At 39.0% G+C, this 56,059-nt stretch overlaps 1 protein-coding gene across 1 annotated transcript; it reads left to right on the top strand.

Moving 5' to 3' along the window:
* The first annotated feature begins 20,381 nt into the window (after positions 1–20,381).
* Positions 20,382–38,002, top strand: ADAMDEC1 (ADAM like decysin 1). Its single transcript, XM_058720288.1, has 14 exons — positions 20,382–20,521; positions 22,411–22,526; positions 23,977–24,053; positions 24,997–25,075; positions 26,786–26,862; positions 27,968–28,154; positions 28,376–28,438; positions 29,113–29,184; positions 29,483–29,652; positions 30,012–30,093; positions 30,811–30,941; positions 32,413–32,590; positions 35,937–36,022; positions 37,299–38,002. The coding sequence occupies exons 1-14, from the start codon at positions 20,473–20,475 to the stop codon at positions 37,303–37,305; spliced, it is 1,374 nt and encodes a 457-aa protein (XP_058576271.1). The 5' UTR covers positions 20,382–20,472; the 3' UTR covers positions 37,306–38,002.
* Positions 38,003–56,059: the final 18,057 nt, after the last annotated feature.

Raw genomic sequence — 56,059 nt, 5'->3', positions numbered from 1 at the left:
CAGTGGCTCAGGAGTACAGCTCTTCTGCCTCTGAAGTCTGAAAGAAGTTTTCATGACCAAATCTGGGAACGTCTCTTCCCTGGGCTCTCACACTGATGTAGGCCCTAGGTATTTCATATATACAGACTCCTGGCTCCCTGTCCCAAGCCCCCTTCTGTTCACACCCAGTAAGAAAGGTACCCCAGCAGGGAACAATGCATACACTCAAGTTAGGGCATGGCCCAACCCTTTTGTCAGTGACTTTTACCACTTGTCAAGGTAATGGAGTAATTATTTTTAGTTTTATTTATTATTTTTATTATTTATTTTTGAGAGAGAGAGAGAGAGTCGGGAAGAGGCACAGAGAGAGGGAGACACAGAATCCGAGCAGGGTCCAGGGTCTGAGCTGTCAGCGCAGAGCCCCATGTGGGGCTCGAACCCACGATCCATGAGATCATGACCTGAGGGGAAGTGTGACGCTTAACTGACTGAGCCACCCAGGCGCCCCGTGGAGTAATTATTTTTCACTGAGCTGCACACCATGAATTGAGAAACCCAGTAATAGTGCCTTCTCAAGCTATGATCTCATATCAACCTTGAGCAAATGAAATAGGCATTTTCATCTGTTTTAAGGTATTTAAGGGAATTTTTGTAAGTTTAATTTAAATAATTTCTATACCCCACGTGGGGCTCAAAAATCACAACCCTGAGATTAACGGTTGCATGCTCTTTCAAATGAGCCAGCCAGGCACCCCTAAAGGAATTTTTTTTTAATGTTTATTTCATTACTTTGAGAGGGAGAGATAGAGAGCAAGGTGGGGAGAGAGAGGGAGACAGAGAATCCTAAGCAGGCTCCACACGGTGAGTGCAGAGCCGGATGCCGGGCTCAAACTCACGAACCATGAGATTATGACCTTAGCCAAAATCAAGAGTCAGACGCTTAACCAGGCACCCCAGGAATCTTTTTCAGGTGTACATCATAACATATGTAAATTTTGCATGGAGGGAATTTAATACCTGAAAAAACAATGGCTTTTCTATCACTGCACAAACATTAGTTATAAATGTTTCTATCTCAATTAATTATGTGAGAGCCTTAATCTATTTTACTTTCTACAGAACCACTCCTAGGCTCATTGAATTGATCTTTTACGTTCACTAATATATACAGAGAGTATCACAGTATTTTCTCTCTTACCCCGTAATGATTGCATCTGTCATCAATTCTGGTTGGAGTCAAATAAATAACAACAAAGTTATATATAACATTTTTCATTTTTTAAAAATCAATAATGAGAGGGGTTTTCATGTATAATGATTTTTTATTGAATTACAATTGACACGAAATATTAGTTTCAGGTGTCCAACATAGTGATTCCAAATATTTATGCTTTATGATATGATCACCTTGATAGATCTAGTTACCATCTGTCACAATACGAAGTCATTATTACTGACGACATTCCCTATGCTGTCCATAAGTCCCTTGACTTATTTATTTTATAAGTAGGAGTATGTACCTCTTAATCCCCTTCACCTATTTCACCTGAACCCCAACTTACTCTCCCCTGTGGCAACTGCCCCTTTGTCCTCTGAATCTATGAGTCTATTTCTGTTTCCTTTTGTGCGTCCTTCTGCTGTGTTTTTTTAGATTCCACATGCAAGTGAAAGCATACAGTATTTGTCTTTGTCTGACTTATTTCACTTAGCATATACCCTTTAGGTCGTCCACGTTGTCTTTGTCTGACTTATTTCACTTAGCATATACCCTTTAGGTCGTCCACGTTGTCACAAATGGCACGTTTTCATTCTTTTTTTTTTTTAATGGCTGAGTAATATTTATATATGCCATATCTTCTTTATGGGTAGACATTTATGTTGCTTCCATATCTTGGCTATGGTAAAGAATGCTGTCAAGAACAGAGGGATATACATATCTTTTCAAATCAGCGTTTTCATTTTCGTCAGATAAAAAGCCCAAAGGGGAATGGCTGGATCATAGGGTAGTTCTGTTTTTAAGTTTTTGAGGAACCTTCCTCCTGGCCTCCACAGTGGCTGCACCAATTTACATTCCCACCCATAGTTTACTCTTCTCCACGTCCTCACAGACATTTGTTATTTCTTGTCTTTTGGATAATAGCCATTCTGACAATTGTGAGGTTTTATGTCATTGGCATGTTGATTTGCAGTTCCCTGAAGATTAGCGACATTGAGCATCTCTTCATGTGTCTGCTGGCCATGTGGATGTCTTCGCTGAATACATGTCTGTACATGTCTTCTGTCCATGTTTTAATGGGGCTGTTTGTTTTTTGTTGAATTGTATACATTCTTTACATATTTTGGATATTAACTCCCTTTCATTGTATTTTTGACAAATATCTTCTCCTATTCAGGAGGCTGCCTTTTCATTGTGTTGATGGTTTCCCTCACTGTGCAAAAGCTTTTTAGCTTAATATATTCCCATTGATTTATTTTTGCTACTCTTGGACTTTGCAAGGAGATAGATCCAAAAAAAATGTTAGAAGTTCAATGTCAAGGAGCTTACTGCCTACTTTTTTTTTTCCAGGACTTTGATGGTTTCACCTCTTACATTTAAATCTTTAATATATTTGAGTGTGCATGTTTGTGTATGTGTGTGTAAGCATATGTGTATACTGTAACAAAGTGGTCAAGTTTCATTTTTTTGCATGTACCTGTCCAGTTTTCTCAACACCGTGTAATAATGATTCTTGACCAAAAGTGAACAATGAAATCATCTATCTTACTTTAAAAAATACCCCTGGGTACTGCTGGTTAAAAATCAAAGGCTTAATGGGAATATTTCAGCCATTCTTTGCTACCTGTATCTTATTCCCATTGTTGATCTTTATTATTCAGGTAAGTTAATGCAGGAGTGGCAAAAGTAATTGGATTAAAAACACTTAAAAATATTTGTTTTCCAGTAATCTCGACTTCTTATCCAAAGCATTGTAATTAAATTCTAAACATAGGCTATTTCATTGGTGCTCTTGATAAAACCCCAGGGCTTTAATTGGAATAGAAGGAAAACAAGGTTAAGTATTAGAAACTAAAGCTACAGACCATATTGAAAAATAAGCTTGTAAATAATCAAGAATAAGCAACATTTAGACTTGAAGCTATCTTTTTCTCTCTTAGTGGTTGATAAGCAAACAAAAAAAATGTATAAGGATATCAAGCATACACAAGAATATGCATGCAATTGTAGGGGAGGCCAAAGCACTTCGGGGTAATCTGGTCGGCTGTAATGCACACTCATCATTCCCTTGTTCCTTTGTGGTTTGTGCCCATGTTCAAACAGAGGATACACAACTTTTTTAATAATTTAATATCTATAGCAGTTCTTGGTTCACAGGGAAACTGAGTGGAAGGTACAGAGATTTCCCATAGATTTCCTGCTCCTCACACATACGGTCTCCCCCCACCTCCATCGACATCCCCCTCCGGAGTGGTGCATCTGTAGAGCTGATGAACCTAACATTTTACATCATTATCACTCAAAGTCCATCGTTTGTCTTAGGGTTCAAACTTAGTATTGTACATTCTGTAGGTTGGACAAATGTATAATGGAATGTATCCACCAGTATAGTACCATACGGTGTATTTTCACTGCCCTGAAAATCCTCTTTGCGCCGTGGATTCAGTACCCTCCTCCCCAATCCTTGGCAATCACTGATCCTTTTACTGTGCCCAAAGTTTTTCCCTTTCCAGAATTCATATGGTTGGAATCTTATAGCATGTAACCTTTCTCATATAGGCTTTTTTCACCCAGGAATATGCATTCAAGTTTCTTCCACGTCTTTTCATACTTGATAGCTCTTTTTTAGCACTAAATAAATTTCCATTTTCTGGGTGTACCACAGTTTATTTATCCATCCACTCCCTAAAGCTTGCTTTGAATTTTAGTAATTATGAATAACACTGGTACAAACATCCACGTTCATGTTTTTGTGTCAACGTAAGGTTTCATTCCTTTGGGTAAATATTAAGGAATGTAGCTTGTGCTTCGTATGGCAAGAGTGTGTTATGTCAAACCTTCTTCCAAACTTTGCCATTTTGCCCTCCCACCGGCAATGAATGAGAGTTCCCGTAGTTTCCCATCCTTGCCAACATTTGGTATTGTCAGCGTTCTGGCTCTTCTAATAGGGGTGTAGTAGCAGTATCTCACTGTTTTAATTTGCAATTCTTAATGGTATTCTTGATTCTCTTAATTCTTAATGAGTACTTTTTATGTGCTTATTTGCCAGACACAGCCTTTTTTTTTTTTTTTTTTTTATTTTATTTTTTCAACGTTTTTTATTTATTTTTGCGACAGAGAGAGACAGAGTATGAATGGGGGAGGGGCAGAGAGAGAGGGAGACACAGAATCGGAAACAGGCTCCAGGCTCCGAGCCATCAGCCCAGAGCCCGACGCGGGGCTCGAACTCACGGACCGCGAGATCGTGACCTGGCTGAAGTCGGACGCTTAACCGACTGCGCCACCCAGGCGCCCCCAGACACAGCCTTTTGAACCCAGCCCAACCCCCTTTTATTTTGTTGCGACTGGAGATAATGCCACAAGAGAACTTACACTTGAATCCTTTCATCTCAAGTGGTGAATTTCCCACCTACTAACTCAAATGACCTCAGATAACCCCAGCAGCTTAGTGAAACAGTATCCCACAGCTGACAGCACGTGAGGGGTTTGGGTTTAGACTTCTGCCTTCCTCTTAAAGCACAAAATGGAGAAGCAAAGAGGAGGGAAGGAAGCTAGGCTGATACGAAGAGGCTTTATATTAAAAGGAGGTGTTGAAAGATCTGCTCAACGGAATGATCTAAGTAAATTTAATAAGGAAAGACTACCTGTATATCTTGTTTGCATAAAAACAACATCCAGCCACTTCAAGCCAACTCACTAATGTGACACAGCCGCCCTTTTTCGCAGAAAGAACTTTGGAGAACTGGCAGGATCCTCCGGAGAACGTGGGAGTGGGGGTGGGTTCGTTCCCACACTTCTGTGTGGGACTGTTGGCAGTTTGGAAGATAGTAGGCAGTTTGGTAAGGCTCTGAGAGGGTGAAAGTGGAGGAGAAAGCGTTATTTTACTTCTCCAGGTGCTTTCCAGCGTTGTCTTGAACCCACGGCGTTGTCTGTATCCTGCAGCAGGGTGGGGGGACTAGGCCTGGTGGCTCAGGAATAAAATCAGGGCAAGAGAGAAGCCCTGTGCCGTGGAAAGCCAGGGGAAATGAGACCAACCCCTGGCAGTGGCTGTCTCACCCCATCCCCTTGAAACCCACAAGGGAAGTGGCATCTAAGGAGTTTATCCTTCTCATGCAGCTTCTCTGGGGACAAAATGTGATGATCTGACCTGAGAGCTCTCTGTGGGTGAGTAATTGACTGGTTTTCTAGTACCTTAGGTTTCCCCGGAAACCCGGTAGAAGATTCATCAACTCCCCACCCCCTAACCTTTTCTAGCTGACAATATAGGCTGCCTTTCTCCACATGCATTGTTTATTAGAATCAGCAACGGTGTCATGTAAAAATGAAACCCCAAAATAGCACATTAGAGAATACAAACATTTCCAAACAAAGCCAATATATTGGATTACAGATTCCAACCTCAGCAGAAATGCTGGAAGACAGGAGCCAAACACCATACTATTAATAGGTATAAACATATTAATAGGTATAAGGGAAGACACTCCAAATATGAAACCAGAACTGGGAAACATTTAAAAAAAATATATTAGGTGTAAAAAATGTGAAAGTTCACATGCAGAATAAAATAGAACGAATAGAAAAATAAATTGGTAAATTGCAAAGATAAAATGTAGAAATTTTTCCAGAAAGTTTCTGAAAAGTCATAAAAAAGCTAGTATGGCTGTGTTAATATCAGAGAAAAGTAGATTTTTTTTTTACAAGAAATATAGTTGGCAATAAAGAGGGATTTTCATCACGAAGACATAATCATCTCAAATGTTGTGCACCTAGTAATAAAACTTAAAAATACATGAAACAAAGACTGATAAACATTAAAGGAGACATAGGTAAATCCACAGTCATTGATAGAATAACCAGGAAAAAATGTTAACAGTACAGTTACAGAAGATTTGAACAACACTATTGACGAGGCAGCTAGTCGGGCCTAATCAATAAAGAATACTACGTTCATGACCACAGAAAATATGTGGTCAATGTGTCTCATATATTTCAAGAGGTTGAAATATTACAAAGTATTGCCCAGCACACCATGGAAATATGTTAGAATTCCATTAAAATGTGATATCTTGGAAAGCTCCAAATATTTGGAAATTAAGTAGCACACCTCGAAATCTCGTGAATGAATAATAAAAACCCTGAAATTTGGGGATATTTTTAACTGAAAAACATAAATACATGATACAGAAATGTATTGGACAATGCTGGGGAATAGATGCTTATGCTTCCCAATGCTTATGTTAGAAGTTTGAAATCAATAATTTATCTGAATAATTAAAAATTAATGATTTAATTTTTACTGTTTATTTATTTTTGAGAGAGAGAGAGAGAGAGAGAGAGACAGAGCACTAGGGGGAGGGAGGGGCAGAGAGAGAGAGAGAGAGGGAGACACAGAATCCAAAGCAGGCTCCAGACTCTGAACTGTCAGCACAGAGCCCGACGTGGGGCTCGAACCCATGAACCGTGAGCTCGTGACCTGAGCCGAAGTCAGAGGCTTAACTGACTGAGCCACCCAGGTGTCCCAAAATTTAATGATTTAAATAAAAATTAAAGTAAACTAAATTTAAAGTTGTAAAAAATAAGGAAAAATGAAGTGACACACAGAAAACCAATCAAGGAATTAACAAAGCCATAATCTGTTTATTTGAAAAGAAAGACTAAATTGGTAAAAGTTTACCAAAACACGTCAAGTATAAAGAGCAAGTAGGAATTGCCAATATTAGGCATGAAGGAAATGACATCACAATTAGATCCTTTAGCTATTAAAAGGATACCAGTGAAGCGGCACGGGCACTTTATTGTCAAAAATTCAGCAGCTAAGATAAAAGAGAAAAAATCCAGGGGTGCCTGGGTGGCTCGGTCGGTTGGGCAACCGACTTCGGCTCAGGTCATGATCTCAACGTTCGTGAGTTCGAGCCCCGCGTTGGGCTCTGTGCTGACAGCTCAGAGCCTGGAGCCTGCTTCAGATTCTCTCTCTCTCTCTCTCTCTCTCTCTCTCTCTCTCCTCCTTCCCTGCTCACGCTCTGTGTCTCTCTGTCTCTCAATAATGAATAAACGTTAAGAAAAAAAAATTTTTTTAAAGAGAAAAAATCCTTTAAAAGCCATTGAATCAGGAAGGCGGAGTAGATGCACTTTTTCCTCATTTCCCTTATTAAATACAACTAAAAACCCTATATGGAGTATAGATAGTAAATATAATAAAGGTCTGAAAGGTGGAAAGGAAACCGAACTTCTAGGATCTCAGGATGCAAGAAAAGATATGGCAGTGGGTTCGCTGGGTTTTCTTTTACGCCCAGATTGGATCTAGAAGCCATTAACCTGAAAGTATCCATGGGCACAGAAAAGTCCCAACGAAAGTCTTTTTACTTTAGCCAAAGGACCAGGAACAACACCTGCGAGGCTGCCCTCCGAACACCATCCTGGGGAGCGGGGGAGGGGGGCGGCGGTGAGACAGGGCTTAGTGGAAGCCTGGGCCTTTCATTCTCACCGGACAGTAATAAGCATGATGGCCCCGCCTCTCCTTGGTCTCCGTGGGAATGAAGTAGAGAGCCTAGATTCTACTACGTGGCAATAAGGCGGTGGTCCCGCCCTACTCACCACAGGGGTGTTGTCAGAGGACTCCCAGTGGACAGTCAAGGATTTCAACACCTCCCAGGAGTAACAAGGCCGCCTTCCTGAATCAAGGTGTCCATGGAGGCCAGACAGAGGCCAGTAACAAGGTGATCCTACCCCTCCAGAGAGGGAAGTATCAGTGGAGACCTCGTGGAAGGCTAGAACCCCAATTCCTACCCAACAGTAATGAGAAACACGCCCACTCTTAGGTGTCGTGAAGACCAAGTAGAGAATATGGATTTCCGCCTGTACTAGGAGGTAATGAGGCAGTTTCCCCCTTCTCCTGTCAGGGTGGTGTGAGAACAAGCCAGTAAAACAGAAAGCCTAAGTACTATGGAGTTTCAAAACATAATATCCCCAAGGTGCAAGTTTAATAAGAAGCACCTAGATATCTCAAGCTGAATTAAGACAAAACAAAACAAAAAATCCCCCCCCCAAATAAAACCCACGTTATTTATGACAACATTGAGATGACAGAGATTATAGAATGATCTGATGAAGGTTTTAAAGTAGTCATTATAAAGATGCATAAAGAAGCAATTATTAACATGCTTGAAGCAAAAGAAAATAATAGAGATTCTTAGGATTAAAAGAACGTCCCCGCTGAGGTGCCTGGATGGCTCAGTCAGTTAAGTGTCTCTTGATTTGGGCTCAGGTTATGATCCCAGGGTTGTGGGATCAAGTCCCACATCCAGCTCTGTGCTGAGCATGGAGTGTGCTTAAGAGTCTCTGTCTCTCTCTCCCGCTCCCTCTGCCCCTCCCTGATTAGCACACGCTCTCCCTCCCTCTCTCTCTCCCTCTCTTTTATTTTTTAACATTTATTTATTTTTGAGAGACAAAAAGAGACAGAGCACGAGTAGGGGAAGGGCAGACAGAGAGCGACACACAGAATCCGAAGCAGGCTCCAGGCTCTGAGCCATCAGCACAGAGCTCGATGCGGGGCTTGAACCCATGAACTGTGAGATCCTGACTTGAGCCAAAGTTGGATGCTTAACTGACTCAGCCACCCAGGTTCTCCGCCTCTCTCTCTCTTTCTCAAGGGGAGGAAAAAAAGTCCCAGTAAAGAAATAAAAGACATAGAGAAGAATCAAATGGAAATTTTAGAACTGAAAAATATGGTCACCTAAATTAAACAAAAACCTCAAAAGATGAATTGAAGAGGAGAATGAAGAAAACAGAGGAAAGAGCCCATGTATTTGAAGATGGAACTATAAAAATTATTTGGACAAAATAATACTGAGAAAACAGACTAACAAACAGAACCTCAGACCCCTGTGAGGCTATAACAACAACAAAAAAATAACATCCATTCCATTTGAGTCCCAGAAAGTAAGGAGAGGGCAGCACTGAAAAAGTAATGAATAAAGAGGTAACTACTATCCAAAGCCAAACATATTTAAAAATACGTTTAATGCTGCTAGGACAACTGCATAAATACATGTAAAAACAAAGCAAGAAATATCGAGAAAAGTAACTACAGTAAATAAAACAGGGTACTTTACAATAATGCAAAACAACTAGCAATAAATCTGGAAGCTATGAAGAATGTTTACAAGAAAAAAACTATGTTTTTTTTAGATATAATAAAATCATTACTAAACAAATTAATAGATCGATCATGATCTTGGGTAGGAAAACAATATTTTAAATATACCACCTATCCAAAAATTGATCAGTAAAATTTCAATAAAATTCCCAGAATTTTTTTTTTAATTTCAAAATGATTTTAAAACGCGTGTGCAAAGGTGTGGCAGAGGAAACACGATGCATAACTTTTTACACTCTTGTCATCAAGAATCAGAGCCTGTTTCCCGTTCTCTTACACGGTGTTTTGGTGGCCCGGCCAATTGAGTGATGTTAAGCCATTTGTAGGCTTAGCCTTTAAGGGAACTCACAGCTTTTGGCTGGGTCCTCCTGAAGTTCTAAGCCACCATGACAGAAGTTTGTGTACTCTAAGTCTCCCATATACTCTGAAGAAGGCAAAACTAACCAGAGACAGACCGTAGTCACCTGATTACTTCTGGCCAGCCCCTAACCATTTGGATTAGTTCAGCAGAAACCCCAGAGATATGGCATGGAGGTAAATTGTACCCTATCTAAATTCCTGACCTACAGAGTAGTGGGAAATAATTAATAATAATAATAATAATAATAATAACAATAATAATAATAAATTCTTGTTTTAAACCATGAAGGCTTTAAGATAGTTGGTTATACAGCAATAGGTAAGAAGAACCATATGAAGATTCAGTAAGATTATTGAAAAAAGGAAAGGAAAGGAGTGATGAACACAGAATTCAAGACAACGCTTAAATTTATATCGGGCAGCAGGCAAATAGATGTGTCAACCTGATGGATGAGGTGAGAGGTACGTTATCGTCAAAGGTTGTAGATTTGGTTTTGGGTGGTGGTTTCTCAAGTACTGACACATTACTAAAAATGAATAACTGACAAACTAAATCTTAATCTTTATTTTAAGTGAGCTATGTGTAGACTGATAAGAATGTTATAAACCAAATGTTGCAATTAATCCAACTTTCATCCCATGATATCCAATAAAAAAAACCGATCAGTATCTATGACAATAGTATATTAGGTTGTATAAAATTTCAAGTCTCGAATGTTATTAGGTCCTAGTAGAATTTCGAGTCTTTTTTTTTTCTTACTCTTTTTGTCTTTTAGTACCTTTTTTCAGGGTCTTTTTATTAGTTAACAGTGCTTTCCCAAGGAAAATAAAATGCACACTTGACTTCCTTAGACTGAAATTGCAGAATGATTATAGGAATTTCAACAGATGGAGAATGTTGGCAGAATTTAATATAACTCTTTCTTGATATTAATATTTGTTTTATCAGACATGCTAATCTTAGGGATAGGTTAAATCATTATGTTCCTTCCAGGAATAAATCTGGATGAAGTATACACATTTGAAAAGATATAGTAATTTCCTTTAGTGAAAGCCTTTATACTAACAGCCTAAAGTGTGTAGAGGCCCATAGAAATGTTTTCTTTTTAAAGAATGAAGATTTCATAACAGCCTCTTTAAAATGCATTCTTTATTGCATAAATAAGCCTGTAGCAATAACAGTTTAAAAAAATTTTAATAAAGTACCCAATAAACCAACTGTTTTAAATTGTTGCTATCCTATTCAAGACAAATATATATACATAAATACAAATGTTAAAAATTTTATAGAGGTGATAGGCATATGAATATTGAGAAAAATACACAAAATTTCTAATGGTGCAGCTCAATGAATTTTTACAAGGCATATATCCCATGCAATAACACCTCCATTAAGAAATGTAACATTAGAGCTCCCTCGGTGGCATAGTCAGCTGAGCCTCTGACTCTTGATTTTGGCTCGGGTCGTGATCCCATTGTCTTGGGATCAAGCAGTGCATTGGGTTCTGCACTTAGTATGGAGCTTGCCTAGGATTCTCTCTCTCTGTCTCCCTCTGTCCCTCTCCCCCACTCATGTGCACTCTGTCTCTCTCTCTCTCTCTCTCTCTCTCTCTCTCTCTCTAAAAAGAAAACAGAAAAAAGAAATGTAACATTAACATTGCCCTGGAAGACTCAGTCATATATCTTTGCAGTCACTATAGATCTTCTTTCCCAAAGGAAACCATTATATGATATCTAAAAACTGATTTTTGCTAGGTTGGGAACGCATTACAGTAGAATCATAGAGCCTGGCTTTTTTTTCAAAACATGTATGTGATATTTACCCATGATTCTGCATGTGGCACTTGGTAGACTTTCATTGCTGTCTGGTATTTCACTGTGTGGATATATCAAACTGTACCTTTCCTTCTCGCAGGCGGTTAGTATCAATGTAGATCACTCTTAGTACAACCTGGGACTAAATTGACCAGAAGCTAGTTTTCAACCTCTGTAAAGACTGGAGTATTTTTTGTTTGCCTTTACTAACATGGTGAAGTCTTTCAGAGATCCCAACTAATCCTGGGAAGTTTAGTAGACTCCTCTCCTTGGGGGACACCTAATTCCAATTTTTGCTTTTTTTAGTACTTATAAGACCACTGAGAACTCTGCTCAGCTTCTTAATGTCTTAGCTGAAACCTATGAATTGCCAAGTGCCTGGCTATAAACAATATACTATAGTTTATATATATATAAACTATAAAATAGTATATATATTATATATATTGTATATGATCGTATATAATATATATTATATACGATTGTATGTACTATATATTATATACGATCATATATAATATATTTTATATACGATCATATATATAGTATATAGTATATCTATAAAATAGTTTATATATATAAATGTATATCATATATGATATATATACATATGATATATATGTACATATATGTATGCTATATGCATATATGATATATTATATATATCATATATACATATGTATATGATATATGTGCATATATATATATATATATATATATCACTTGTGGAGGACTGGTCTGATTCAAGTTCATCCACCAGAGCTGGAAGCATTCCTTCATTGATACCCACAATACCCCCTCTTCCCCAACTTTATATTCTCCCCTTTTGCGTTGTTCCACTTACTGTTCAGAGTAATTTTCTCCAAATTCTACTCTTCAATCTCACATCCCCCAAAACACTTGCACAAAACCTGGAGTATAAATAGTTCTACATACTTGTTGACTAAATGAGCAAACCCTACGGAACCCTCTCTCACTCCTTTTACTGAAATATCTAGAGATCTTTCTTCACTGCAAACTTACCCCTCATCTTCAATTCCTTTACCATCCATAATACCTGAAATCTCACTCTCCATGCAAAGACCCTGTTACCTTTCAGGGATATTTTTCTCATACTCTGCTTATTTCCCACATAAGCGGGAAAACTGCAAGTTCGCTACAGATGGTTTTAAAACGTGCTCTTTCACTTCTATTTCTCTTGAGTTTCACATTGCTCAGCTATATCACCTTCTGTTCTTCCTCATCTGTGGTACCTAACAACTTTTTATTTAACAAACACACATTAGAGCTCTGTGGCATATTTCTTCATCAAACCTACTTTCTTTTCCTCTGAGTCATATAGCTAGACTGTTGTCCCAGCCTCTCTAACTGCTCTGTGGGACCATGCATGCGACCGAGTCTGGCCAGTGGTGTTCCACGGATGTGATGTCATCATTTTCAGCTGAGCCTCGTAAATGCTCTATTCTTTCTCTTTCCCCATCTTCCAGCTGGGTATTTATTTCCATTGTAACATTGCAACTTACATGTGGAAAATGGCACCCCCTTCCCCCCATCATCTTGTGTCTCTGAATGACTGTGTGGAGCAGAGCCCCTTGCTGCTGGTTGGATTTTCAATAAACTATAATCTGTATAATCACTGGGATTTGAAATTTACGCGTCCCTACCCTTAGAATTACCTTTGGTTATGTACCATGCTACTTCTCCATATTGATAAATTCTGCTATAATTCTAGAACTTTTTAGGATTTTAAGACCAAAAAGCACACTAGCATTATAGTTCTTGGACCTTACTCTGGGAAAACGTTCACTCTAACAGTAACAAACTTTATTTCCATTTCTGAAAACTAGAGAACCTAAGACATTCTCTAATGTGAAGCTCCTATACATCTAATCCTTCCTGTGACTTGTAACCTTAGTTATTTTATCAATACTAACCAATCCTTTCACCTGTCCTTAGCTCTCCTTCCATTGTTCTCAGCAATTATTCTGAGTTCTCTCTTCTCATCTCAAAATTTTTACCCAGCCCACTAATTCCTACCCTCTCATATTTTCACAATAGGCTTCCTGAGGCATCGAAACCATCATAGATCTCTCCCACAATAAAATAAATATTTGAATGACTTTAGTTCTCATATCAAACCCTCTTCTACCTCCGTGACTTGGGAAATATATTGCAGACTCTGTAAATCATTTGAAGTAAGTCACGTAATCTCTTTGACTCGTCTGTAAAATGGGATCTGAAATCTTTGAACTGACCACTTAGATCTATTATGATGACCAAATAAGGTAATATGTATGAAAATCATGACTTTTTAAGGGATTATTGCAATTTTTATCCGTGATACTGTTCTATTTTCATTTCTAGTTAGACAGTGTTTAAACACGCACCTCCCATTATCAAATATGCTTTATTATGAAAAATTCCGGAATGTGAGTTGTAAGTTTTATGGGAACAAAATTCTCTGTGGTCAGGAAGTGGATCTGATTTCTTAGTTTTATCATGATAGAGTAAGTCCTATGTTTAGTCATTCCTTGGATATTGTACTCATAAGGGTACACATATATGTCATTCCTCATTGCCTCCAGATGCAGCAAATAAACAATCTCTTCACTGTTGTTTTCACAGTTTGAATTTATAGGGTGGTAGTTAACTGTCTAATAAACAACATTCGTATTCCAACCAGAAAGTTCAGTTTACAAACCTCTCTCATGATGTGTGTGTTCAATGAACATATTTGAACATCTATTATCATTGAGGAGATGCACTTCCAAAGGATATGTCTTTAGGAGATATAACTGTGGGAGATATAACTAAAATGAAACTCCCATCAACTGACCAGACTGGAGGAGGCCATCTATAAGATTCACACAGTTGCTTCGGCCACCCTTAGAACCCATTCCAGATTCCTCTAGCTCCCTCACTTGCTACACCCCATCAGTGAGCAAGTCTGACAATTTTATGAGCTAGATGTTTCTCAGATGTGTTCCTTTTTAAGGTCTTCATCATTTGTCTCCCCTTAACTTGACCCCACATGTATCACAAGTTTTATGTCATATGCCTATTATTTCTAATGTTATATCCAAGTCATGGAGAACATATTATAGTCTACAAATAAAATATGATTTTCTACATACCCATGGCTTTGCTCACATAATTTTTTCTCACCAGAATGTCTGTTCTTCTATTTGTTTTTCAGTTAATATTATTTGGTTCTTTCCACCCACCAAATGAAGTGCTTCTAAAATCTACCTGTACACAATGCACAAACCTCAATCATCATGTTTACCATCTGTATAAATTGTATCTGTTTTAAGTTTATCTTAATTAGTAGACTTGGTTGTGGGGATATCTCAATAGTAAAGACAGTATCAGGATCATCTTGGAATGCCCAGAAATGTAGTATTAACTTAGTATGAACTCAAACTTAACATGGTCTCAATAAATATTTAACTTATCTTGTAATACTTAATAAACAAAATAATCTCAATGAATAATTAATTAATAAAATAAATTCCACTTAATAAATTGAAAGTAGAATTTTCAACTCTAACAATAGTTGTCAAAAGATAATAAAACAGCTCCCAAATACTGAAAGACATTAATTGTCATTCTAAAACTGTATTCCAGCTAAACTATCATTAAAGAAGAGGATGAAATAAATGTCCTCTCAGCAAAAATTTAAAAGGAAACAATTAAAGTGTTTCTCTAAGAAAATTTTAATGCAGTGTTTATCAAAGAATACAACTGACCCAGAACAACACAGGTTTAAATTGCATGGGTCCAATCCAAATGCTTTGGGTTGCAGCAAAAGCAGTCCTGAGAGGAAAATACATTGCAATCCAGGCCTATCTCAAGAAACAAGAAAAATCCCAAATACAAAATCTAACAGCACACCTAAAGGAAACAGAAGCAGAACAGCAAAGACACCCCAAATCCAGCAGAAGAAGAGAAATAATAAAGATCAGAGCAGAAATAAACAATATAGAATCTAAAAAAACTGTAGAGCAGATCAACGAAACCAAGAGTTGGTTTTTTGAAAAAATAAACAAAATTGATAAACCTCTAGCCAGGCTTCTCAGAAAGAAAAGGGAGATGACCCAAATAGATAAAATCATGAATGAAAATGGAATTATTATAACCAATCCCTCAGAAATACAAGCAATTGTCAGGGAATACTATGAAAAATTATATGCCAACAAACTGGACAACCTGGAAGAAATGGACAAATTCCTAAACACCCACACACTTCCAAAACTCAAACAGGAAAGAATAGAAAGCTTGAACAGACCCATAACCAGAGAAGAAATTGAATCAGTTATCAAAAATCTCCCAACAAATAAGAGTCCAGGACCAGATGGCTTTCCAGGGGAATTCTACTAGACGTTTAAAGCAGAGATAATACCTATCCTTCTCAAGCTATTCCCAAAAATAGAAAGGAAAGGAAAACTTCCAGACTCATTCTATGAAGCCAGCATAACTTTGATCCCTAAACCAGACAGAGACCCAGTAAAAAAAGAGAACTACAGGCCAATATCCCTGACGAATATGGATGCAAAAATTCTCAATAAGATACTAGCAAATCGAATTCAACAGCATATAAAAAGACTTATTCACCGTGATCAAGTGGGATTCATTCCTGGGATGCAGGGCTGGTTCAACATTTGCAAATCAATCAATGTGATACATCACATTAATAAAAGAAAAGATAAGAACCATATGATCCTGTCAATCAATGCAGAAAAAGCATTTGACAAAATTCAGCATCCTTTCTTAGTAAAATCCCTCAAGAAAGTCGGGATAGAAGGAACATATTTAAACATCATAAAAGCCATTTCTGAAAAGCCCACAGCTAATATCATCCTCAATGGGGAAAAACAGCTTTCTCCCTGAAGTGTGGAACAAGACAGGGATGCCCACTCTCACCGCTGTTGTTTAACATAGTGTTGGAAGTTCTAGCATCAGCAATGAGACAACAAAAGGAAATCAAAGACATCAAAATAGGCAAAGATAAAGTCAAACTTTCACTTTTTGCAGATGACATGATATTATACATGGAAAATCTGATAGACTCCACCAAAAGTCTGCTAGAACCGATACATGAATTCAGCAAAGTTGCAGGATATAAAATCAATGTACAGAAATCAGTTGCATTCTTATACACTAATAATGAAGCAACAGAAAGACAAATAAAGAAACTGATCGCATTCACAACTGCACCAAGAAGCATAAAATACCTAGGAATAAACCTGACCAAAGATGTAAAAGATCTGTATGCTGAAAACTATAGAAAGCTTATGAAGGAAATTGAAGAAGATATAAAGAAATGGAAAAACATTCCGCGCTCATGGATTGGAAGAATAAATATTGTTAAAATGTCAATACGACCCAAAGCTATCTGCACATTCAATGCAATCCCAATCAAAATTGCACCAGCATTCTTCTCGAAGCTGGAACAAACAGTCTTAAAATTTGTATGGGATTACAAAAGACCCTGAATAGCCAAAGTAATTTTGAAGAAGACCAAAGCGGGAGGCATCACAGTCCCAGACTTTAGCCTCTACTACAAAGCTGTAATCATCAAGACAGCATGGTATTGGCACAAAAACAGACACATAGACCAATGGAAGAGAATAGAAACCCCAGAACTGGACCCACAAAAGTATGGCCAACTAATCTTTGACAAAGCAGGAAGGAGTATCCAATGGAAAAAAGACAGTCTCTTTAACAAATGGTGCTGGGAGAACTGGACAGCAACATGCAGGATGAAACTAGACCACTTTCTTACACCACTCACAAAAATAAACTCAAAATGGATAAAGGACCTGAATGTGAGACAGGAAACCATCAAAACCCTAGAGGAAAAAGAAGGGAAAAACCTCTCTGACCTCAGCCGCAGCAATTTCTTTCTTGACACATTCCCAAAGATAAGGGAATTTAAAGCAAAAAGGAACTATTGGGACCTCATGAAGATAAAAAGCTCCTGCACTGCAAAGGAAACAATCAACAAAACTAAAAGGCAACCAACGGAATGGGAAATGATATTTGCAAATGACATATCGGACAAAGGGCTAGTATCCAAAATCTATAAAGAGCTCACCAAACTCCACATCCGAAAAACAAATAATCCAGTGAAGAAATGGGCAGAAAACACAAATAGACACTTCTCTAAAGAAGACATCCAGATGGCCAACAGGCACATGAAAAGATGCTCAACGTTGCTCCTCATCAGGGAAATACAAATCAAAACCACACTCAGATATCATCTCACACCAGTCAGAGTGGCTAAAATGAGCAAAACAGGAGACTCTAGATGCTGGAGAGGATGTGGAGAAACGGGAACCCTCTTGCACTGTTGGTGGGAATGCAAACTGGTGCAGCCACTCTGGAAAACAGGGTGGAGGTTCCTCAAAAAATTAAAAATAGACCTACCCTATGACCCAGCAGTAGCACTGCTAGGAATTGACCCAAGGGATACAGCAGTACTGATGCATAGGGGCATTTGTACCCCAATGTTTATAGGAGCACTTTCAACAATAGCCAAATTGTGGAAAGAGCCTAAATGTCCATCAACTGATGAATGGATAAAGAAATTGTGGTTTATATACACAATGGAATTATATGGGGCAATGAGAAAGAATGAAATATGGCTTTTTGTAGCAATATGGATGGAATTGGAGAGTGTTGTGCTAAGTGAAATAAGTCCTACAGAGAAGGACAGATTCCATATGTTTTCACTCCTATGTGGATCCTGAGAAACTTAACAGAAGACAATGGGGGAGGGGAAGAAAAAAAATGGTTAGAGAGGGAGGGAGCCAAAACATAAAGGACTCCTAAAAACTGAGAACAAACTGAGGGTTGATGGTGAGTGGGAGGGAGTGGGTGATGGGTATTGAGGAGGGCACCTGTTGGGATAAGCACTGGGTGTTGTATGGAAACCAATTTGACAATAAATTTCATAATAAATAAATTTCATGGGTCCACTTTACTAGGATTTTTTCCAAGAAATACAGTACAGTACTGTAAATCTATTTTCCCTCTCTTATGATTTTCTTAACATTTTCTTTTCTCTAGCTCACTTCATTGTAAGAATACAGTATACAACAAGTATAATATACAAAATATGTGTTCATCCACTGTTATCGATTGACTTCTGGTCAACAATAGGCTATCCATAGTTAAGTTTTTGGGTGGTCAAAATTTACACGCAGATTTTCGACTGCATTTAGGGGGTCAGTACGCCTATGCCCTGCATTGTTCAAAGGTCATCTACATGTTTTACTAGGAAATTTCTCTAAAAAAACCAACTGATGTTCAAAGGATTTGTGAAGAAATTGGCATATATGTGATTTCAAATAGCATCATCTGTATAAAACATACAGCTAATGATAATGACTAACTTGGTGGTGAGAATCATGTTGGAACTAAAATACTTGAGAACAACGTGTACGGAGGCAAGGGGTGGGCTGTGGTTAAGTGTTAAACACAAAAAGGCCTTGTGTCCTTTGATAGTGGAGATGTTAATTAAGGCTGTTAAATTTTAATGGCAACCACGCTAGGATGCATATAGAATGTGGACCTTCTGGACCAGCAAAATGTGCATAAAATTACAGAGAATATTTAAATGGCTCAAAAGGATGTAAGAGGACATAAAAGAGTATAGACATGGAGAAGTTTCTACAAAACTTGCATTCAGGAGCTAGCAAGTTCTCAAACCCATTGGTGCAAAGTAATCTCAGCAGTTAAAAAGCATAGCTTTTTAGATTGGGAAAACTATAAATGGAAATGGACCTTGGCAACAATTGTCTGAGAAGTACCAGGTCAATGGATACAAAGAATCTCACGTCGATTTCCCTATTTTAACTACATAATACTATTTCTAGTAATGTATCTGAAAGAAATCATTAGAAATGGTACTCAAAGAAATACACGCAGAGACGTACATGAATGCAAAACTGCTTCATGCTATGCAAAAAAATAACAGGTTCCCCGAGCCCTTTCTTACTACAATAAGAACTAACAGTTATAAATTTTAATTTTCCTTTATTTCTTTTCTTTTACCAGTACATAGAAAAGAGGTAAAAATGCCACAAGGTTAGCAGAAGTCCTTTCTTGAGAATGAGCCATTGGGTGATCAGGTTTTTTTCTTCAATATTCTCTTGATATTTGTGACCATGAAAAAGCATTATTTTTGTAATCAGAAGTCGACGGTAATTTTTCTGCAGAACTCATAGTATGCTTCGAGTGTACTTCATGTGCAGTATAATTTGGTTGAGTCTAACGCTGCCAAGGGAATTTACATTTGCACATTTCTTTAAAGTCTTACATGTATACGTGTGCATGCACGTGTGTGTGTGCGTTGCCTCCTACAAATTTTATAGGAAGCTTGGGGTAGGTATTGTTATTACCCATTTTCACAGACAAGGAGACTAAAAGATCAGAGATCGTAAGACTTTGCCTCATGCTTGCTGTAGAGATTCTGTGTTCTCTGTGCTGATTTCTCAAAAATGTACGGACCACTAATATATTTTCTAAACGTGTAGATCAATTTCTATAAGGATACTGAGCGGCAATTGGGATGGTTCCGTGTGGCGAATATGCAAATACGTGCACAGGCATCCCAATCTCAGTGGGTTCTTTCCCACCACTACAGGAGCATGAGAGCCAAGCAGTTGTCCAGATGGAAATTCCTTCACAAGCTGTAACCACAGATATAAACACCTCTCTTAAATGAGGAACATTCTCATGATCTGGTCACTGCAATTTTTTCACCATTTCCCAACACCATTAGGAAACATTCCTCAATCTCACAGAGAGTACTTGAGGTTTTGTGCTTTTTTTTTTTTTTTTTCAATTTGTAAAGAGAAGTAGGGGAAGATAAAGCTGGACAGCTGGGGAGACCACAGTTTCAGGCCGTGTGGGACTTCTCGGCTACCCTGCAGTAGGCAACATGCCTTTGGTCCTACTTTCTATCCTCTGGCTCATCACTCCAACTCAAGGTAAGCACCAAAGTCCTGACATTTTATACAAAAGTCAAATTGCTTAATGCATTTGAAAGTACTCTTGAGAAAATAACATGCTCACATGACCTAAAGCTCACTGCATTTTGCTATATTTACTTAATCTACATATACTCCACGCTCGTAGTCAAGGTGTTATGATTGGTATAATAACTTCATTAGGATGCACCTCAAACTTTACCTCTTGGTCAATAATGCTACTGGATCTATAATTTTATTTTCTAAGGCACACAGCCTAAATGACACCAGAGAATTAACTTCCAGACCAGAAATGAAGAGTTTCCTCACTATCTCCAATGTTATCTCGAATAACATTGATATTTTCTACCCCATAAGGAGACAATCATGTATCCAGACACAATTTGACCAAAAACTGTGCTAGAATGGATAACTCTTAAGTAAAATTAGCATCAAATTAGACATAATTGCAGCATTAAGCAAAATTAAAAATTAATTGGCCAACTGAAAATTTACTAATGGAGTTAAGACTAAAATCTATTAAAATTTATTCTGTTCTAAATCCCACAACTCTTTACATTAATTGGATTCACATTCTCCATTGTTAAAAAAAAAACTCTAGTAATAAATTTATAAATGTCCTGTTTTCCTATGTGATGAATCCTTTGTAAGATAGCATCATAGCAGAACTTTGGGGACTGGCTAGGAGACATTTTTTTACTCGAGAAGTTTCCTTCCGGTTCTTCACATCAGCCAGGTGTAAAACTGCTTGGAGTTCCCAAGGCCACGCTGTCTGTCAGTGGGAAATTGTCTTTAAGCACAGACATTCATCTTTGAAAATGGGAGCATTTAGGGGCGCCTGGGTGGCTCAGTTGGTTAAGCGTCCGACTTCAGCCAGGTCACGATCTCGCGGTCCGTGAGTTCGAGCCCCGCGTCAGGCTCTGGGCTGATGGCTCGGAGCCTGGAGCCTGTTTCCGATTCTGTGTCTCCCTCTCTCTCTGCCCCTCCCCCGTTCATGCTCTGTCTCTCTCTGTCCCAAAAAAAAATAAATAAAAAACGTTGAAAAAAAATTTAATAAAAAAAAAAAAAAAAACATTCAATGTTTACACCGACCTCCATCTTTTAAATAAGTAAGCTGATTGGAAGGAAAAATAGCTTTTGCAAGGTTATTTGGCTAGGACTTAAGACCACATCTTTTGGCTCCAATATCAGTTCTAGGAAATGATCTATGTAATATTAAACCAAGTGTATCAAGAAGGACACTAAGTTCATTTAGTCTACTTGCTATCTGGTTTTCCTACTTGCTATCTGATGCTTTAAAGTTACTTCGGCAGGGATCACAAAAACTTTGTCTCCCTATGAAATCTGGAGTCTTGAGGGCAAATGCTGATGAGACAAAGAACATAACGGTTTATTGTTACGCTTTGAAAGAAAATAGCGGTCAGTAGGGTCTTCCCTAAGAATGAAGTATTGTCTGTTTATAAAAATTTGATTTTTGGAAGGGGTAGTCTGAGGTTTCACCACAAAGAGAAAAAGACATAGAAAGAAAAAAGAAATCTCTGAGAACACTGAGAGAAAAATCCTCAATTTTGAACCAGACTAGAGAAGAGAAGAGGAGGGAACTGGACTACAGGGAAGGATTCCTGGCTTCCGTAATCTCCCACATATTGAGATACCATCCAACGCATTGCCATATCTTTCCAGAATAGGTAGATAGAGCAAAAGAAAAATTCTTTGTTATCCAAGGTGATAAGGAGAAGGAGGAAGGCGTAACTTGTTTCTCCTAAGGTTTACTTTCTGGACGGGAATTCAGTCTTCCATACCATTTCAACAAAACCAACCAACCCAAACCAAAACAATACCAAAGACTTTAAATGTGTTATATCAATATTACCTCTCTCTCTTTCTAGCAATGGCCATAAAGCAAACACCTGAATTAGAGCTCTATGAAGTAGTTCGCCCTAAAAAACTACACATTTTACACAAAAGGGAGATACAAAACAACCAGACAGAGAATGGCAAAGAGGTAAGCAGTGTGAATGACTATGGGATTTTACAAAGAACCAGTTAAGAACCTCTTCACCCATGGAAGCGATGTCTAATAGTTGACTTTTGAAGCCCATATCCACAGGTCCCCTTTGTCCAGGAAAGAATGCAGCATTTCTCAGAATGCTTTTACAATTAAGCCGTAAGAAGGGAGTTAACTGTTTCACTTGCTCAGAAAGAACAAAGCTGCTTGGACATCTCTCCAAATTTGGAGGATAGGGGGAGAGCATAGGAAGGCAGTCATTTCTAGAAGGTGTTTCTTACCAAGTTCACCAAACCTATGTATTCCCCCTACCCTCACCTCCTGTCCCACTGAATTGCCTTTTCCACGGTCATCTTGTCTGTAATGGAGAACTCAACATTATCCCATTAAGTAGCACGATTTACAAAATTTATTAAAGATGGGCGCCTGGGTGCCTCAGTCGGTTAAGCATCAGACTCTTGGTTTTGGCTCAGGTTATGATCTCACAGTTCATGAGTTCCAGCCCTGTATGGGGCTCCATGAGGGCAGTGCAGAGCCTGCTTGGGATTCTCTCTCTCCCTCTCTCTCTCTCTGACCCTCCCCCACTCATTCTCTCTCTTACTCTCTTTCTCTCTTAAAAATAAATTAATTAACTAAAAAAATTTTTTTTAATTGGTTAAAGACATTGACTCTCCGACTATTACATTGTTGCAAATATTTGTAACTTTTACTTTTAAAATGTTTTTTACTTTATTTAATTCTTAGTAGGTTTTTACTTGGTTTTCTTTAGTATATTTGGTTTGGTTTTAAAATAAAAATAGGGGCTCCTGGGTGGCTCAGTTGGTTATGCGACCGACTTGGGCTCATGGTTCATGAGTTCCGGCCCCGCGTCAGGCTCTGTGCTGACAGCTCAGAGCCTGGAGCTTGCTTCTGATTCTGTGCCTCCCTCTCTCTCTGCACCTCCCCTGCTCGTGCTCTGTCTCTCTCTGTCTCTCAGAAAATGAAATAAATGTAAAAAAAATTTTAAAATAATAAAAATATTACCTTATTATTATACCATTAGTGATCAATTAGGCTACATAGGACAGTATAGTGTAGGGTAAGGCAAATAATAAATCCTTACCTTACATCTTAGAACTAGTTTAACCTGTGAATATTATTGAATATTATTGAATAATAATAATATTGAATATTATTGCCTATGTTGAATAACTGTATTACTTATCAGTATTACTGCATTATTGGACTTTTTGTTAATCCATCTTAATGTACAATTTATGTTTTGTTTTATATATTTTGTATAGATAAAAGAATTATTTTATCCTATATGCATTTGTAATTATTCTTCTATGGATACTACATGTATCATTTATTATAATATAATATAAATTGATATCATTTTTATATCAGACACATAATTGATATCAGAAATATAAATTGATATCATTTTATTATTAAATATTTTTAGGACAGATATGAACCTGAACTTCAGTATCAGATTACATTAAATGGAGAAGAAGTTGTTCTTCACCTACAAAAGAGCAAGTAAGTTGTACTTCCTGAGTCTAACCAATAGATTATATTAAGAGAATGTGGAAAAATACACCTTCTTGAGACTCTATTTTGTGTGATTTGAGATAGCAGCCATGACGTATATTGGGTTTTAGATGTTATTAGACTGTGCTAATGTTATCTAAGAAGGTTGATGCTTCCTGAGGAAATTACATGCAAAGTATAAAGAAAGGGAAGAACACAGATAATGCCTTTCTTCCTTCATACTTCCCCTGATTTACTGAAAATCTTTTCGACCCAGATAAACTCAAATCTTTGACGTGACCTCCCATTACTTTTATAAGAACATATGTGGGGCGTCTAGGTGGCTCAGTCAGTTGAGTGTCCATTCTTGATTTCAGCTCAGGCCATGATCCCAGCGTCATGGGATCAAGCCTCGCCTCGGGCTATGCGCTGAGCGTGAAGCCTGCCTTGAGATTTTCTGTCTCTCTTCCTCTGCCCCTCTCCGCCTCTGGCGCTCCTTCTCTCTCTAAAAAAAAGAACATATGGAGGAGTCATTCAGGACACACAGCCTTGAGCTAGATCCCCGGGGATGGGGCTCCACCCAGTTCTACATCTGTCAGTAAACCTCTCCCTGAACACAATGGTCTTTGATGCATATTTGTGACCCGACACCCTTCAGAGACCCTGTGGCGACTGTGTCTTTGCTGTGAAGAATCTAAAAATAGCCCACTGGAGGATAGAGAATTTGCAGCTGAAAAGTGTCTGGGGGTATTTCTTCCCTTGGATCTAGTGGGTATAACTAAGGCTTTGATTGGCTTCGGCAGCAGAGTTCCAATGTTAGAAAAGAATCAGTGGGTCACAGTGTTCTTTCTCATCATAGACATAATCATTCTTTTTGCGCTGCAGTGCATTTCAGGAACATTAGCCCTTATTACCACCTTACGTGTATCGTGCAACTTTTTGAACTTTGCAGACATCTCTTGGGGCCAGACTACACCGAAACGTATTACTCACCCGGAGGGGAGAAAATCACTACAAGCCCTCAGAACCTGGTAGGTTCTGAATGCTTTCTGGGACTTTTTCTGGGATCTACTACTTATGTTGTACGATGCATAGATGCAAGGGCAAATAAAAAAGAAATCGAAGGACTAGGAACAAAGGTGCTCATCTATGACCAATGAGAGAACAAATGAAAAAATCATAGTCAGCTTTTTAAAAAGGTAAGGATGGGGCGCCTGGGTGGCTCAGTCGGTGAAGCGTCCGACTTCGGCTCAGGTCACGATCTCGCGGTCCGTGAGTTCGAGCCCCGCGTCGGGCTCTGGGCTGATGGCTCAGAGCCTGGAGCCTGCTTCCGATTCTGTGTCTCCCTCTCTCTCTGTGCCTCCCCCGTTCATGCTCTGTCTCCCTCTGTCTCAAAAATAAATAAATGTTAAAAAAAAAAATTAAAAAAATAATAAAAAGGTAAGGATACAGTAGGAGGCTTCCAAGTATTATATTTGTAGAAGCAACTACCAGTCCACTTTCCCTTAGACCATCTTATCAAAAAGTTAGAAATATCTTCCCCAGTAGCTTCCTGAAAAGTCATGTAGCCATTTATTATTTTTGAACAATCTATGCATACATCCTGAGGTCAGTAATGGGACATCAATTATTTAATTCATATAACACCTGGTTAAACCATCATGCTATAGATAATGCCAAGGCCTAGAGGTCAAACATACAAAATCAATGCCAAGGAAAGGGCAGGAAGAGAACACAGAAAGACTCAATCATGGAGTATTAAGAAGTTAAATGAGTTTCTCAAAGCTGCTCTCCTTGGGCACCCAAAACACGTCTCTATAAAAAGACAAAACTTCTGTAATAAAATGGCTCTTTGTTCCCTTCTCACATCAAAACTCTCATTTCAAGGATATCTTGATTTTTGCTAATATTTAAATTAATTCAGGCTCAAATGTGAATGGCTGATGGCATATTAATTTGGTACTTTTTCCAAATCCTCTACAAGAAAATGTTTATGATGACAAAGTTTCTTCCAAATGCAAGAAAAACATAGATGGGATTTCAGACCCTGAGACCAGTTTATTTTGACCAAGAGTTTCTTCAATGGCTTTTTTGGATCGTTTTACATAAGGGACCCCCTACTTTGCTCATATGGAGAATGAACCATGACTGAATTTCTAGTTGTAGACAGATTCTCTGTGGTTTTAATGCTGGTAAAGGGATTCCACTAGCACACAAATTAAAATGAGGGGTTGGACCAGCTAATATGAGGGGCTCAGGAGTGGTAGTGTGGCTTCTTGAGGAGCCTGGGATCTAGAAAAATGGGTACCTCATTTTATACACATGTGACACACAGTGTCTTAGGGACTCAGCACAGGGAAGCCAAATTCTCAAAAGTTGGTCCTCAAACTCGAGAGCTCTCTGGGAGCATCGTCGATCCCAGGGAGACTCGCCAATGTCCAAGATGCAGTGTCCAAGTTCACCATGAGCCCACTTAGGTTCATACTCCCTGGACTTTTCTTTTGTGCCATGAGCGCCAGAAAGAGAACATCGCCGTCAAAGATGGAGTTTCCAGGGTGAGTAGTGAAGCAGTTCCTAAAATCTCTGAAGTTCTCACTGTTTTTGTGTCTGGGAACTGGTCTGGCCACTGCCACTAGGTGAAGAATTTTCCTACATATTCAAAATAACAGCTTTCACCCCAACTGTGATACATTTATTCTTACAGTTTAAAAAATGTGTATATTTCTCGTTTCCAACTTTAGGAGCATTGCTACTATAAAGGACACATCCTCAATGAAAAGGATTCTGTTGCCAGCATTAGTACTTGTGATGGGTTGAGGTGAGAGCCATTTGCAAAAATATTAAACAGCAAGCACCATTCTAATGGCACAGAACTGAGTCTTCCTGGACATCATGTCTTCCTATCTTGGTAAAATCTCCTGCAGGGGTAAAACGCCATTAAAATGAAGAGTCAGGTATCACTCTTGCAATCATTTTATGATCGGTTAAAAATTATGCCGAACGTAAGTTTGAGAGTGTATGTGTGCGCACGTGCACTTGTGTGTGTGATATTTCTGTTTGCAAAGATAATTCTTGCCAGTTTGGAAACATTTGAGAAGAAAAAGCACCAACAAAAAAAATAATAACCACTGCAAAATTGTGCTTATAAGTGACACTATCATTAACTATGTGTCATGCTTGCAGCCTTTGTGCATATAGACGTATATTTTCATCATGTGATGTCACAAGCCTATTCCCATATCACAAAATATCACATATCACCCATATCACGTATCACCCATATCACGTATCACCCATCTCACGTATCACCCATCTCACATATCACCCATATCACGTATCACCCATATCGCAAGCCTCTTCCCATATGACATCTACATTCATAGATGTAATGTTTGATGACTATCTATGTTGTATTTGTCACATTCCATCATATGAATTCACTTTATGTTTCTGAATTGATTTTCTTACCAAAAAAGAAAACTTCTCTAAGTTACTACTCGTTCCAACCTGTTCCTCTGGCTGATTTGCTCATCATTTTTTCTCTTCTCTGGGGTTCTTAGTGTCTCAATACTCTTTTACTCCATCTTCCATTATATTCCTAGAAGCTTTCAAGAAATATTTGTTAAGTGGATAAATGAACTATGGACAAACATTCCCTGAGCTTATGCTCTGAATGTCAAATCCTTTGGGACAGCTTCATCTGAGCAATTCTTGTTTAGAATTTTCTAGTAAATAATATAACCCTCATTTGACGATTGACAAGTATGGATTATAATTTAAATTAGCAAAAGTTAGCTAGAAGGCCTATGAATGAAAACTGTGTGCGTGAGCTTAGGATTTAGGGAGAGGTATACTCCATTCTGGTCAGTTTTGTGACTTTGTGTGGCAGAGAATCTTGAAATACGATTCTCTGTGTTTCACAGAGGATACTTCGTGTATCATGACCAAAGATACATGATAAAGCCTCTGAAAAGTACAGACCAAGAAGAACATGCTGTCATCACATATAACCAGGAAGAGCTTGACCTGGCTAATCACACCTGTGGTGTAAGAAGTGTTGGCAGGAAACAAGGCCATATTCGAACCTCTAGGTCACTCAATAGCCCGGAGGTAAGTGTAGCTTTCCTATGTCATCATTTCTTCCACTGTCTCAGCAATGACGTATGATATACCATTGTCTTCAACAGTTACCGCTATAGGTAAAGGCAGTAATTCACTTACTTATTCTTTGATGGAATTTCCCCCTGGCCAAAAAAAAAAAAATATTGTAAGTTTTTCCAGTCTTTAGGATAAAGATGGTTATTAATGATGGTATTTTACTCTTTGCAAAGCAAGAAGACTTTCTTCAGGCTGAGAAATACATTGATCTCTTTTTGGTGCTGGATAATGCCTTTGTGAGTATAAAATATGGGTGCTTCTGGGGCAGTTAGGTCAACTGTTAAGATTTCTTATCGAGTGAACACAAGCCATAAGCTATTCTAGCTGAAAACTCAGGCCCTGCCCACCTGAATGTCCTGTCTTTTCCACCTGCCTTGTGGGCAATGGTTGTCACTTACCCACCCCCTTTAATATCCACCTGCTGCCAGTATATTCAGATATTGGAAGCATACTCAATACCAGATAGCTCCAAGAAATCAACCATAATCATGAAAAATTTAAAGAATAGGTTATTAAAATATTTTTTAAATTCTCACTCCGTTATGTAAACATAAAGCAGATACAAAACTATATATATATTTTACAAATTATATTTAGATTTATACAAGTACTAGAATCTGTGATTCTGGCTTAGCCAATACTGCTTTATAATCAAATTTTAATGTTGTTGAATTGGTTGGAAACATTGACATTGTTCATTTGATTTCTTCATCCTTACAAAGGAAAACCACTGAACACTAAAGAATTCTTACATTTAGAAAGAATTTGTTGAAACACAGAGTGTTATATAAGTCAGACATGAATGAATACACGTTTACTTATGTTGAAATTTGTAATTTTTCTTAAAATGTTAAATTCTGTGCCACATCAACTTTATTTTTTAATCGTGTTCGCATTTTGTATTTTACAGTACAACATATATAAGGGGAATCTAACTTTGATAAGAAGCTTTTTGTTCGATGTGATGAACCTACTCAATGTGGTAAGATATTTGCCCTGTAAACATGTATTTCCACATAGAAGCCTGGGGACTCACCACAGAAGGAGTTTTCGCCAAAGAAGGAGTTGGGAGGGTCACAGTGGCTTGCCATCAGCAGTTTTGGGAAACTCAGCAGGCAAGGATCCACAAGGTAAAATCACGTACACTGTAGCAAAGGCAACTTCTAGGATTTCTATTTTCAAAATAGGATACACTTATCCATCAGTGGTGATCAGCACAAGATCTAAGATAATAAAGAAACCGTAAACATTTTCATGAAAAAAAGATGCTCTTCCCACAGATCTATAAAACAATAGATGTTCAAGTGGCTTTGGTGGGTATGGAAATCTGGTCTGACGCTGATAAGATAAAGGTGGTACCCAACACAGGTGCCACCTTTAACAACTTTCTGAATTGGCATCGTTCCAACCTGGAGAAAATGAAGATACACGATCATGCACAGCTACTCAGGTGAGCACGTGCTGGCCAGGGCAAGGCGTAGGTAGGCAGGGTGGATAGTTATCCCAAACGGCTGTTGGTAGAGATTTCTGTTCAATTCTATCTCCCCAAGCCGTTGTCGGGGAACCTGAAGTTCTACCATTAGGAATGCACCTGTAAGAATGTGGAGACCCATGTCAGGTCACTAAAATGGACTCCTGGATGTGGGATAACCATCTGTGATCGTTACAATGCTGTGGAATAGCAGAAGACTTTCTGGGGCCTACTGAATATGAAAAGGGTAGAGAAACAGGAAATCTAGAGCATAACTGACAAAAGCTAATGGTTCCAAAGACTTACGTTGTGACAATATGCCTGTAACTTTCACACAGTGGAATTGACTTCACCAACCGACGTGTAGGAATGGCAGCCACGAATTCCTTGTGCTCCCCATCTTCAGTTGCTGTTATTGAGGTTGGTAAACTCATAGTAAGGCTCCCTGTGGTTCTGTGTCCTCTATGATAGGCCAGAATAATGCCTTCTACAGAGTTAGCACAACGAACATTTGCTGAGTCAGTAAATAAAAGTAGAAATTAACCTACTGGTAGATCGTTACACTGAAGCTCCCTTAGATTATAAAATAGAATATTTCCTTAGACTGGCCCTCCCAGAAGTATGCATTCTTTAGTTGGTATTAGGGAATAAAAACAGGAAATTGGAACAGAAAGGGAACCAAGATGCCCTCTGTGGCCTGAGCCAACTTCAAATTAATCACCTTCAGTATCAATGGCCAGAGAGGTCAGTCAAGGTGCATTTTGGTGTCATTTGGCCAAGCATTACCAATGCCGACCATTCTGGCAATTGTTCTTGGAAACTTTGAAAACATAGTATTGTACTTCCTATGAAGAATGTAATTACTTCAATTTAATCATGGTTTACCAAGAACTCCTCATTAGCTCAGCAAATATTTATTGAGCACTGACTAGATGGTTGGATTCACAGGAGCCAACCAGTTCAAATGTCAGTTCAACATTTTATGATAGCCAATGGCAGGGAAAAGAGCTCAATGACTCATTATTTTTCATCTGTCCAACTATTTTTTTTTAGCTAGGAAATAACTAAATATCGTAAGTAATAGATGTTTCTGGGTTTTTGTTTTTTTGTTTTTTTTTTTTTTTTGCTTCTTTCTAGGCTAAGAAAAAGAATAGTGTGTCTCTTGTAGGAGTGATGTCGCATGAATTAGGTCATGTCCTTGGTATGCCTGATGTTCCATATTACACCAAATGTCCCTCAGGGAGTTGTGTGATGAATCAATATCTGAGGTGAGACTTTGTCACGCTTGAGAAAAAAATATATATATTTCTTAATTCTTCAATTTAAATATTTCTTAAATTTTAAAGAATTCAGATACAGTCTATATAGTGAATGGATTCTTGTGTTTTGGGGGCTTTTGTTTGTTTTGTTGTTTTTTTGTTTTTTGGGGTTTTTTTTGTTTTTTTACTAAGGGCTGTGAATCCCGTTAATTCACACTCCAACCTATTGATGCACAGGTTTTACTAGCTTATCGGGGCTCATTACTTCAGATTTCCAAATATGCCAAGTTAGAGATTATGAGTATGGTAACCATGTTATTTTAACTTAAAAGACTTTTTAATGGCCAAAATATGGAAGCAACCTACATATCAATCAATAAGTGAATGCATGGGGCGCCTGGGTGGCTCAGTCGGTTAAGCGTCCGGCTTCGGCTCAGGTCAGGATCTCGCGGTTCGTGAGTTCGAGCCCCGCGTCAGGCTCTGTGCTGACAGCTCGGAGCCTGGAGCCTGTTTCGGATTCTGTGTCTCCCTCTCTCTCTCTGACCCTCCCCCGTTCATGCTCTGTCTCTCTCTGTCTAAAAAATAAATAAACGTTAAAAAATATTAAAAAAAAAATAAGTGAACAGATATATATACATATATATATACATATATATACACATATATATATACACAATATAATGAAATATTACTCAGACATTAAGAAGAATGAAATCCTGCCATTCATGTCAATATGGATGGATTTAGAGGGTATTGTACTAAGTGAAATAAATCAAACAGAAAAAGACAAATATCATATTATTTTACTTATAAATGGAATTTAAAAATCAAAACTAATGAACAAACTAATAAATGAATAAACTAACAAACAGACAAAACCAGAAATATATTCATAAATACAGAAAACAAACTGTGGTTGCCGGAGAGGGGAGGGGAGGGGGATGGGAAACATAGATGAAGGGGATTAAGATGTACCTACTTATTATTATTAAATAGTAATATATTTTCTTAAAATATCTAAGTAAGATGATGACATCTAAGTAAGTCCGTAAGATGATGACAATGTTCTTATATATCCCCATCACTAATCACTCCATCCATTTTTATGTTGTTATTAATTACCTTCTAATGCCAGGAAATTTGCAAAGACTTGGGATAGAAAAATGAAAAAAAAAATACTTTGCTCTTAAAAGTGGTCATGAATAGGAAGAGAAATATGTTCATAGAATTGGCTCATTAATCACTCTTGCCATTTAGGACAGTACGGAATCCACACAGGAATTTAAATTCTTCCAGTTCTACAAGCTCAGTCTAGGAAAACAATTTTCCAACTAGCATAGTATTTACGCCCTTTTGCCCTTCACGTATAACATAGTACTGTCCTAAACAAATACTGAATTTGGAATTTCCATTGAACCTGGGGATATAGTTAGACAAATCAGTTTCTCACTATATATCATGACTTTTCTTCTGGTTACAGCTCAAAATTCCCAAAAGATTTCAGTACATCCTGCCGTGCACATTTTGAGAAATACATTTTATCTCAAAAACCAAAGTGCCTGCTACAAGCACCAATTCCTAAAAATATAATAACAAAGCCAGTGTGTGGGAACCAACTTCTGGAAGTAGGAGAAGATTGTGATTGTGGCCCTCCTAAGGTAGGAATATATCCACGGTTTGAAATTTATTATAGAGTTATTGCAACATGAGAATTATGCTGTTTTCTTTTCCTTCTTTAAAAATGTTCTTTTGGAAAGACTTTCTAAAGATAAGCTTGGCATCACAGTAAAAAAGTGGGCTTGTGCTTGTGTTTTTTTTTTTTTATTTAAAAAAATTTTTTTTTAACGTTTATTGATTTTTGAGACAGAGAGAGACAGAGCATGAACAGGGGTGGGTCAGAGAGAGAGAGGGAGACACAGAATATGAAACAGGCTCCAGGCTCTGAGCTGTCAGCACAGAGCCCGATGCGGGGCTCGAACCCACAGACTGTGAGATCATGACCTGAGCCGAAGTTGGATGCTTAACCGACTGAGCCACCCAGGCGCCCCTGTGCTTGTGTTTTTAATACCGATTTTAGACATATTTTGAAAGGCATTTCAAAAGCCAGGATGCACTTATGACATGATTATATAAAGCTCAATGTAAAGAAGTAAATCATTAACTATAACATGTCATTTATAATCTTTCCTAGATATATTAGTCAGAAATCCTTAAATCACCTCAAGTCACAGTTGATCATTTGTTAAGCAAAACCAATTACAGATCTAGACGTAATTTCTTTCCATAGAGAGAGCTGGCCTTCACTCAACAAGCCAGTGTATAAACCAAGCAGTAAATGAAACAGAGAAGGAAAAAAAAGAGAGAGAGAAAATCGCATAAGCCTGTAGAAAATTAGCTGTTAATATAAAATGTCTGAGATAATTACTATAATTCTGCTAATCTTTACAAAAATCTGACCCCTGTCGGGCATCAGTGTCTCTGAAAGACTATTTGCCAGCTATCCCACATTAAATCCCACGTTCCATTCATAAACACGTTCATAATCGCCCTATGCCTCTGCTATTAATGTAGACATTTTAAGCTGTTGAATTACATTAGAACATTTCATGGTGTAACAATCATTTGTAAAGGATATTATAAATATTCTTTTAATTATAATGAGAAATGAAATTTTACAAATAATTTGGTGCTTTATAATGAGTTAGCTTTAAGTTTATCTCATTCCCACCTTGCTTACACTCCAGTAAACCTGCCTGGGTAGAAGACAATTGAAATCAGGGGCACCTGGGTGGCTCAGTTGGTGGGGTGACTGACTTCGGCTCAGGTCATGATCTCACAGTTTGTGAGTTCGAGCCCCACATCAGGCTCTGTGCTGACAGCTCAGAGCCTGGAGCCTGCTTCGGATTCTGTGTCTCCTCCTCTCTCTGCCCCTCCCCTGCTCACACTCTGTGTCTCTCTGTCTCTCAATAATAAATAAACGTTAAAAAAAAAATTAAAAATAAATAAATAAAAAAAAGACAATTGAAATCATTTACGGTCTCAGGTGCTTCTAATGTCAGCAGGTGCATGGCATATAGTCAGTGCACACAGACAGATGAGAGAGAGAGAGAAAACACTGTCTATATTATGTGAAAGATCTAATATTCTTTAAGTGTATCAGCCAACTCCTATATTGTTTCCATTTTGTGTTGATTTTCTTCCTTAGGAGTGGAATAAAACTAGGAAGTTCAAGCTTATGAACAACTGAATTTTCAACAGCTGTTTTCCTATCCAAAAAGTAGTATATAACCTTTATATAGTATTTTTTAGTGAATAGTCCTATTTTCTATGATCTAATATGCTATTTCACTGTTTTGATCTACATATTTAATCCTTTTTCTAGATCTTAAAAATAACCATAGTATCCATCGGTCTAAATATTATCACAGCATCATGTTATTTTAATGACTGTGACTATGCAATGCATTTTAATACCTTCAGTGGCGAGTGTGTTTACTTTTTCTTTTTAGTTTATTTATTTATTTTGAGACAGAGAGAGACTCAGAGAGCACAACTGGGGGAGGCAGAGAGAAAGGGAGAGAGAGGGAGAGAGAGAGAGAGAATCCCAAGCAGGTTCCATGCTGTCAGCACAGAGACCGATGCAGGCTCGAACTCACCAACTGTGAGATTATGACCTGAGCTGAAACCAAGAGTTGGACACTTAACTAACGGAGCCACCCAGGTGCCTCAAATGTGTTGATTTTGGGGGGTGGGGTTTGTGTAGTCCTTCCTCAGTGTTCATTCTTGCATGTAATTCTTGGTATTTTGTCAGTTTTCCCCCAAACAGAATTGGGATTCTGATTGAAATGCATGAAATTCGTATTTCACTCCGAAGGCCGCTGCCACTTCCACAGTATTATGTTTAAACTGGTTGCGTTTTGAGTTTCTCAGGACAGTTAAATATAAAGTTCTTGTAGCTCTTTATTATGAAAGCTTATTCTGAAGTATTTTCTATTTTTCTTTTTCCTATTAGTACGTGTGATGTTCACTTTTTTATATTAGGTGATTTATTACTTTTTTAATGTTCTTTTATTATCTTAAAGAGCTATCTTAGTGACTCATCCAATGTTTTTAGAGTCGATTCTTTATTTTTTACCAGGTCAAATATTTTATTACATACAAGAGATGAAAATGTGATTTATACTTTCCAATTATTGTTACATTTTCATATCTTTTCTTTCGTAGCATGTCAGAATTTCCATAAAAATATAGACTATCAATAATCCATGTCTTACTGTTGATTTTATTGGATATACTTTTGCTATTTATCAGATAGATTTTCTTTCTTTCTAAATTATCTTTATTTTCTAATCTTTGCCATCTATCACAATAATATTAGTTTTTTTCTACCCTCAGCCTCTTAATATGATGGATTATATTACTTTATTCTGTATAGTTGAGGCACCCTTGTACTTTTGGTGAAAAAAAAAAACACCCTGTATCGTTGTAATGGAGAGTTATTATATTAATAAACTGGTGTTTTACTAATATTTTATTCAAGCTTTTGTACTTCTATTTCCTAAATGAGAATTGGGTGTGCATACGTGTGTGTGTACGTGTGTGTGTGTGAGTATTCATTACCAACTCTCATTACCAGAATTATGGAGGCTTAGTAAAATAACTTGACAATTAACATTTTTTCCCCTACCTTCAAATAGTTTGAGTAGTAGAGAAGTATTCTCCCGTGAAGTTTTAAATTAACTTACACGTAATACCAGCTAGACCAAATTTATTTGTGGTAATTCTTGGATAATTCTCTTTTTGTCCTTTTAAGAAGTGGTTTTCATTGGACTTAACATGTTTTTCTACTCTGACATTTCCTTGGTCATCTCCTCCGTAATTTGTAGAGCAGAGTAATTTAGTTTAAAAAGTGAAATTTCTTTGCCATCTTGTGCTAAAAATTGTATGAACCTAGTGTGTAGGAAGAAATGCTGAACCAACTTTCCCTGTCTGTGTGCTTTAAAGAAATGCTCCAATCCTTGCTGTGAGGCCATGACCTGTAAATTAAAATCTGAAGCTGACTGTAGAGGAGCCACTCTGAACCATATCATGTAAGACCCTTTTTTTCATTCTTTGTTCCCAAATATGTTCTCATTTTTATTTCAGAGTTGAGAAAGATGGGCCACTAAGTTCTATAACACAAGAAAACACAACTCACTTTATATCTTCGTTTAATTCATTTGTTAAAATGTTATTTATTTATTTATTTTTTTACTGCACATTTTTCAAATGACTCCATTTCAGAAAGAGAAAAAAAACCCCACCATACTGAACAAAAACAACTTAGGGTTTCGTGTCTACTAATATGCTAATGAGAAGAGTGGCTATGTGGTCATCTGGGAGTTTAAGACTGCTTCAGTCTATGCTAAAAACTATGAATTTCTCTTAGGTAGTGATGAGTTTAATACAAACTAAGATGAGAGTAAGAAAAGTTCATTTTTAAGAAGCCTCTTTTATTCTTGGTAAAGAGCTGATAGTTGTAATTTACAAGGTAGTCAGAAAATTAGTAATATTTAAGAACATACTACACCATTTGGTGATATTTCTTTTAAGGTGTCTCAATAAGCTATAATCCATGTATTATTTTTGTGTTTTATAGAACCCTACATGAGTTGGGTTAGGGAACCCAACTGGTCCGACTGAATATGGTATTTGTTTCAGTGAAAAATAGTCCCTGAACAACGAAAAAATCATAAATGGGGAAAAACTCAGGATAAAATGCATGGAAAATAGTAATCCTGCCCACCCCCTTCCCTGAGTCTTTTCTGGAGTTAAACCTGTGGAGAGATTATAAAGGGAATAATCAACTCAGACACCATCAACTATCACTTCCTTAAGAAAAAAACCAGCGAGGTTCTAAGATCAGGAACAATACTCATTTCTTCAGCAAGCCTCATTTAACAAGGCCTGCTCAACCTAACATGTGATCCCCTCGGCAGGGAGTTCTGGAAATCATGCCCAGCTTCTTAATCTGTCACAGAGACCAAAAGCTTAGCATCTCAGAAGATATCCATTCAACTCCTCAGGGACTTGGGATGCTAGGTGGGCATGTTCCATTACTGGGAAGATTGACAATCTATTATCATGGAAAGGAAATTGGGTTTGGAGTCAGGAAACCATTTTTCTTAGTTCGGCCCCAAACTAGCTGTGGGACTTCAAACCTAGTTACTTAATTTGTTTTCTCACCTGTGAAATGGACCTAATGCTGTTCTCACTCAGGAGGGTCGTTAGTATTACGTACATTTTATAAATGTTAATTATCAATTACATAATATTTTATAATTTATAATAACCATGACTTCCAAATTTTTTTTTTCTTTTAATCAGACAGTGAATCAAAAAATCTCCTTCATTGAGATGCTACTTGCTGGGACAAGAATCAAGAGATCTAAACTCACCAGAAATCTTGTGTATTTTCACTGTTGCATTTAGATATATTTTGCTTTCCATTTGGAATTGTACTTCTTCTATTTTTATCAGCCTAGCCAACAGGTAAATACAGGAATTCAGAGAAATTGCCTGTTTTCTAAAGCCTGATCTTTAATGTATTTTTAAGGATGGTGAGGCTAACTCTGCTCTTTGGGGAACAAAAGAAATTAGCCTTTGACCAAAACGCCTCAAGGTGCCGCTGAATTATACAGGCTCAATTGAGAACTGTGAACTCTACAAGTGACTGACATTTTTACCCCAATCTCATTTTGCTTGTATAACCCATGGCAAAGCAAGTCCACTTGATGAGAGAAGCTTTGGCAGAAGAAGGGAGAACAGAATTCACGTGTCATTTTATTACCCTTCAGTATTCTACTTATCTTGTTCTTAGAAGTGTGGTATTTGTCTATATCATGTCAAGAGCAATTACATAGAAATATATTTCATTTTATCACGTGTTATCCTTTCTCACCATCACATGTAATGCTAATTTTGAGAAGGCTTCATGCTCACATTTTGATTTACCATCAAAGAATGTTTTATTCATCTATTGATGGAATAGACACCTTACTGTCAATGAATAAAACCACAAATGTTTGAGACTTTTCTGTGTGGTCATTTTTTTTAAGTTTATTTATTAATTTTGAGAGAGAGAGAGAGAGCACACAAGCAAGGGAGGGGCAGAGAAAGAGGGAGAGAGAGAATCCCAAGCAGGTTCTGCACTGTCAGCACAGAACTGGACGCGGGGCTTGAACTCATGAACCAGGACATCATGACCTGAACCGAAACCAGGAGTAGATGCTTAACCGACTGAGCCACTGTGTGGCGCCGCTTTGTGGGGATTTTCAAGCATGAGTATTTTCAACCTTCCGTGTAGGTTTGCGTTAGGTGTTAAAGCCTCACGTATTTAGACTATTTTTTCCTACAGTCCTCTAACAGTGTTGCCATAGGTAACCAGGCATCACAGTGTGGAGATGAGACGGGGAGATGTGGAGATGAGATGAAGGTCACAACATCTTTTAATGTTCACAGTGAAATGACTTGAGGTCAGTCACGTGAGATTCGACTTCTTCCTGAGGTTTCTGTATTCAAATGCTTTTTAACAGTTACTCCAAACATTCCTCAAAATTCCATTGATGCTGGGGCCCCTGGGTGGCTCAGTCGGTTAAGCGTCCGACTTCGCTCAGGTCACGATCTCGCGGTCCGTGAGTTCGAGCCCCGCGTCGGGCTCTGTGCTGACAGCTCAGAGCCTGAAGCCTGTTTCAGATTCTGTGTCTCCCTCTCTCTGACCCTCCCCCGTTCATGCTCTGTCTCTCTCTGTCTCAAAAATAAATAAACGTTAAAAAAAAATTTTTTTTTTAAAATTCCATTGATGCTTATACTAGGAGAACAAGAATTTAAACACACTTCTAAAGATTGAGCTTTGAAAAGAACAGTCTTCCAGAAAGCCCTGCTTACTGGTGTTGATTGTCTTGCCATTATTGGTGGGTTTGGGATTACCTGGGCTACAGATAAAGCTGCATGTGTGATGTCACTGAAAGCTATGAAACAGTCCCAAGGCATGAATCGTCCATATTTTCATTGTCCGCTGGTCTGATACAAATTTCCAGCCAATTCCTCCAAGGCCAAAAGGGTTTTTTGTTTTTTTTTTTTTTTTTTGGCATACTTCCCTCCCCTACCTCCTACTCAGGTAAAGGTTTCTTATAGTAAAACTGTCTGAGCTGCAAAAATTATAGACAGCACCATGCTGGAAACAGCGAGTAGGTGAGTGCCAATTATTAGATTTTCGGGACTATTATGAGCTGGTTATGAAACCCAGCTGTTACTCAAAAGCAACCTGTATAACCGTAACTGTATACATCTGCTCCATGTTCAGTGATGTCATATTGTTAGCTTGAGATGGACCGTGGTGGGAAAATTTTATTACAGAAAGAAGCAAATGCTACGAATCAATTGATTTGCTTATTGTTTATACTTAAGAAAGTGATGCAAAAGTGTCTGTAATGCAGAGTGAATTTTTAAAAATGAGTCTTTGTAGCAATTATGATGTCAATCATACAAAAACCTGAGATAATGCTCTTTCAGTATTTGAAAACGATTGTCGAATTTGTTGCTCGCATCTTTGACATGTGAGTGAAATTCCAATATATATCTTTGTCGTTTTGATTTCACTCACAGCGAAAGCATTCTGTGAGAATCTAATGATTGTATGGAATTTACAACAAAGAATTATAATATGTTTTATTATCTTAAAATTATATGCCACATATCCTTTATATTAATAACATTTATAGTAAACATATGTATTTATGTGCATACATGCATTTGTTATTCCAGAGAGTCAATTATTAAAAAGTTACCAGCATACGACTGATTAGAGGACTTCAAACAAAGTTTTTAAGACATATACATGCAGCCATTTCTCCAAAGCACAACGGTGTATTTAGAATGGCCAGGTCATGGAATAGGTTGGATTCTATTAGCCTAGAAATATGATCACCAACCCTACTCCACTCTTTTCTACCCTACTGAGTAAATCCAGGTACATAATCGGGTCCTTGTCCCTTTTTTTTTTTTTTTTTTTTTTTTTTTTCCAAAAGATCCCTTGTGTTTTTCTGAAGTTTGTTTTAATCAAGGCTACTCCAGCCTATACAACATGGAATTATACCTATAAATCTCAAAGACAAGGAGTCAGGATTCTGATTCTTTTCCACCTTCAAAGAATGTTCTACCGCAGTTACTTGAGACAGTATAAGATACATGGGCTGGGGAGTGACGTACAGAGGGCACTTTCAAATTCTAATTAGTGGCATCCAAGCGTCAAAAACTGGTGTATATCGGGGTGCCTGGATGGCTCAGTCATTTGAGGGTCTGACTTCAGCCCAGGTCATGATCTCGTGGTTTGTGAGTTCAAAGCCCCGCATCGGGCTCCGTGCTGACAGCTCGGAGACTGGAGCCTGCTTCCGATTCTGTGTCTCCCTCTCTGCCCCTCCCCGACTCATGCTTTGTCCCTCTCTCTGTCAAAAATAAACAAACATTAAAAAAAAAGAAAGAAAAAAAAAACTGGTGTAGATCGTGGGGGAGGGGCAACACCTACTCCAAGTGGCTTCAGTGTCTGAGTCCCAAGCCCCAGCCTAGTGCCAAAGACCTATTACATTATTTTCAACTTCTTAATGACTCTGCCTTTGTCATGAAAAGATACGCGTCTTCAGAAAAATGGCCTAGAGGTTTGGGCAACTTTCAAAGCTGTGCATAACTGGCAGATCATCAAATAACCGGTTTAAATGAAACTTTTTCCATTGAATTTATCAGGTGTCATAGAACTCTTCAGAAAAAAAAAAAAAAGCATTGCTATAATAAAGACTTAAATAACTCTTTTTTGAAAACCTCCAGATGGTTGACATATTGGTAGACCAAACATCTGAATAGTTTCCTTTTGGTGTTTGGCAACATGCAAACAGTCTAACAGTTAAATGTGATGTGTTTTTATCAACTGGAAATTACTTTCAAAAGCAGAATTCTGTTTCCAACCAGAGCAAAATCAAAAGACTACCATATATCTGCTCCGCGTTCTACGTTTTTCAAAGTATGTTTACATCTTTTACCAAGTTTGAGTCTTAATGAAAACATTAAGAGACAGGCGTAACGAGTGGTAGTGTTTTCATTTCATAATGGAAGAATCTGTGGCCAAATAGGTTGTTAAGTGACTTATCCAGGGTTCTATAGAAAACATACGGAAGGCGCACAACTCACTCCAGTGCCCTGAGTCCTGAAGCAAGTCATTTACAAATAATTTAGGCTTCTACCATTTTGTTTTCCATTCTGATGAGACCGTCTCTTGAAATGGCCGAACCTCACGTCTTACAGCACTTTATTTATTGATATTTACAAGATGTCATAAATCCTAAGAGAACCCGGGATCGTGTTGGAAAGTGCACATGAGCACAAAGGACAAATGTCTATGAATAGCGCTCAGTAATTTGCTTTCTAAAGACACTGATTGCTTCCTTCCCTCCCCACCCTTGACTAAATTGCCTGGCACTAGGATTGTATTTTTATTTTTTTCAAAATTTTTAATGTTTATTTGTTTTTAAGAGAGGGAGGGGGGGAGGGCAGAGAGAGAAAGAGACACAGAATCTGAAGTAGGCTCCAGGCTCTGAGCTGCACAGAGCCCGACATGGGGCTTGAAGTCATGGAATGAGAGATCATGACCTGATGTTTAACCAACTGAGCCACCCAGGGGCCCCTGGGAGTTTATTTTTAAAGTGAAAAATATGGATTCTTGAAATTTACATATAAAATCGACAATATAGTAAGAGAAGAAAACTGAATTCATACAAGGATAAACAAATGTATACCTGTTTAGTCATTGAGAAACACATGTATTCAAATAGTTTCAACCCTAGTAATAAATAGATTTGTTATATAATGGAAGCTATTTGAGCTAGTATATATCTAGTACATTATACTGAGTATATTACTAAGTAATTAATGAATGTAAAAAACAGGTAAAACATAGTTATTTTTCTCCCTGGAAATTTTTTTTTTCATTTTTTAAAATGTTTATTTATTTTTGAGAAAGAGACAGTGTGCGAGCGGGGAAGGGCAGAGTGAGAGGGAACCATGGAATCCAAAGCAGGCTCCAGGCTCCAGGATCTAGGTAGGCTTCAAGCTGTCAGCACAGAGACTCACATGAGGCTCAAACTCATGAACCACCAAATCATGACCTGAACCGAAGTGGATGCTTAACCGACTGAGCCACGCAGGTGTCCCTTTTTTCTCCCTGGAAAATTTTAACTTTGTGAGAACAACGGGCAATCCACATAGCCTAGAAGAGTTGAGCTCCTGGAGGAGATACGGCTTGACCTAGCTGTTGAGGAATAACACGATTTGAAAAGTCAAAGTGACTTTTGGGGGTGTTGACACAGTTTCCAAAAAGGAGTGCAAACTTAGAGACAGAAATGAGAATACTAAGCATGGGACAAGGAGGAGCAATGTGTTCCCTCCTGGCCCATTTTCATCGTGGTCTTGAGTAAGATGCCACAAGGCAGAATGTAGAGTTAGGTGAGCCACGGATTGTATTTAGGATCCGTTAGGCAGGGAACAACATTTATTCTAAGTGCCAACAAACACTACATTAGGTTCTGGCCACCCATTGCCTTACTTAATTTTCATCATACGCATTCCAATTTCGTCATTTTTACATTTTGCAGGTGATCACATTAACATTCAGAAAGACTTAACCAACGTCACACAGCAAATAAATGGGTAACTGGGGTGCACCCCAGATATGACATTCTAGTTCCATGGTAGCTTGCTGAATTTTCAGAACTTGAAAGTTATTCCTTGAAATTTATTGAAATTTATTTATCGTGTATTTTAGACTTTAATAATAAAGTGAAAGATCAGTTAAAAACGTGGCATGAAGGAAATGATTCACGTATTTAGTTGTTGCACCAAATCACCTTTTCAGTGTTTTGTAGAAATTTAAAAAGACAAGAGAGCAGCATATAAAATATTTCTGTGCAGAGGATGATGACTAATGATAGTTTTTCATCCATGAAGGGGCAAAGAAAGAAATAAGGAGTTAGATATACCAAGTAGCTTTAAAGCCTTTAAAATATTTTTTCCCCTGGAAATCAGGAGAGAAAAGTAGGTTATTATAATGTTTCTTCTAATCATCTTATTCCCTATAATAGGAAAGGGATTTAAAATGAACAGTAGAAGCAATGGCACTTGGTCCCTGAGGGTCCCCTCAATGTTGAAAGGCATCCATGTACTTGGGCCTGGATTTCATCCAATTCCTAGGATTCTCTGGAAACGTTCATGTCATAACAGCTGACCAGGAGAAAAGTAGATCTAAATGGCTCTTCATTCATATCATAGTTTTTTATATGTGGTTACTTTCTTGGTCTAGAAACAAACCAGCAAAATGACCTTACTAACTAGACTGGATGTAAAGAGACTGACCTAAGCAAGCCATAGACATCACTAGAGCCAAGGGACTTATCAGTTGTGTGTGTGCGTTCACGCACACAGGCGCATACATGCATAGGGTCGTGTGCATGTTCTCAGAGCATTCCATTCAAACATGGAAAGATCAGGACACAGCCAGACAACGGAGAACTGAGGGACAAGCTGTCCCAGGACATTAGAGTGAGTGAATACCACAGAAATGATCAAAGCAGAGTACAGTCACCCATGAGAAGAACGCAAGGGCCACGTGGGACCAGGGAAGGGAAGTGGCATTGCTGTAAAGATTTTACTGATCAAAATGATTTCCTGTGGATGGTGACAGATGAAGAGAGTCCAAAGTACAAAGACAGGGAGAGGTTAAAGAGAGCTTCCTGACTCAAAATTGTCATGGCAGATAAGGAAACAAAGTCAGAGACAAGGCAAAGACCTTTTGGCAAAGGAAGTTGTATGATAGATAGATAGATAGATAGATAGATAGATAGAGATAGATAGATTTTTTTTTTGAAAAGGAAGTGACAAATAAGACTGTGACCATTTAAAGGGGGAGACTGAAATATTTTAATTATTCAAAAAAAAATTTTTTAATCTTTATTTATTTTTGAGAGAGACACATACAGAGTGCCAGCAGGGGAGAAACAGAGAGAGGAGACACAGAATCCGAAGCAGGCTTACAGCTCCGAGCTGTCATCACAGAACCTGACGTGGGGCTCGAACTCACCAACCGTGAGCCGAAGTCGGACGCTTAACTGACTGAGCCACCCAGGCACCGCGATTTTGAATTACTTTTTAAATACTTTAAGTTTATTTTATTTTTTTTTTGAGAGAGACAGAACAAGCAGGGGAGGGGCAGAGAAAGAGGGAGAGAGAGAATCCCAAGCAGACTCCACGCCATCAGTGCAGAGCCCTACGTGGGGTCCAAATCCACAAACCTTGAGATCATGACCTGAGCCCAAACGGGGACTTGGATGCTTAACCCACTGAGCCACCTAGGTGTTCCTGAAATATTTTGAATTGTTAAGGAGTCCATGTTTGAAAAGAAGAAATATGGTTTAGAAGATGATCTTTTAAGGTCGGTTTTAAGATGGTCAAAACCAAATGAGAGATAATTTGAATAAGCACGGTAGAGAGGACTTTGCCTGCTGTTGACATACTGGAATAGATCATGGAAAATGGCTCTTCATTCATATCATAGTTTTTTATATGTGATTACTTTCTTGATCTAGAAACAAACCAAAAAAAGGACCTTAATCACCAGATTACATGAAAGAAGACTGACCTAACCAAGCCATAGACATCCCTAGAGCCAAGGGACATATCAGTTGTGTGTGTGCGGGTGAAATGAGCACTGTGTTTTAAGGGACGTATTCCTAGGTGAGCATTCTGGAATTTTATACTAGAAGACAGCCCTGGATTGGACTTTCTTACGAAAGCTTTCTTTAGAATGAAGGTTTGAGGAAAGCGTAGCATGGTGTCTATAGGCCTAGCGCCTTAACACTTAGCACTTACCTTAATACCGAGCACGTAGCTTGGTACCAACCAGGCACAAAGAGGAAGGAAGGAAGAAAGGAAGGAAGGGAGGGAGGAAGGGAGGGAGGGGAGGAGAAAGAAGGAAAGAGAGAAAGAAAGAAAGAAAGAAAGAAAGAAAGAAAGAAAGAAAGAAAGAAAGAAAGAAAGGAAGGAAGAAAGAAAGAAAGAAAGAAAGAAAGAAAAGAGAAAAAGAGAAAGGGAAGGGGAGGGGAGTGGAGGGGAGGGAGGAAAGGAGAGGAGAGGAGAGGAGAGGAGAGGAGAGGAAAGGGAAAGGAAAGGAAGAAAGGAAGGGAGAAGGAAGGAAAGAGGGGGAAGGAAGAAGAAAAAAATCATGAAAGAATGGGAAAAGAGAGTTGTACACAATGTCTGAGGAAAATACATTTCCAATGTATAGGAAAAAAAAAGAAAGAAAGAAAGAAACATGATTTTGACCTCTCCTGAGAGCAGGGTAGAATTCTCAAAGAAATAAAGTAAAAACCAGAGAACAAATTATGAAATGCAACTCCCTATGGCCCAAGTCTTGTGTTTCAGAGTGAAGGGGGATCAGTTATCTGTTGTTGGTAGAGGCCACCTTCAAGAGTAAGAACAAAGTAGAATAAAACCATGTTCACGTGAACAAATTTAACATTGATAATTTTGACAATTTGTAGAGAAATGAAATGGTCCGTGAAAATGGACTTCCAAGGTATGCATCCCAATCTGTACAAGGGCTGCGGTGGAAAGCGAGCGCTTAGCCAGGGACTTAGCCAAGACAAGTGCCAGACTCGATGACCTAACATGATATATTTGGTCATACTAGTGTAGAAGGTTCAATGGTTCCTTAGAAGTGAGAGAGAGCTAGAAGTAAAGGAGGCAGAGAGAGACAGACAGATAGTGAGCAGTAGGGGGACAGAACCCCGAGAAACCTTGAGGGAACCTAGATTGGCTTGTCACCACCAACTGTGGACACAAGTATATGGCAGGAGGTAAGGCCTTCTCTTCTCTGGAGGTTTTTCTGCAGAATATCATATTTGGGGTCCATTAAAGCCTCAGCACTGAAATCTCCCTCACACATCACAGTAAGTATATATACATACATATAGATACGGAGATCTCACTTTTCCTGTCATGTTCTACCTAATGGAGGGAGGAGAGTGGCTTTCCCTCAGCCCTTCTTCATTATTTCTAGATCTGTCCCCTCTTCTGTGTTGTTTACAGCATCACTTAGTATACCTCTCGGTGGTCTCCAACACCCTTCCATCTGGGTCATAGAGTCAGAGATTGCCTCACGTTCCCCTTCCTTAGCATTTTCCATGCCAATGCTTCGCAAAAGCAACACAAATAATTGCTCAGACATTTTTAACTGAATATACTTCAGACTTCCTTAAAGACCAGGGGCATGCAACTTCACTTCTTGGAGCAAACCCTCGGAGCAAGCCTTCAGCATGTCTTGAATGCCTTGAATACCATCAATTAGAAATGACTTCTTGGGGCACCTAGGTGGCTCAGTCGATCAAGCATGCCACTTCCGCTCAGGTCACCATCTCATGGTTCGTGAGTTTGAGCCTCACATCGGGCTCACTGCTGTCCATGGGGAGCCTGCCTTGAATCCTCTGTCCCCCTCTCTCCACCCTTCCCCCACTTTTGCACTCTCAAAAATACATAAAACATTTAGAAATGACTTCTTTCTAAGGATTTGGAACTGGAACTTGCCTCCTATGACTGTTTCTGCCTTATTTTCTCATGCACTCTCATGCCTGCCTGTTTTATGATGGGATTTGCCTCCATGTACTGATCTTCTTGTAATTATTTATACCTTTTCCCTCTCTTGACTTTCTGACCCAGCTGCAATCCCATAATTCGCCATTTCAGTGCTGTCTCCCTTATTTTAGCCTGTCCTTTCCAGTTAGGCTTATGTCATGTTACCCACACCTGACTTTGGTATTCTTACCATCCAGTTCTCAGATTGGCTGCAAGTTGCTGGTCAACCAGGCTACCACAAAATCACACCAAATTGAGCAGGGCTCTTGTTTCTGTTCAACATTCCTTTTATCGATCTCACATTCAACTCCTGAAACTTTCCCTCATGTTGGCTGTGTTAACTCATCCTCCCTCCTTTTTGGTTTAAGGACTGCTCTTCCCATGATGCTGAACTGAAGCATTGGAAGTGAATTCCAGTCCCCAGATCTTCCTCCAACCATGTTTCGGGCCAGCTCTGGGTCCACATTCTTTCTGCCAGGACCAAATCTCCCTGGCGTCTGTGACGCTCACTCTTCTATTTGCTGCCTCGGGGAGGATGACTTCTCTTCATTTTCGACTCTCCTGTCTGTGTTCTCCTGTTTTTCTGTCCATTTCCTTCTTGATCGTTTCCATGTTGACTTGGATGTTGATTCCATCTGCCCGAATGGCTTTAGCGATCAGCATCCTTCTTCACTATTCCTGACACCCTCTTCAGTTACTCCTCCCCCCCACCTCATTCTGTTCCCGTCCCTCCACCCATTCCCAACACCTTCACCATAAGACTCCCCCACCTGCTTTTGTGTTTCCAGTGGCCCCTTGCTTCTCCCTCCCTCCACTCTTCTCCCGCCTCAAAAAGGCTTAACAGAGAACCAATGGGGGAACATTCTGAGCAGGCAACTAACTGCTTTTCATCAAGAAGAGGAAGAATTAGGTAGGGAGTAGAACCTTCCTTTCAGGTCTGACTGATATCAAAGAAAGAAATTAGACTGCTATTAACTCTAAGTTACCCAAGATGGTGGTCCTGAAAATTACCTGGAGTGGAGTGAAATGTGGCAGGAAGGACCTGGAGTCTTCCTCGGCCATCTACCTGGGAGGGGGCAACTTGGAGGGCTGCCTGAAGGTGAAGGAAGCAGAGAGCCAGTAGTGGCCAAAAGAACATTTTGTAATGCAAACGTCTGTGAGTGTGTTTGAACTATAGTAAATGTTTATTTGCACCGATTATATCCATAAGTTCTTAATGTTTTTAGAATAAAATATTTATATTAATATTGGCACATTTGTATATAAGCCATTACTATTGTTATTTTGTCTCCCTCTTGCAACAACCATTTACGCACAGCATGTCAGGGTCTCCCTGAGCCCAGACAAATTTGCTCTCCACTCTGAATGCCCCTTCTCCGTTTCATTTAACTTCTGCAAAGGATAGTCTACAGTCACTGCCTCATTTTCCTACACCCTGTCCTTCCTTAGCTCTCTGAAATCATGTTTTTGACCCCACCGCACTACTGAATCTCTCTTCTTTCTAAAACCCCCGACAGCCTCCTCGGTGCCAGAAGCTTTTGGCTTTCTCTGCTCTCTTCCTTTTTTTGCAGCTGAGGACTCTGAATTTCCTTTTTGAAACTCTTCTCCCTTGTATCTCACGATGCTGTAATCACATCTCTTCCTTCTCAGCCCTTTAGTCTTGTCTGCAGCTCTTCCAAGTTAAGAAGGCATCGGCCATCAACCTGACCCACTTGAGCTCTGCTGAAATCAGCATGGGTTTGTGTGGACCCGATCTCTGAGCTGCAGGCCACCAGGATTCTTTAGCCCTACTAGGCATCTCCACCCAGCTGTCTGGTTTTCATCTCAAATGCAACACCTAAGACTGGATTTTACTGCTTTCCCCCCCACAGAACTTACTTTTCAAATAAGTGCTTCAAGACCCCTTAAAACATTGGAATCATTGCCTTTCCCTCTGCTTGTGATCGCACACTTAGTAAATTCTAAGAAATGGAGGCAGAAAAAAGCTCACCGAGAGAAAGGAGATAAGAGAAGGTGAAGAATGAAAAGAAATCCATTCTCCACAATTGCAAGACCAGAAAAGCTCCTTTCTGGGCAGATACCCCTCTGTTGCAGGAGACTATAAAGTCATTCTTCATTTAGACCATTAAATATCAAAATATAATATTAGAGAGTTACAGCTTTTCAGCTTCACCCATCTCCAAAACCACCACCACCACGCGACAACCTAAAACTGACAGAACTTTTCATTTCTGAAGTCACATTAACCTGAACTTTGGTATCTTCATAGACAAATGACAATAATCAAGAACAGATAAACCCATAAGAAGAAGAGATTCCCCCCATACACATCCATCTCCGGAGTAAAAGGAGTACTATTTCCTCAGATAGAACATGGTCCATGGGGTATAAGAAAGGGCTGAGAAATCAGGTAAAGTAAGGGAGTAAAGCAGATAGGAAGAAGCTGAGAGGGAGAATCCAGTCTGAAAGATCAGTCCTGTTGAACCAGATTAGAACTCCGCAGTTAGATCAGCTTTATAGTGATTACTTATAAGTAACTGAATCCAGGGGCACCGGAGTAGCTCAGTTGGTTAAGCAACTGACTTCAGCTCAGGTCATGATCTCCGGTCTGTGAGTTCGAGCCCCGCGTCGGGCTCTGTGCTGACAGCTCAGAGCCTGGAGCCTGCTTTGGATTCTGTGTCTCCCTCTCTCTTTGCCCCTCCCTTGCTCATGCTCTGTCTCTCTCTTTCTCACTCTCTCTCTCTCTCTCTGTCTCTCAAAAATAAATAAAATCAACATTAAAAAAACAGTATGAAAAATTAAAAAAAAAAATAAGTAACGGAATCCATCATTTAGAAAAAATCCATAACTCCTCAACTATTCCCATGAGAACCCCCGGGTATCCTTGTGAGTCCTCCTGTCCTCCTGGACTGGACTCGTTTATTTTATGTCTGCTGATCTACCAGGCCAGTCCCTGATATAGCTACTCCTCCTCTGTGACAAACACGTCTTAAATAATGAAAACTAAAGGCTTCTTCCTTGGGTTTCTCTAAGCAGAGCTAAAAAAAAAGTGCTTTCCCCCAAAACTAACTTTATTGTATACTTCATAATAGCAAGAAATAGATAGCAGTATAAATCCATCATATAGGATTTATGCGATGCAAACACAGAAACACAAATATAAACATAGTCATCTTCTTCAAGTGTAGATCTGCTCTTTCAACAAGCTCGAGCCCAAAGGACTGGTACGTCTGTGCCCACCTTGTCCGGTTCCCTCAGCCCTCTTCTTTATTTCCATGGAGAAGATTCCATTTTATGACTTACTAACCTTTCTTCCTCAATCTCTGATCCTTGCTCATCCCTAAAAAAATCCCACTTGTGAACCACCTACTAGGCCCCTCCCCATAAATTGGCAGGAAAGCTACTTACTTCCCTACAGGAAACACTTTTGACTAGGAGCCCATTTAGCCGGTGACAGAAAGCCTGAAGCAGATTCCCTTAGCCCAGCGGGCCCAGGGATTTGGGGGGCCGATCTCAGGCCCTTCTTCTGGAGGAAGGACTTCATTACTTCCTGTCTTGGCATCTCATTCTGCTAGACTTCTCTCACACATCTGAGGGGCTGTGAGCAGTGAGCTGTTGCTGAGCAAAGCAGATGATTCCAGGGTCAGAGCAAGCGGGCTTTAGTCTGAAGCTCTGAACCTTAGAGAGGAGCTCAGCCGGGCCTTTGGTTGTTTTGTGGACTGTCAGCTGACGCGAGCCCTTGTAGACAAAATCTTGGGCTTTGGGCGCCCTCCTGTGGGTGTGATGTGGACAGGTGCGGAGCCTCTGGCAAATTCTCTGTTCCCCTGGTATGTCCCCATGGCTACCACGGGGAGAATGCCCTTACTGGAGGCCTCAGGGTGGGTTGGTTGGGCGGTGTGCAATCATGGCAGGTGGAAGAAACCCAGCTCCACGGAGAGATTCCGTAGGACCTGTTTCTAAAGCAAGTCAGACCTGCAGCCTCTACCACAGCGAGGTCTGCATTTCCCTCAAGACCCTTTAGCAAAGTTGATCCTTTCAGGCTGAAACCTGCAGAGCTGGCCAAGGCTTATCCATTCAGTCCGACAGCATCAACGGCTCTCTTGTGAACTATCGAGATGAGTAAGTAGTTGACCTCTGTCTTCACCCAAATGCGCTTGGTTCTACACTTGATTTGAAACCACATGGGAGATTTAGAGTTTCCAATAAAGCTCTTCCTTTATCATTTCAGATTAGAATCGCTTTCTCCCTGAGCATAGTTCTTGAAGGAGGACCGAGGATGGAAGGGTCCTGAGTGTCACTGAATCATCTGTGGTCACCACCGTGTTTGCAGATTCCACACAACTGTGCCCCAGGGCCTGTGCGGAGCACGCAGATATTTTCTCCCGGGCTGAAATTTGCGTTGTTTGTTTTCTGAATGCTCTTTCCATGGTTAGAAGTTTTTAATTTTAATGAAGTCTAGTTTGTCATTTTGTTCCTTTATGATGGTTATGTGCTCTGTATTACGTCTTTATTCCCCTTGATTGTTAAATTTTTATCTTAGGTTTTCTTCCAGAGCATTTATTGTTGTAACTTTTACGGGTAGGTCTATGATGCATTTCGAGTTAATTTTCACAGTGGCGTTAGGTGAGCTCCAATGTTCATTTTCACCATATATGTAGCCAGTTGTTCTGACGCAATTTGTTGAAGACAATGTCTTTTCCCCAGTGAGTTATCTGGATGCAATTCAAAGGCAACTGTCAATGAGTATGCACGTAGAAGTCAATTTCTGTTCCATTCTGTTCTGTTCCATTGATCTTCGCCTCTGATGTATGATCTTGCTAAATTAACTTGTTAGTTCCAGTCACTTGTGTCTCCTAATTTTATACACTTTTCCTTGTTGTACATCGTCTGTAGGACTGCGAATGCCAATGCTCTTCATTGACTTGTCACATCATCTAGACACCAACGGCCATTCCTAAATTGGTTTGTGCAGCCGGTTCAGTGACTGCCAGTCCTTATTTAGTCTGGGTTTGGCGTGTGTGTGCTGTTCCTTGTCCTGTCACCTCACTTCCCTAATCCTGCTATGGGAGGGCTTTGCTGTTCCAAACCCAGTATCCTCCCACCCAGAACCAGGCTGCTATGATCATCACTCTCTCTTCCCCATCCTCCAGACCACTGGTATCGTCCATATTTCGCTTAGGCAACAGCCCAGTAATTCAGTTTAGAGGCTGGATCTTTCAGCTTTTACCCTGGAGAGGGCTATCTCTATGGGAGGAAATATCCCATATTCATTGGTAATTTAGTAATTTAAAGGAGTTATACTTTTTTGCTTTATATTATTATTGTTGACATGTTTGATTACTTAGGGTAATACTTCTTGTCCTTGTGGAATCAATAGAAGTAGAGAAGAAATATATTTGAGGCAGATGTATCCGTGCCTGGAATACGCCAGGGTATTTTTCATAGCGTGGCTATTGGAGGACATCTTTTTTTGACACAGTACCCATAGATCTCTTGTTACAAAAGAACATCCACCAAGAAGGATGATAGTCTTAGCTAAACTGAGGGACCCAGGATTGAGTGCAGAGATGCATTATATGAAAAATTGGGGGCTAATTTACTTTAAAAAAATGAAACAATAGCAAAACCTTCTCTAAGAATGGGAGCAAAGGAAGACAGAGCCTCTGCTGAACTGAAAGATGAAGTTTCTCCTGGTCTCTTGCCATAGTCGGGATGGATGTTGTCCGAAGATTATAAGCTGGTTTATTTTCCCAGCATTCATTGAGCTCTTAGTATAGGCCAAGTACCAGAACAGCAGGCACTTGCTACAGGTTCCTGTTATAGACAGCAGAGAGAGTTCCTTAAGTTCCTTATTCCTCTCCTACCCATGCCAAAACTGCAAATGGAAAGGAGAGTACTAGCTCCCGCGTCCCTCAGCAAATACCCGGTGACCCCTACCACCCTTCACGATCCCCAGCCCTGCCGGCCTCAAGATTCTCTATTGTTTTCACGAAGCAGTGGCCAGCGGAGGTATTAGCACTCAGTTGGCGCTCTCCGGAACTGGAGTCTCTGCATTGGGAATCTCTGCAAGGAAAATGGAACGGGACAGACGTCTGGGAAACTGGGAAGCAAATAGCACGTGGTTCGTTACTACATTTCCCTGGTGCTAAGGGGGACATTCTCTCACGTGTTTAAGATTTATAAAATTGAGATACTGCTTGTCGTATATACGGATGCAATATACAGTTTTGCGCCCACAGACGCACACGTCTGATGAGGTAGCATTCCCTTTTTTGCCCTCTATAACTATCGTGAAATCAGTGCTGTAGCTTACCAGCCTGTTGCTTGTCCATGGAGGAAAAGTGCTCATTACCACGTCAATTCTACCATGTCCATGGTACTAACTGAATGTATTTTAAAGCCGTATTTTAAGGTGATTATTGCCTTTCTCTTTTGCATTAAGAAAACACACTGCTTCTCTTTTATTAGGCAATTGTGACACCTGCTGTCAGAAATCGAGAACTTCTCTCTGGCTGCCAACTGGCCTTCCTGATCGCTAAGAAATAAAGATGCCCAGGACCTGAAAACTTCTAGAAGACAATGAGCAAATCACAATTTTTATTTTTGTACTCTATTAAAACAACCCTAATTGTTCTGGACCACTGAAATTCCAGTTTTAAGCAGGTAGCATTTGTGTTGGAACACTGTAGGCAGCCCAAGGCCTGTCTCTGTCCTGCCCCAATTTTTTTCCCAGAGATTTGGTGCTGTGATTGATTTAGTGACCACCAGATGGACAAATATTTGCAGGCATCTACCCATGCTTTGAGCGTGTAGATATCACCTTTTTTTTTTAAGTTCGGGGGCCCCTTGTTTGTTTCTGTTTTTTTTTAAATAAAATTTTATTGGGTATGATTTACATAAAATGTACTTGCTTTAAGATGCAGTTCAATGAATTTTGACAAATGTCACCACTACCAAAATCAAGATATAGGAAGTTTCCATTGAGCATTCTTTTCTACCTCTCTCTGGTGAGCCCTGACCTCCCCTCACCGCACCGCCCCCCCCAAACCAGGTCCCAGGCAATCACAGATCTGCTTTCTATTACTATAAATCAAGTTTGTGCTTTCTAGTTTCAAGTAAAGGGACTCATACAGTATGCATTCTTTATGCTCAGTGTCTTTCACTCAGCATATTTGGAAGATTCATCGAATCCGGTTATTATTAATGTTATAACTACTCACCTCAAAACTTAGTGGCAGAAAACATTTTAGTGTGTTCCCTGACTCTGGGGGTCAGGATTTCAACAGGGCACAGTGGAAACAGCAAGGCTTGAGAGGGTCCTGTGCGCACCAGCTTCTGTTGTCATGGAATTGGGGTGCATTGGTCTCCTGGGATATGTTTACCAATGTTTACCAATTCTATTGTCATGGAATTGGGGTGCATTGGTCTCCTGGGATATGTTTATGGGTATGTTTACCAAGCTGGAAACCTATCAAGCCACCTACAATTTGGATTTTATGGAGGTTTCCTCATGTAGGCAAGATCAATTTTTAACTCCTTTTCCAGCCCCTGTCCCCTCTCTGGAGAAGGGGGGGGAGGGGGGAGGCTGAAAATCCTAAGCTTCTGATCATTATTTTGTCTTTCTGGTGACCAGCTCCCCAGGCAGGAGTCCTCCCAGAGTCACCTCAAGAGAATGATCCTCTTACATTTAGTGAGCCTTGTTTTGTGTCATGATGTGATCTATCTTAGAGAATGCCCCATATATGCTTGAGAAGAATGTGTATTCTGTGCTTCTGGCTGAAATGTTCTGTATATATCTATTAAGTCCATCTGGTCTAATGTATCATTTAGGGTCACAGTTCTTTATTTTATTTTATTTTATTTTATTTTATTTTATTATTTTATTTTTTAAAGCAGGTTCCAACCTAGCATGGAGCCTGACACGGGGCTTGAATTCACCACCCTGAGACCAAAACCTGAGCTGAGATCAAGAGTCAGATGCTTAACCAACTGAGCTACCCAGGTTCCCCTAAGGTAACAGTTTCTTTATGGATTTTCTGTTTGGATGGGATATCCATTGATGTAAGTGAGTATTAAAGTTCCCTACTGGTATTGCATTGCTTCCATTTTCTTCTGTTAGATCTTCTAATATTTGTTTTATATATTTAGGTGTTCCTATGCTGAGTACATAAATATTTACAAACATATGCTCTTTTTGGATTGACCCTCTTATCATTATGTAATGTCCTTCTTTGTCTCTTATTACAAACTTTATTTTAAAGTCTATTTTGTCTGATATAAGGATAGCTATCCCAGGTTCTATTGGCTTTCATTTGCAAGGAGTATCTTTTCCCATCCCTTCCCTTTCAGTCTTTATGTGTCCTTATATTTGAAGTGAGACTCTTATGGGCAGCATATAGATGGGTCTTGTTTTTTAATCCATTAAGTCACTCTATCTTTTGATTGGAGAATTTTGTCCATTTACATTTAAAGTAATTATTGATAGGTGTGCATTAGTAAATATGAATATCAATCAATATTTGTTGTTTTTCTTTCTCGGTCATCTAATGTATCATTCTATCTACACCAACTTACATATTCCTACCTACATAGTTAAAATAATTTAAAGGTAACTCATGATACATGATGTACAAAACAAAAATATAAATTTGAAGTAGATAAGAAGAAAAAGTAAACCTTTGAGTTTTTAAATATTCCTCTTTTTAATTTTATTCCAAATGTGAATAAGAGGCATTCTGGATCAGTGAAAGATTATTTATTAGTATTTCTAGAATAATAACTGTGTTGCTTCCTTTGTTTCAACTCCTGTCCTGAGACTGGACAGGAGTCTCAGAAAGAAAGAACCAGGTGGGAAAATTTATTTGGGGAGCCAAAATACCTTTATGCAAGGGCCAGAGAAAAATGGACTTTTTCTGCTTATGTATAGGAGAAAACTACATCTATCTTTCTCTCCACTCCATAAAGAAGGGAGAAAATACCTTGCTCCTTAGAGACATAATAGAAAGGATCCTGGGTTCTCACTCTAATCTTTTGAAATATAAATACACCACTCCAGTCGGTTAAGCTTCTGACTCTTGGTTTCAGCTCAGGTCATGAACTCACTGTTTGGTGAGTTCAAGCCCCATGTCAGGCTTTGCATTGACTGTGGGGAGCCTGCTTGGGATTCTCTCTGTCTCCCTCTCTCTGCCCCTACCCCGTCCCCATGGTCTCTCAAAAATAAATGTCTTTCTCAAAATGTCTCTCTCAAACTAAACAAATAAACTAAAACAAATCAACGTATGCAGAAAAAGCATCTGACAAAATACAGCATCCTTTCATAATAAAAACCCTCAAGAAAGTAGGGATAGAAGGAATATACCTCAAGATCATAAAGGCCATATATGAAAGACCTACAGCTTATATCATCCTCAATGGGG

The sequence above is a fragment of the Neofelis nebulosa genome, chromosome 3 (genome assembly GCF_028018385.1).
Source record: "Neofelis nebulosa isolate mNeoNeb1 chromosome 3, mNeoNeb1.pri, whole genome shotgun sequence".
NCBI classification, from domain to species: domain Eukaryota; kingdom Metazoa; phylum Chordata; class Mammalia; order Carnivora; family Felidae; genus Neofelis; species Neofelis nebulosa.
Note: the sequence above shows the minus strand (reverse complement) of the source record. Positions and strands in the feature narration are given on the sequence as shown.

Bases quoted from the DNA above. Each gene is read 5' to 3' on its own strand.
- ADAMDEC1 (XM_058720288.1), top strand. From the start codon at position 20,473: ATGCCTTTGGTCCTACTTTCTATCCTCTGGCTCATCACTCCAACTCAA. The intron at 22,527-23,976 runs GTAAGCAGTGTG...AAATATTTTTAG, and splicing joins AGACAGAGAATGGCAAAGAG to GACAGATATGAACCTGAACT. The intron at 29,185-29,482 runs GTAAGATATTTG...CTCTTCCCACAG, and splicing joins TGATGAACCTACTCAATGTG to ATCTATAAAACAATAGATGT.